The 72,089-nt window shown below is 34.1% G+C and overlaps 4 protein-coding genes and 1 pseudogene across 8 annotated transcripts; 3 read left to right on the plus strand and 2 right to left on the minus strand.

Moving 5' to 3' along the window:
* Nucleotides 1-2,661: 2,661 nt before the first annotated feature.
* On the plus strand, nucleotides 2,662-5,048 carry LOC132046587 (homeobox-leucine zipper protein ATHB-40-like). Its single transcript, XM_059437263.1, has 3 exons — nucleotides 2,662-2,889; nucleotides 3,278-3,591; nucleotides 4,592-5,048. The coding sequence occupies exons 1-3, from the start codon at nucleotides 2,805-2,807 to the stop codon at nucleotides 4,826-4,828; spliced, it is 636 nt and encodes a 211-aa protein (XP_059293246.1). The 5' UTR covers nucleotides 2,662-2,804; the 3' UTR covers nucleotides 4,829-5,048.
* Nucleotides 5,049-17,516: 12,468 nt separating this feature from the next.
* Nucleotides 17,517-18,628, plus strand: LOC132047839 (protein MAIN-LIKE 2-like). The gene is made up of 4 exons (XM_059438819.1): nucleotides 17,517-17,798; nucleotides 17,914-17,994; nucleotides 18,046-18,363; nucleotides 18,451-18,628. Exons 1-4 carry the CDS (start codon nucleotides 17,517-17,519, stop codon nucleotides 18,592-18,594), a joined length of 825 nt encoding a protein of 274 aa, XP_059294802.1. The 3' UTR covers nucleotides 18,595-18,628.
* A 13,867-nt stretch (nucleotides 18,629-32,495) lies between these two features.
* Nucleotides 32,496-42,763, plus strand: LOC132046588 (aminopeptidase P1-like). Of its 5 annotated transcripts, XM_059437265.1 has the most exons (17): nucleotides 32,498-32,697; nucleotides 32,802-32,865; nucleotides 33,327-33,466; nucleotides 34,577-34,861; nucleotides 34,963-35,085; nucleotides 35,184-35,462; nucleotides 37,925-38,011; nucleotides 38,444-38,511; nucleotides 39,437-39,503; nucleotides 40,063-40,197; nucleotides 40,299-40,379; nucleotides 41,090-41,144; nucleotides 41,341-41,445; nucleotides 41,516-41,587; nucleotides 42,006-42,130; nucleotides 42,387-42,579; nucleotides 42,656-42,763. In XM_059437265.1, exons 1-16 carry the CDS (start codon nucleotides 32,605-32,607, stop codon nucleotides 42,546-42,548), a joined length of 1,941 nt encoding a protein of 646 aa, XP_059293248.1. In that variant the 5' UTR covers nucleotides 32,498-32,604; the 3' UTR covers nucleotides 42,549-42,579; nucleotides 42,656-42,763. The 5 variants fall into 5 exon arrangements, 4 of the variants coding, with proteins under 4 accessions (XP_059293250.1, XP_059293249.1, XP_059293248.1 ...); XR_009412742.1 differs by lacking the exon at nucleotides 42,656-42,763 and having other exon boundaries at nucleotides 32,497-32,697; nucleotides 41,996-42,130; nucleotides 42,387-42,525; XM_059437264.1 differs by having other exon boundaries at nucleotides 42,387-42,763.
* A 20,837-nt stretch (nucleotides 42,764-63,600) lies between these two features.
* LOC132048285 (anthocyanidin 3-O-glucosyltransferase 5-like) lies at nucleotides 63,601-65,816 on the minus strand. The gene has a single exon (XM_059439193.1). The coding sequence runs from the start codon at nucleotides 65,268-65,270 to the stop codon at nucleotides 63,783-63,785; it is 1,488 nt and encodes a 495-aa protein (XP_059295176.1). The 5' UTR covers nucleotides 65,271-65,816; the 3' UTR covers nucleotides 63,601-63,782.
* Nucleotides 65,817-71,274: 5,458 nt separating this feature from the next.
* Nucleotides 71,275-72,089, minus strand: part of LOC132048286 (anthocyanidin 3-O-glucosyltransferase 5-like) — a 1,343-nt pseudogene continuing 528 nt past the window's right edge.

The following is a 72,089-nucleotide window of genomic DNA, read 5'->3' on the forward strand; positions in this document are numbered from 1 at the left end:
CTGAAAGGTAAGGTAATTAAACTTTTGGGGTGGCTTGGCTAGTAATTAGTCAAAGTTAAAAAAAGATTACCACCTAATTGGATAACAACAGTGACTTAATTACTCCAAAATCTAGAGACCTACCCCTACTAATTTTCTACTGTTTTCGAGGTGGTACGATCCCAAACCCCGAAAGTTATAACCTTGCGTTTCAGTATTTGGTTGTTTCTTCTACATGACTGATTAAATTTTGTACTCCCTCCGTTCACTTTTACTTGTCCATTTTTGATTTTACACATCTGTTAAGAATTAATAAGTGACGTATATATTTTACTATAATACCCATATTAATTAGTGTATAGTCTCATTGAACTTGGAGAATGATTTTTTTTTATACTTGAAGAATGATTTGAAAATGAGTAATTAATATTAAGGGTAAAATAAGAATTTTTTTTTGTCTTTCCTATGATATGATAAAGTGGATAAATAAAAGTAAAAATTTATTTTTAAAATAGTTTATAAGTAAAAAAGTGAACGGAGGAGTAACTTTTTAAATTAACAGTTCACCACCAATATTTTGCCTCAATTCTTTTTTCTTATTTACCCAATCAGGAAAGCCAAATGCAACCATCCTTCCCCTATAAACTAGCCTTCTGTCATCACCTAGTCTATAAATAGTTCTAATATTAGACAGAATGATTAAATTATGTACCATTGACTGCCACGTTAACCCCGTTAGCCACTGGCTTAAACAGTGATCCCACATGCATTATTCTTTGATCATTCATTTGTATTTCCAGATTTACGCTTCTCTCCTCCTACCCCTTCATCCCCCAAGGCCCAAATTAAAGGATGTGAAGTTCTAGAACTAAATAAACAAATTTAAACAAATAACCATGGCATAAAATAAATAAATAAATAAATAAAAATCTATATACACAAAAAGAATGCCCATGGGATTCCTCTTTGACAATCCCCCATTTGAATTTAACTTGTAGTAAAACTCCATACATTTTAGTCCTAAAGAATTCTTATGATCGGTGTTATAGAACTTTTTCTAATAGGTTGTTGTCTTATTTTTCAAAAGTTTTCACATATTACATATAATTTTTATATTTTGTGTGATATGATAATGTAAGTTTTTTTATACGAGATGTAAAAGTTTAAATTCATCGCATATACTTGTGTAGGATCTTTCATGATTTTCCCTTCCTTTAGTGATGAAATTGACTAGACATTCAAGGGTGGCCTAACCGCTACAATAAAGTATAAAAATGACAATAAAAAATTTAATATTTGACAATAACTTAATTTTATTGTTGGCAAATGAACTTTTTTGTTGCCAAACAATTTAATTTTATTGTCATAATATTGATTATTGTTTCAAAAAATACTTTTGGCAACAAAAAAAGGCATGTGACGCGTTGTTGCAATAATGTTCATAAAAGTTTATGCAATTCTTTTTTGTTGTTGGTAAAAGTACTTTTTGCAATAATAATCAATCTATAGCAACAAAAAAAATTTGTTGCCAATTTTCTTGTAGTGAATGGTCAATGAAGTGGCGGAACCATGAGGTCTCAAGTTTAAATTTCAGCGGAGACAAAGGCGATTTCTTCTTAGTTTCCCAAGCTGGTGACTTATAAAAAAGAATCGACTATATAGTATGCAGGCGAACGTGTAGCAATAATTAACATGCGTTGATTATATAGTTTCACTCCCTGTATCTCCCTCCTGAAATGGTTGATGCGTGTGGCAGCCATATTCCTCAGACCAACTAAAACCATCGTAATCAATTGTACATGGAGAAGAGACTCAAATGATTAATTTCCAAATTAACATGCCTCATCCCATGATTCAAAAGCAAGAAACCCATCTGATTTCATTGATCCTTATCGTCTTATAAATCCCTAAATGGTCCCACATACTTGCCATTTTGTTTAGTGACTTAAATTGGTGAGTGAGTGTTCAAGGCAGATAAGATATCCCCAAAATGACTGATTAAAGACAATGCTAATTAGTTACTAATTCATTTTTGTTTCTCATCCAATGTTCTTGGTCTTCGACGAAGGGCTTGCGCCCTGTAAGGTGACTAATTAAAAAAGGAAGCTTTCCCTCCAAAAAAAAAAAAAAAATTGAAAGACTCGAATTCGAGACATCTTGTTAAAAGTGGATGATCTCGTGCATCCATTATAAATCCTCGGTAGTCCAATGCTAACTACTGGAGTAATCCGCTTGCTTATTACTCTCTCCGTCTTAAAAAAATTGTCCTCTTTTGACTTGACACAAAATTTAAAAAAAATAAAGGGAGACTTTTGAAATGTGTGGTCCAAAATTAAGTCTTAGATATTTGTGTAGTTGTAAATTATCTCATAAAGTTAAATTATTTCTAAATATAGAAAGGGAACAATTTTTTTGGAACAAACTAAAAAGAAAAGGAGGACAATCTTTTTGAGACGGAGGGAGTATCATTTTGACTAAGTCACGTCTCGCCAAATCAGACAGAAACAATGCCATGCCGTGCAATGTCACCGTCCAATTTCTTAATTTAACAAATTTTATCAACTTAGCTCACACTAAAAACATTGTACCCCAAAACGATTGACAGATGGCAATCTAGATAATTCTCCATATAAGCAAGGTGTATTTCAAAGGGTTGGATATTATAAATAAGGTCACCCCAGTATTCACCAAAGTCTTAAAGCCAACAGCACCTTAGTTTTCACTCCATCTTTATAAGTTAAAAGAGAAGTCTCCGCAGCTATCTTTCTCCTTTCACTTTTACACCACAAAGAAAGCAAGAGAAAAAGATAAGGACAATTAGCAGCATGAACCATCAGGTTGCAGAAGATGAGATGGTACTCATTTCCCAGTACTATCCTGGTATTTACAGCCAACTTGTACCACAACAAGGTTAGTATAACCATCTCTTTGTCTTTTCTAGCTATCACTAACACTCTATAACATAAAACGTCCTTTTTTTCATTTTGTGCATACAATATTCAAAATTTATATGTCTGATAATTCGAATACAAAGAAGAAAACATTTTCTACCAGTAGGATTCTTATTCTCAGTACTCGAACTCAGCAGTGAAGTTAGTAATTTCACTAAGGCCATTTAAATTTTAATACTACCATATATGTAAAAAAAAAAAAAAATTGACCTATATATTTATTACTATACTATAATTTTCGGTGTATATAGTATATGTTTTTGAATAAGGATGTTTAGCTGATCACCCTCCATCTACGGCTTGAACCTGAGATGTCTTATTAAGAGTAGAATTATGCTTACATGCAGGAGAGTCAAAGCCGAGGCGGAGACGTAAGAAGAGCAAATCAGGAGAAGGGAGTAGTGCTGTGATGATGAGGAAGAGGAAGCTGAGCGACGAACAAGTTAGTCTACTTGAACAAAGCTTTGGGAACGAGCACAAACTAGAGTCAGAGAGGAAGGACAAGCTAGCCTCTGAGCTGGGGCTTGACCCTCGGCAAGTTGCGGTGTGGTTCCAAAACAGGAGGGCTCGTTGGAAGAGCAAGAAGCTTGAGGAGGAATACTCCAAGTTGAAGTCTGAGCATGACATTAATGTCGTTGAGAAGTGCCGTCTTGAAACTGAGGTTCAATTTTCTCCCTCTCTCTGTCCTCTTTATTTTTATTTTTATATGTTAAGTGAAAACTGGAAACGAAGGTAGAACTAGTGGTCCTAAATCAATTTCTTGTGTTTTGCATGTTGAGCTGTTTAAAAGAAGAAAACAAGAAAAAAATTGGTCATTTTATCCACATTTTAAGGATTTAAAATACAGTGATAATACAGATCGATCCTAAAAGAATACTACAAATGGCTATCGTGATAAATGAATTTGTTACTACTTAGCTTGTAAATGAATTAAAGTTTATATACTGTTAACGTAAATATTTTTATACACTATCAATATAATTTAACATACGATAGCAAAATTGTTATTAATTTTATTAGCTAGGTTACTGATTAATGTTTGTTACAGAAGTTTACAATTATATTTACCTTAATATGTGACTTGATTTGCTTAGATACTGTATTTTTTATGCCATCAATATACAAAAATCAAACCCACTGAAAGATAGAAAAAATATTCTCCTACAACATGTTAAATATGAAAAACGCCATGTTAAGACATGCATGCACCCTAGGCTAGAAAGAGGCCTTGACATTTTGCATGATAAATGTGAAGAATGAAAGGGAGAGAAAAATCAAACAAGTATAACTTCCCACAAAGAAATCGACAAAAAAGACGGAGAAAGAGGGGAAAAGTGTCACCCCCATAGGCAGCAAAAGGAACTACATCCTCCAATAACAAACCTCCGTACATACAATCGTTTAATTTAAGGTGGCCAAGTTAATCCCCTCGTCCCTTCTTGGTGGGTGGTGCATCACATGCCTTTGTTTCTCACGTGGCTGTTCCACATTTTGGATCGAATCTTATTGTACTAATTAATACGTACTAATTACTAGTTATATGTTTACTTATTTACTGCGCTATTTTTTATGAATAATCAATTTAAATCAATAGATATTACTAATATAATGAATATATATTATTATTTGGGACTGAGCAATAGTTATTATCTTTCTTGCAGGTGTTGACGTTGAAGGAACAGTTGACTGAAGCTGAAAAGGAGATACAAAGGTTGTTAATGGAGAGGTGTGATGGGGTTTCAAGCAACACAAGTCCAAGTACCTCATCTTTCTCAATGGAAGCTGCAATGGAACCACCATTTCTAGGGGAGTTTGGAATGGAGGGATTGGATGATGTGTTCTATGCACCAGAGAACAATTATGTTCAGGGATTAGATTGGGTTAACCTATATATTTAATTTGATATGATCATCATGTGATTAATTTCTATTTTTAGGATTCCCACAATTCTATTTGTAGATACAGTGACCCCACTAAAACTAATGCATGTACATATATCCTTATTCCCTGCTTTTCCTAGACTAGTATGGTAATTAGTATTACTAGTATTTGATGCTAGCTAGCAACTAGCAAGCTGGAAATAACTTCGGATTTTTCTATAAGTGTTTGTCTATTACTTATCGCATGTTATGTCTCACTTATTTATCACCCTTCTATTATCTTCAACTATTTTTTTTCCGCAACAAACTATTAGGACAAAACTCAACCGGAAGAAAAAAAAAAATCAAAGTTGGAACATGAGAAAATGATGTTGAAGATAGATAAATAAAAATATACATTTTCTAAAGATTTAAAAAAAAAAAATTAGATGAGAATTACATAATTTAACACAGTTTACATGTAATCTAAGCACTTCTCTCCCTCTTAACGGCAAACAATTGGTGATGATACGAGATAGTCACCAAATAAATAAGTAACGGGGTAAGTGGCTTCAAATCAAAAGTCACCCAAAGAAGAGAGTCTCGCTTCGGATGAGAAAGGGTTGAGTAGTGTTTTGTAGAATTTCTTCCATTTGAGCTATCTCTTGGGGTTGAGATAGGCCCACTATCTAATTATTTACATGGTAACAAAGTTGGACTCATACCAATTTTTATTTTCCGATGTTAGATACCCATATTAAATTATCGATGCTCCAAATGTCCGGCGTGATAAAGGGTGTAGAGGAGTCCCGCATTTGATGAAATAGAGATGCGCTGTCTTCGTATACGATCATGGACAATCCTCACCTCTTGAGCTATTTTTGAGATTAAGTTAGGCTCAAGATTCTTTGCTACTAATCCACTAATATAGAAGGTCGAATACCATTTTTAATATTATGCTGATACTTAACTTCAACAGAGACTTCCCATTTCTTGAGTGAGACTGAGGGTGCAACATAATAAAAAGGAGCAAAACATGAACATTAATTGAAAGTTTAGAAAAACTGCACTTTGGATAGTAAAAGAGATAAAGATAGAGAAACGCCGAGGCCACGCGAAATGATGGAATTTCCAAAACTAGTCCGTAATAATTGATATTAGTGTTAGATGGGTTGAAGTTGAAATGGACAGGTCTCTTTATCTTTAGAGAAAAGCTAAGCAATTAAGATTAATAGATACTTTAGGAAAGCGGGTTGCTTCAAGCCGATTTTATAAGAACAAATTGAAATTAGTTAGGTACACAATTAAAAGATCAGAAGGCCATGCATATCATTTTGTCAACGTGGGAATCATTGGGAATTGGACTTTAGTAATGTGTCTAATCATTAATACGATTCTTTTCACTCAGGCTTACACTTGTTGAATACTGTCCAGTACATCTTTTTCTATATTAAGTTTAAAGACTGTGTGTATAAAATTACTATTATATCCCTAATCTCCGTGAAAATATAATGTTAACCAAACAATTGCTGATTTGCTGCTATGAAAATAGTATTGGTTTACGCTGTGCAAACTCAAATTTTGTACTAGCATGCAATGTGAGGGAATATTCAATATAATACGATTCGATTCCCATTTGTTCCGATCTTTTAGAGACACCCCCAACCCGGCAACCCCACACCCTGTTGTCATTGAAATCAGACCATGCACTTTTTATTATCTACGGCTTGTATCTCACAAGCTAGTATGAATTCAGTTCATCATTATACATTTATAGGTTCCCACATTTCAATAGTACATTTTTGAGGTGGAGACTGAACTTTCCTTTTTTGAAAGAACAATAGTACTGGTAGATTGTTGGTTATGGAGATAGTGAAAAGCGTCAAACATTCGGAGGCCATTGGATGAAGTAAATACTGATTGGAGATTTTTTTCTTTTGCTTTTGTTATTTGTGACGAACGTGTACGTCTTGATAGTATAGCACCGTCCGCACGAATTTTTAAAGTTTATTGCTATAATAATCGTATGGCTTCTACTAGATGGCTAGCTTGTGATATGTTTTCCTGAAATGATAATGATACTGTACATAATTCAAACTCTAATTAAAATCATGACAATCATCTAAATGACAGTTCATTATTCATGAATAATTATTGCTTGGTGTTATCTTAAGCAAGAAGTATAAGACAATTGGGGTAAGGATGATTAATTACTATTCCGATTCCTACTCCTACAAGGTTAATAAGGTTTAAACTAAACGTAAAGATGGTACGAAAGGATAAGGACAAAGCGGAAAGAAAGAGACAGAGAAAGAGTGAAAGAAAGAAAGAAAGAAAGAGGTTGTGTGTAGGAGTTTCCTTCTAGGTAGGGATAGTTTATTGCTTTACTTAAAGGATTTAAATAAGATATAGTGATAATGTACTCATTTTTACAATATATATTAGTGTAGGTTAATAATTAATAGCATGTTAGTTACTATTTTTATCTAGTAATCAATCAATGTTTATGAAATAATTGTATAAACTTTTACTTAAAATAAGACAAAGAAATTCAAAAGATTGAGCTTTGAAACAGATACGTATAGAGTGGGGAGGATTTCCCATATGCTTTTGATGAGTCTTCTAATATGAATATGGTTTCAATTTGCTAAAAAATTAATAATTGGTTTCATGTTTTTCCCGACAAGTCTAGCTCATGTTTCTCATTTTTCGACTTGTTATTATGATGTTAAGCACCAAGTAATTAACGATTGGATTTAAACACCTAGTTCTTGGCTAATCACAATCATAATTCTATTTGTCTAGTGTTTTCATTAGTACTACATTGACCTCAAAGGTACCTTTATTATGTGTCATGGGCATCATCTTAACTGGCGAACTTTATAGTATTATTACTCTTCTTTTTTGTTCCATTTTTTTCTTTCAAAATATGCTTTAGTGGTCCTAATTGATTTGAAGTGTATGTGAACCCCGCTTTAAGTGATTTATTTTATCAGCCTTTTTGTTTCCATACATTTTTCACGTTTATTGTCTTGTCCTATTGGCAAATGACAACTACTACGCCACTATAACACACATGATAAACAATGTTAGTTTAGTATTTCCAATGTTAGTTTAGTTTCCAAGATTGAAGGATACTAAGCAAATCTTCAAAAATGCTAAAAGTACTCAACAGTACTTTCAAGACGTGCTTATGTCTATGAAATTTTACTTTTCTCACTTCCTAATTAAGCATATGTAGGGATAGCACACTACAACACAGTGTATCTATAGCTACGAACTATGTTGTAGCTAAATATGAAAGTTTCCGTGGCTAAACACTTTAGCCACAAATTTTTTCCCTAAAAGATTCGTAGCAAAAATATAGCGTGGTAAAAGTTACCACAAACTTTACATGTTTCGTACTAAGCGCCTAATACTTATTGCCACAAAATTCTTGTGTTGTAGCTAGAATGATAAACCTTTTTGCCATGAAAAATATATTTATAGCAAGTAATTCCTTTCTTCTGCCATGACCAATCAAATCTGTGGCTATTTTTAATGCAGTCACGAGGTTCTTAATGTCGTAGCAAAAAAAAATAATTTATTTGCCACACAAATTCAGATTTTGTGGCTAAACTACTCTCGTGGCAATAGTACTCGCGTTTAGCTATGAATTCAAAAATTCATAGCAACACATTGAAGAGTTTGCCACAAGCACTTTTATGTTGTAGCTAGGAAACCATATTTTTAGATACAATTCACAAATCTCGTAGCTACAAATTGGAGAATTTGCCACAAGCAATTTTAGCAACAAGAATTTATATATTGCAGCTAAGAATCCATATTTTTAGCATGAAATGTATAGAGAAATATAGCAAAAGATTTTCAATTGTTTTAATAAATGCTATACGTTAGTAAGAAGATATAATTAAAGGTTCAACAATTCCTTCAAGATGAATTAAAATAGTAAAATGTTTTTCTATTTCTACTCAAACATATCCGTACGCTTTTACAAGACAGAATAGTTTCATCACGTCCCCAGTAAATCCAAAATATATTAACTCTTCTACAACATGGATAAAAAATTTGAAGAGAAAATTAGCTAATGTGAGACTGGATAGTGATGTAGTCATCAGTGGACTGAAGAGAAGTGAAACCCAAGAAGTGCTTCAATGCTTTTCCAATACCAGGTCTCTGTGGTGAATAACCTACATAAAGAGAGTCCTTAATGTGGCAAGTTGAGAGCCATTAGTAGATTGTGGCAGATGCATGAAAGACAAATTTTTTCTTGAGGACCTTCAAGAGAAAGTGAGCAGTAGGCACTCTATAAATCATCTCACCAAGAAACATCATTGAAACCTCCAGATTCAGCAAGACTGTCACCTTCTGTTCTAATCTGTATATACATAAATGAAATTCACTCCATAAGTTTTCTATACATTAACTAGTTAAGACTTTTCAGTCGCGTTTAAACTGCACAACAGTGTCTTTGCTAGGTAAGAGTATGCCAGATATAACTGGTTTCTTTAAGATCTTAAGACTCTTAATGAGATGTATGTACTAAAAGAGCACAAACTATTCAAAAAATAAGCTTACCAATTCTTTGTTCGAAGCACAACACTAAGAAAATACTACCAACCTCGTAAGTTGCATTCTTCTCAGTATTTGATAACTGGAGTTTCTAGGTCAGAAATCGTGTAAATCCTTAAGTTCATAATTGCCAAAAATTTATATTCTCAAATAACAAGGTTTGAAAAAAAGACCATAAACTATGCCAGTTCAACATCAGAACTGTTTCGTAAAGCATATAGAAAGGGAAGTACCATTTCTGGAATCCAAAGAAAGATGAGCTTTTTCTTGGTAAGTTGCATATTAAATGGTTGCAGATACTCACCCTATATCCACTGATGATCAAGGTTATTGCGTCTCACCAACTCATTTGCTCTCTGCAAGTATTAACAAAAATATTAACTACTAAAAATGTAAGCAGTACCTACTTTAATAGAGAGATTTATTAGAATTTCTGGATAAAAATAGATAAGCAGGAATACCTCAAGCAATTATGCAGCTATAACAAAGAATCTTGAAGTTCAGCCAACTCATCGAGGTCCCTTCCATTGACAAGAAGATAATGTGAATATTAAATGCAATGACCAGGGGAATCTCATTGTACTCGCACTGGGTTCAACTTCAAACAAGCTTATCTGCTTGTGTATGACGAGTTACATGGTGAATGATATATCTAATTAAAGGTTGTCGAGACTAGTTTCTAATGCAACAAACCATATTAAGATTATCAATGTTTGCGAAGAATCATCATCCCTCAAGCAGTTCCATGTGGAAACAAGCAAAACACTCTTCCAGAGTCAACACGGAAGCCATCTAACAGAGAGACAATGCTCTTAGTAAAGACGAAACAATATACAAAAATTGAAGGGACAAAAAGCTTGTACGGGCTTAGTACTACAGAAATCAAGATTTAACCGCTAATTCCCAAGGTATACAACAAAATAATTTAAACAAAACAAAAAAGAAATTATAGGAATTAAAATATGAAAAAATAGAACCCTAAATTGTTCTTTCATACTAATTAGAGATATTCATATAGTGAAAAGTGCCAAGAATTTAAGAGATATCCAAATCCAAGGAAATGGGTTAGGTCTGAGAGAATAGTGATTCTGTGATAGCTAGCTAAAGTCGGGATCGACACTTCGCCACCACACTGAAAATAATGAAATTGGAAAGAACTATTCTAGTCAAGAACCCGAGGACGCAATGACAACAATCAATAATATGAAGAGAAACAATTGAAAATCTATGGGGCCATACCTTGAAGATCTATGTTTGCCAAGAGAAGGATGGACACCCTTAGGGCTGGCTGGTTAAAGTTGCTGCGGAGGGGGGAAAACTTCATGGATAGCTTTTGGGGGGAATGGGTTTTAGGATTTTGAACTTTTGGGTCTTAAGGGAATTAGGAATCCGGGTAGTCTTTTTTTTTTTTTTTTTTTTCTTTTTCACTTTGAATATAAAGAGTACCTATACTAATTAAGTACTCCTATGTAATAAAGTAAAAGATGCAAACTATATCTAAAATATTGTAATAAAAAAGTTCAAAACAAAACAACAAATAAACAAAATGGTTACTAATGTATTGTGTGTGTAAATTTTTGGGTTTTAATTGCCATTCAAGATCTTTCAAATTATAATTAAAAATTGATTTCAAGTCCAAAAGGTTTTTTGTTTTTGTTTTGGAATTATGTAAAATATATTGTAATAATAATTATTTCGTTGTATTACATCATTGGATTATGATTTGTTGGTTTATCATATTCTCCTGTATATTTTAATTATATCATATTCTTAACTTGTAATGTTTAATTAGATTTGTGATAATGGGTTATTATTAATAGACCATAAAATTTCATGGCTGCTATAGTGAGGTGTTGTTAAATATGTATACTAATATTTGATATTTAGATCTCATTTTAGCTGGTATAAACAAAAATCCACAAAAAAAAAATTCCTATACTTTTTACGTATAAACAAAAACAAAATACTTGTTGATTTTAAAATCTCAATTGATTTCATATTTCATTATTAAAAATTTAAATGACTAATAAACTACTAATAAATCATAACTAGTTGTACCATACTGACAAAGAATTAAAATCTACGAAATATATGCATTTAAAATTAATTGAAAATAAATATTTCAAGTTTGGCGTAAGAATTCTAAAATTGTAGGTTTTGTAAATTCCAGTCTCTTAGTGATGTTATAATGCTTGAATTGATAGGAAATAACTGATTTGAAATTTTACAAGACTAAATCAGATTACTATGAGAAATATAATTTTTTTCCCTTTGATATTCGTAATTGAAATTTACTAATGACGATTATCATAATATTTTAATATTTTGTTTTTATACATGATATATTTCTTACAAAATATTATTACATCATATTTGAGTATGGTTGTTATAAAAGATAATTTTACAAAGAACGTACTGCTATAATGAATGTCATGTCGTTGTCATAGGTAGAGATGTTATTATAACATGAATGGAGAAATCAAGCCGTCATATATAGTGAAATTTTGTTACAACAAATGACCATTATAGATAGATTTGATTGTAGGTATAATGTTGTAATGGAAGTTTTGTTTAAATCCATTATAAATAGAATAAATTTAATTAGATATAATTTAACTGTTTGTTTAAATTATATTTGAAACTTAAAAGTAAGACCATGTAAAATAAAATAAAATAAAATGATCCAAACCTATTTAGACTAGATCAATAAAGGTATTGTCTCTATCAAATAGGTTCGAGTCAAATAATAATTTTTGAAGCACTTGATTGAGATGAACTTGAGTAAGACTTAGCGATGTTTTGTACTTTAAATTAGATATAATTAACTTAATTAAAGGTTACTATTAGATATAATCACTATTTATTCAAATTATATTTGAAACTTACAATTATATATGTCAATTAAATTGAATCGAACTATGAACAACTATAATTACACTACATGTATTGTTTCGATAGAATAGGTTCAAGCTAAATAATAATTCTCAAAGTACTTGATCAAGATAAAGTTTGAGTTAGGATTTTTGAACTTAATTTTATTTAAATGTGATTTAATGAATTAATTAAAGTTAATTAGATATAACCTCCTATTTATCTAAATTATATTTAAAACTTACAATTATACCTATGAGGATGTAAAAATCTCTTAGAAACTAAAGTACATATACATATTTCTATAATTCTTTATTTCACTATAAAAAGTGGTTACAACTAGTTTATTGTGATTATATTAGTACTATTTTTATGATAACTTCTATTGTACCGAAAAAAATTGTTTAATGGCTAAAAGATACTATTTCTACAACTAATTTCAGCTAGCTAGTGGTTAAAAATAATGACTAGCTACGAATTTTTATCATAACAATGAATTTGTGGCTCTACTATTTTGTCATGACAAGTAGTTGTAGCTTCCGGCCCCCACATTGTGGGATTCTACTGGATATATTGTTGTTGTTGTTGAAGTAGTTATAGCTATTAAGCAAACTATTGCCACAACCTTTTAGTACTAGAAGTAAAAATATTTATTTTGCTATAATATTTTATATAAATGATTTTTTGTAGCTAAAAGATTACTACTGCTACAATAAGCTTCAAGTCGTGGCAAAATTAATAATTAGCTATGGATTTTTGTTATAGCAAAAAAATCAGTAGTTACATAATTTACTTATTGCCAAAATATTTTTGTAACTTGAAGCAAAAATATTTTTTTATCTACATTCCATAAAAAAATATGTAGTTAAAATGCTTTGTTTCAAATAATTTATTGTGGCTAAAAGATTATTATTGCTACAGTTAATTTCAACTCGTGGCAAAAATTAATAATTAGCTACGAAATTTTGCTATAGCAAAAAATTTCTGGCTATATCATTTAACTATTGCCACAAATTTTTATAACTTGAAGCAAAAATATTTATTTGGCTACAACATTTTGTTTCAAATAGTTTATAGTGGCTAAAAGGTGACTATTGCTTCAGTAAGTTTTAATTCGTGGCAAAAAATTAATAATTAGCAACGAAATTTTGTTATAAACAACTATCCGTGGCTATATCATTTTACTATCGGAAAAGGGCCAAAAATACCCTCGAACTATTGAAAATGGTGCAAAAATACCCTCCATCCACCTTTCAGCCCCCAAATACCCTTACCATCCACCTATTGGGTCTAAAATACCCTTATTCCTAACAGAATATTCTCATTAGACACGTGGCATTTTTCTATTGGTTGGCTTATAAAATTAATTAAACTAATTGACCAGGTAACCCAAGTGCCCCCACTTTCGACCCCCCCCCCCACCCCCCTCCCACCCCGTGAATTTTTTTTTTTTTTTTTGAAAAAAAAGTTGACTTGTTTTTGCACCCCACCCCGCACCCCTACCCTTCCCCGCACCCCTACCCTCCCCCCCCCCGACGCAAAAAAATTAATATTTTTGAAAAAAAAAAGTTTTGACGTTTTTTTTTTTTTTTTGGGTTTTTTTAACGGGAGGGGGGGAGGGAGCGTAGGGGTGCGGGGTTTGGGGGTTGGGGGGGGGGAGGGTGCGGGGTGAAAAAAAAAGTCAACTTTTTTTTTTCAGCCGGGAGGGGAGGGGGCGTAGGGTGCGGGGTTTGAGGGGGGGTGCAAAAAACCCCAAAAAAAAAACGTCAAAACTTTTTTTTTCAAAAAATATTAATTTTTTTTACGTCGGGGGGGGGGGGGGGTAGGGGGGGGGGGGAGGTGTAGGGTGCGGGGTGGGGTGCGAAAAAAAAAATTGTAGTCTACACTTGTGCCTTTTAGATTTTTGGTTGAAAATATACCATGTTTTTAGGGTGAGATATATTTTTTTGGTAACTCAATTACATTATACATTTTAATTTATCAAGACATTTTACAGTACTTGTCCTTTTTACTAGGAAGTTGAGAAGCGTAACAATATTTTTTTTTTGCACCCCCACCCCGCACCCTACACCCCCCCCCCACCCCCGACGCAAAAAAAATTAATATTTTTGAAAAACAAAGTTTTGACGTTTTTTTTGGGTTTTTTGCACCCCCCCCGGTCCAACCCCCCACCCGACGCCCCTCCCCTTCCACCGAAAAAAAAAAAAAGTTGACTTTTTTTTTTTTCCACCCCGCACCCTACGCTTCGTCCCTCCCAGCTAAAAAAACCCAAAAAAAAACGTCAAAACTTTTTTTTTTCAAAAATATTTTTTTTTGCATTGGGGGGGAGGGGGGTAGGGGTGCGGGGGATGGGTAGGGTGCAGGGTGGGGTGCAAAAAAAAAAGTCAACTTTTTTTTCAAAAAAAATATTTTTTTCACGGGGGGGGGGTCGGGTGGTGGGTGGGGGCACTATCTCGGTCAATATTGCAAAAATTAATTAGTTTAATTAATTTTATAAGCCAACCAATAGAAAAATGACACGTGTTTAATGAAAAGATTACGTTAGTGATAAGGGTATTTTAGACCCAATAGGTGGTGATAAGGGTATTTTAGACCCAATAGGTGGATGATAAGGGTATTTGGGGGCTGAAAGGTGGATGGAGGGTATTTTTGCACCATTTTCAATAGTTTGAGGGTATTTTTGGCCCTTTTCCGTTTTACTATTGCCACAATCTTTTATAACTTGAAGCAAAAATATATATTTAGCTACAACATGTTGTTTCAGATAATTTATTGTGGCTAAAACATTACGATTGCTACAGTTAGTTTCAACTCATAGCAAAAATTAGTAATTAGCTACGAAATTTTGTTATAGCAATAAAGTAGTAGCTATTGAGGTAATTATTGGGACAATTTTTAGCAATTGTAGCAAAAATGAAGAACTAGCTTTGTCAATTTTATTCGTGGCTAAGAAATTTTACAAATTCGTAGATTGCTACGGAATTTGAATTTTTGTGGCTATTACTAGGTAATAGCTATGGATTTTAAATTCATAGCTTAGTTTCCGTAGCTATAGATACACTGTGTTGTAGTGGCAGCAAGGCAGGACAGGTACGGGTTTAAGTTTCTGCTGAGCGATTTGGGTTAAAAACTTTCCAATGATACTTTAATTGAGTATAATTAAGACCGATATCCACATCAATCAATCGTAGATTTATTCTTGTTAAAACCACGGGATTGATTATTTACTCTACTATGACCATTTACTATTTTTTAACAAAGGGAGTATAATATTTTGTAGAATATATTGTTCTAACACATGATATATCGAGGCCGGAACCAAAATGACCAAAAAAAAAAAAAAAACCTTTTGAACCAAAATACCCTCACGAAAAAAAAAGGTGACATAAATACCTTTAGCGCAGTATTTTACTGCGCTAAAGCACTTAACCGTGACGGAGCCGTTAAGTGCTTTAGCGCAGTAAAATACTGCGCTAAACCAAACTGTCTCTCTCCTATAGCGCAGTATTTTACTGCGTTATAGGAGTCCACCATAATAACCCGATCGGCTCCACCACTGATCCCTCCAGTGGCGTTAAAAATTTTAAAAAACACCATCGGAGGAGATTTAAGGTGGTCCCCACTTAAAAAAAAAACGTCGTTTTCTATTAATTTTCGTCGGGAAAGTTTAGATTCTTGGTATATTCAAGTCAAGGAGCAAGATTCTAAGCTCGAATTATGGGAAAAAGCGGCGTACAACTCGATTAACACAACTCTACAAAAAATTCTTCGATTAAGGTTTTCTACTATGAACTTTTGTTATTAATTTGTTATATACATTATATTGTACGCATGTTTAACATTTAATCGTCGTTAATTTCCAAAAAAAAAAAGTCAATTTTTTTTTTTGTTTGATCGGTTGGGCAGTGGCTTTTGCCACTGTTAGCTTTTTTTTGGCAAATTCATTAATTGTTAAATGTGTATGAATTGTTAATTTGTTAAATGTTTATGAATTGTTAAGTTGTTATATGTTTATGAGTTGTTAATTTGTTAATTGTTTATGAATTGTTAATTATTTATGAATTGTTAATTGTTGATGAATTGTTAATTGTTAGTTGTTAATGAATTATTATTTTGTTAATTGATTATGAATTATTATTTTGTTAATTGATTATGAATTAATTAGTTTTTAACTATTGGTTATGAATAGAAAGAAGTTGATTGGTAATGAATTATTATTTTGTTAACACTTTTGTTTTGATGATTGTCATGTATTCTTTCATAATGTATCGTATTGTGTTGTACTGTATAGGACCAAATCAGTCGTTACATAAAATAGGACCTTTCATCGTTACATAATGATGATTTAATGATACGATACAATGAAATTAAAGTAACAATCAAAGCAGACATTGTATTTAAACTAACAACACAATATAATACAATAGGTAACAACCATCCAACAAGTTGTAAATGATTATGAATTGTTAATTTATATTATTTTAAAAGCATGAATATATATGTTAAATAAAAAAAGATTATCTAAAAAAGAATAGTTAAAGTTCTTCTTTTCATAAATACATAAGTTAACGATAAAAATGTAAAGTTTGTAGGAAAATATGTGATCGACGAATATACTCTTTTAGTCTAATTTTATCATAGTTGTGTTGGCTATTTGGTCAACTAAAAATATATCACATATTCAAAATAGAGTTCTAAAAAAATATTACCTATTTGAATTTCGATTCTCAAACTAATTAACTTAAAAGTCTTTGCCATCACATAATTCAAAACTAATTAACTTAAAAGTCTTTGCCATCACATATGTGTCCTTACTATCACATATTAAATTTACTGCACATTTAAGATGGCGAAAGTCATGTTGAAAATAATTATTTTTATTCCAATATTTGGTTGGAGAGTGAAAATAATTTTTGGAAAAGACTATCTAATAAAGATTTATACATTCAAAATAAATATTGTATTCAAGATAATAAGTAGATATTTTTTTTTCCAAGTTGCTTATCAATAGAATATAAATAATATTATAAAAATCGACAAGAAATATTCGTGCAACGCACGTACATAGAGACTACATACCCCCAAAATATAGTAATCTCCTATTATGTTAATTATGCCATTGTTATTTTATTTATTTGTGAAATTGTTTATCCCATTTTAATTATTCACAAGATATAATACAACATAATTCGCATATTCCCTACAAATTATTAATTAGTTAATATAATTTATCTTTCATTTCAAGAATAATGACTAATTTAGTTTGTACAGACCGGACTCTTTCATGGATCTGAATGTTCCCCCTCGGCCCGATGATCACCCGGGGCTTGATGAACACCCGGGGCCCGATGATTACCCGGGGCCCGCTGTTCACCCGGGGCCCGCTGATAGATCAGTATTGTCTTTGCAAGGCAATCATAGGTCAGAGTTATTATGGGCTGGTACTATAGGGATATCGACTAGGCTCCGTCCCCGTAGGCTGCAGAGAGCGTGGACTCTTTTACGCGAGCGCCCCCCACCCTCGCGTCTTAGAGATATTGCTTCGGGTCGGCATCTATCATTGCGTGTCCGTTGGTCGATTACAGCATGATTGGACGCTCATTACGGCCTTGGTTGAGCGGTGGAGGCCGGAGACACATACCTTCTATCTTCGCACTGATGAGGCCACGATTACACTTCAGGATGTGGAGGTCCTCTTTGAATTGCGGGTAGATGGAGAGCCACTATACACTCGGTACGAGCCACCTCCTGGTCGGACATGGGTGACACAGTTGACTAGGCTCACCCACTTTGTGCCTGATGTCGCGGCCTAGATATCGAGACAGAGTCGGGTTCAGTTTAGTGCACTCTGCACTTATTTAGAGGGTCTGGATCCGGTTGTGGATGGCACTCAGCAGGACGATGTTGATCGTCATGCCCGTTTGTACCTGCTTATTATATTCGGGGGCATCTTGTTCCCAAACTTATCGAGTGCCTTTGTCAGTTTACGTTATTTGGTTTTCTTGGAGCATCTGGACTGCTTGGGAGACTACAGCTGGGGCGGTGCTGTTTTGGCGTATCTTTACAGATGCCTATGCCGAGCATCTATTGGTGCTGTCAGAGATGTGTGTGGATTTTTTGCTCTTCTCCAGGTAATATTTTAAGTGTGCGTTCCTTTAATGTAAACAAACCTCTTGAAACGACGACTAAAAAATTGTATTTTATTGTATCGCTTACAGTTATGGGCGTGGGAGAGGATGCTGCCTTTTCAGCCTGTACCTAGGCATCACCTCGAGATTGACATACCTTATGCTAGGAGGTGGACAACGGGTTTTGACCGGGATGTGGATACGCACCACAGTATTCTTTCATTCCGGGACTAGCTTGATCACATGACGGACGATGCGATAAAACTATTTAACTTTACATTATTAATTTAATTAAACGTCTTTTCTACTTGGTGATCACTGATTTGTATTTATATGTTATGCAGCTATTTATATGGACGCCGTACGTCGCTATATTAGATGGTTTGCCGGCACTTTTGCGGGGGTAGGTCACGGGGTTTGGAGGTCGCAGTGTCCATTGATACACCTGAACATCGTAGAGGACCACAAGCCCGAGCATGTCTTACGACAGTTTGGGCATACACGGAGTATACCCCCTGACGTCCGCCACGAGCTCCGACACTACCAGTGGGACGATCGGGCTGCCGTTGATGATGATTTACTAGCATTCATGGCTGTCCAGCTCCACTGTTGGGAGAAAGGTTGGGCACTTTAGCAGTGGTCGGCCATTTGACTCCTATTGAGGATTACATGCGCTTGTAACACCTCGTATCTTTGACCTAAGCTTCGACCATGATCTTAGACTTAGAAAATCAGATAAAGGATGTGAGAATTGAAATTTCCCTGTTCAGTTGTAGTATGGGGGTTTACGCCATGAACGATGGACCGTATTTCAAAGTATACGTCCGTAAACAAGTCGTAAAGGCGATACCAAGGGTTTCGAACATTCCGGAATTTGTGATGTTGAATATCGTAGGGTTAAATAAGGAGCGTATTTCACAATACGGCCCGTATTTCAAATCGTAAACTGAAACCAAGAATTTCTGAACATTCTGAAATTTGACATTTTGATGTCACATGGTTAAATACGGACCGTATTTTATTTTACGACCCGTATTTCAAAATGTATTTGGAATTTGGGAAAACTTCCTTGATGAAAGTTGTAGAGCATTGAAATACCTTTCCAACGGTATATTATGGGGGTCAAACGGACATCTGTGCAAAGAGTTATGGCCATTTTGCGAAGAGACGCAAGTGCGGTCCATATGTCAAAATACGGACCGTATTTCAAAATACGGCCGTATTTAAGCGGGCCGAAAATCTAATTTTTCCGAACAGTATATATTCGTCCATATCAGTTCTAATCATTATTTTTCATTCCTTCAAGCCCTAGAACGACTTCCTACCCTCTTCCATCATCAAGAGCACCAAGGTAAGCCTACTCTAATTATTCCAAATCAATTCTAACGCCTATCCTTATAATCTAAATAAGAAATTATCATTCAAAAACTAGGGTTTTCAAGAAAACCCATCTCAAGGTTCAAGAATTCAAGATTTTGGGAATCTTCTTCAAAGCTCAAGTCTTTAATTCAAGTTTTGGAGCGACTAAGGTATGTAGAGTTACTATCTACGTGTGGGAACATCATTGTTTCTTCCCACGCCTCATAATCCATAAATTATGATTCTATACTAAAACTAGGGTTTCTATACCATGCTCATGATAACCCTAGGTCCATGTCCATGATTATATTACGTATGAATTGTTGTAATTCCATCATTGAGTTCTTAATATTTCTTTATGATTATTGAGAATCGATCAGTAATCCATGAAACCCATATCTTGTATTCCATGGGTTCTTGCATGCATGTTTTAGCTAAAATGATTATTTCATGAATATCCTACATGTCTACAAGTTTTCATGCAACTATATTATATAATTACTTTCATGCTATGCTACAAGATACACAAATGCTAAATACAAGTTATTTCATGAAACCACGTTTACAAGTTATTTCATGATATCCATGTACAAGCAAGTTATATTCATGAAAACCATGGGCAGCAAGTACCACTTATTTTACATGTTCATGTTTTTGGGAGTTGCATTAATTACCGAGAAGGCTTCAAAATTCAACGAAACTACGTAGCCACCGTAGGATGAGGATTGTTCCACCCATGCTTAGGACGATCTCTCATAATGACCGGATCCTTTCATAATATTATTAAATCTCATGTCCGGTAAGGTATGAGTGTTCTTTGGTAGGACGCAAGTACTGCACCATGTTGTCGATTATATTCTTGCTCTCCCTACTCACGATACTTTACACATGTTATATATGTATATGTACTCATGCTCAGGATCATGTTTCAGCTCAATCTCTGTTATGTTATTATCATGTCTCATGTTATTTCTTTCAGTTGCTTTACATACCAGTACATTCAATGTGCTGACGTCCCCTTTTATCGCCCGGGGGCCTGCATTTCACGATGCAGGTACGGATTACAGGACGACGCCTCGCTCGTAGGATCTTCTGCTCGTACCGACTATTGGTGAGCCCCATCTCATTCGGGGTTTAGACATTGTCATTCCTTAATTAGTTTTGCAACTAAAGGTATCTTTGGGGCCTTGTCCCGCAAGTATGTTTTCCGGTCGAGATTCACGATTAGAGGTTTCATAGACTAGTCAGTTTAGTTATGTTAGACATGCAAGGTGTTTAGCCATCTTTGGCTTAACTTATGTTATTTCCCTACCATGATTTAAACAAGTATTTCATTAAATTATTATGACATCTCATGTTTTATAAAAGCTCATCACGTTTATGCTATATTTTCGCTCATGTATGCCTCATGATGATTCGACGAAGCCACGTGGTTCGCTCGGTCACATACGTGTAATGCACCGAGTGCCGTGTTTCGCCCAGGCCATGGTTCGGGGCATGACAGCGCTGGTATCATCAGATCACACGGCGATTGATTGGCATGATTGCCAACCCACCTTTGCATCCCGCTATAGATGTAGGATACTCAGCAGTCACGGGACAGTACTAGGCATTGGTAAGTTTATCGTATGTAGATTTATTTAATTGCATTAATTGTTACGTTTTAAAAAATATTTTTTTTTTTTTTTTTTTTACTGTTGAGCACAAATGCAGCTGGTGGCCGTACAACGATTACGCATGTTGGGGTTAGAGCATATGCCTTACCCCGGGCTTGAGGGGCTTGCGTCGGAGATGGTACGGATATCAGAGGATGGCATCCGGCGGGGAGAGATTAGGCTCACGGAGAAGCTCTCGTTCTAGAGGGGCCGAGTATCGGCCCGGCCAACGGGAGGAGGAGCCGGGTGCTCCGAGGGAGGAGGCCGTCTTTGCAGAGGACGTCTTTGCCCGCAGGACGTCGTACGCGCAAAAGACTCCGGTCTTCTTGCTAGAGGACCTGGTGGTGGAGGACACCATCTGGTAGATGAGGCAAATGAGGCCGATCCCATTCTAGAGGACGTTCCCGTCCTAGTCCATCCGCAACCGTTCCAAGTCGGGTGGCAGCTCACTTGGGGACTCATCTACGTTTACGCCGGCGCTCCTACTTGCTGAGATACCTGGGTCTTCATCACAGCCGAGCCAGAATGCATACACAGAGGAGCGTGATAACGTCGATTGGGCGGCGTTACACGCTTCATTAGCTGATTAGCGGTCTGTGAGGAATTTAGAGGGAGCCAGGATTCTTGACTTCGATGAGTTTTTTATCCGGGTTAGTATTTAAAATACTTATTTTTCATTTAAATTACTTATTTTAAATATATATGTTACTCATTATTTAGTAATATTTTATATTTTAGGATTGGGTGCAGCGGGTCCAGCAGAGCCACCCACTCAGGTGTTTTCTCATGGGCCTACCGATTCAACAGTGTCTTCCCATGTGACTGTCGAGCCACAGGTAAGCTTTTTATTAAAATTAGTTTTATTCAATATAAGGTCAATATTTAAAATACATAATTGACTATTTAAAATGCTTATTTTAAATATGTATGTTACTTATTATTTCATTTTTTTTTTCATATTTTAGGATTCGACGCCAGTGGGTCCACAAGAGCGACCCATTCAGGAGCTTCTCATGCCCTGCCGAGGCAGAGGTGTCTTCTCATGAGCCTACAGAGGCGCAGGTAATATTTTTACTTAAAATCAATTTTATTCAATATAAGATAACTAATTATTTAATTTTTATAACCTTTATTTAAACTTCGAACAGCATCTCGTCCAGGAGACTACCTCATATTCTGCACCAGACCCATCTCAGGAGCCTACTAAGGCGCCCGTTGAAACACAGGTTTGATTATTCAACAAACGTTAATGTATTCAATATAAATAAGAAATGGTACTAATTATTATATACTTTTCAGGTTCATCCTTCGGCGCCTGCGGTGGCGACTCCCGACGAGGAAGAGGTCGAGTTTCCGAGACCCGAGCCAAGATGAGGTTCGCTCGTGCTAGCGGGACGGATCCCAAAAGAAGCACATTCTAGTCAAGGGCGCACGTACGGGGGAAGAGGAGATGATCATGACTTGGAGCGCCCGGTTATTAAGAGGAAAAAGGGGATTGGAGACGATGGCGAGAGCGGTGGGGATGGTATGAGCCTTAGGCCTAAGGATAGTCTCAAGCATACCACATGTGGGACCCATCCACGATAGTGTATATACATTAGTGTTGTACAGTTTATCGTAAATATTATATATTTTTTGCATATCTATATATATTTATAAATATTATCTTAGTCTTTATTATTGTTTATAGTTTCACATCCTAAATTGATAATAATAATAAAAAAAAAAAAAAAAAAAGGTGACACATTCAAAATAAAGTTAAGCATTAATTTAAAAATAACACGAAACCCTAAAAGATAAATAACATAAAGCTAATGACTACAAGTCTTCAAACAAAAAGGACTCGAGCACTTTTCAACCACTAAAACGACAATCCAAACTTTTGCGTATCCTTGAAGTATTGAGCCTACCTTATTAATCGTACAAATATAAGTAGGGTTCTATATAAAATATTGAAGTTCCGGAGTCTCAAAGCACGATTAATATACGGCTAAACTACGTAAAAAAGTGCGAAAATGTAATAAGTGGTTGTTTTGGGAAAATGGTGGACTCCTATAGCGTAGTAAAATATCGTATTTATGGAGAGAGAATTTGGTTTAGTGTAGTATTTCTTGCATTAAAGCACTTAACTGCGTCATTATTAAGTGCTTTTTAAGCGCTAAAGATTTTTTCTTGCGCTTAAAGATATTTATGTCACCTTTTTTTTGTTAGGGTATTTTGGTTCAAAAGATTTTTTTTGGGGTCATTTTGGTTCCGGACTCTGATATATCTCAAGTTGAATATATAGGAATTTGACTGTCCCAAAATAGGAGCTCGAATCTTGCCATAGTGCTGTTACCAAAAAATAATCCAAAGATGATTCAATTACAAATTTAGTGCATGGGATAATTTTTTATTGGGGTGGAAATTGTCACAAAAATTTGTGACGAATATATATGTAGTATATTTTTCTGACACCAGCTAATAATTCTGTCCCTTTCTCATATATGTGTCCAAATTCTCTTCCATTGATCGTTCAATTTTGTATTTTTGTTGTAATAATGCCACCCAGGCACGCACACTCTCCTTCCATGTTTCCCTCCACCCTAAATAATAAGCACTAATTTTACCAATCTTTTTCTTTTGCCTTTTCTCCTCTGAGTTTGAGCCCGTTTTGCATAATCCTATTCGCCAATGGCCTACATATAATATTCTACTTAAATGCCATTAGAATTTAGCAACCCCTAATTTACGCCTTAAATTGAGTCATATTATATGTAGGTTAATTATGGCTTTTCAGTGCCCTAAGCTCCACCCGGCCATGCTAATGGCCACATATTCTACTTGCCAATGAATCACTTCACTAGATTAAAAGCTTTATAGATTATAGGATCATTTAAATATAATTACTGGTAATTTTCCATAATAAATGGAAGTCAATAACCTTGTAAAACAGGTTAAATTCTATTGATAGTTTAAATTTGTTTCACTTTGCTTTTTGCTATTGGTAGGTACGTACTAGTTTATAACTTCATTAAAGATAGACAGGGAGTGTGTTTGTGTCTTGTACAGTGTACACAGCTAGCCTAAGCCCTAAGCCAATTAAACAATCATAAAGTACGATTACTCAACAATATTAGGAAGCAAAAATCTCCAGAACAGCTAATTGGGTTACGTGTACCGATTCTTTGCCAAAACAAATCCCTGTATTAATCAATTAAATAAGTAGGTAATATAAGAGTAACAATCAGACTTAGTACAAGACATACATGGTTGAGAAATGAGTTACTTGTCATTTCAAATCTTGCAATGTGCTATTAGCAAATTTGCTAGCTTTGAGCACATGGTCACCCACTTACCAATTTTGTTTTTGATCACTATCCATCTGAAATTTCGTACAGGTGTTGAGTGTTGATCTTTGACCATGACCATATCTTTAACGATCTAGATGTTACTTCCACATTAATTAAGATTATGAAAAAGGGACTGTAAACAAGTCCTTCAGGTTTCGTAGATTCGAAAAGAAATGGTTTAGAGCAGCTTATGAATCATTTTAAACTTTTTTGAATGTTTGACAAAATAAAAAAATACTTAAAATAAGTCAAAAAATAGTTAAATTAAATCAAAAACAAGAGGTTAGGGAACCCAACTTCTTTTTTGTGTCATTTTGATTTGACTAATAATTTTATTTTTTTATTCCTAATATTTTCTCTATTTTCAATATTATCCTCACTAATGAAAGTCCTAAACTATCATCTTTTCCTCTCAACAATTTATTTTCAGTTTCGATACTTTTATCCAAACACGTAACTGCTTATTTATAAAATAATTTTCTTCACTTAAAAAGTAATTTAAGCACTTATGCCTAAAAGTCACATTTTTTTAGCTAATCCAAACGAGCTATTAGTGGTCCAAGCTACTGGTTCATATAGCCCTGTTTTCTTCTTCTTCTTCTTTGTTTTTTTTGGCCACTGCATTTAACTACGAAAAACTGTAAACAATGTAATTTTAGCATATTCTGGGCGGTTCGTCCAGATCATGTTGTATTCTTTTTTGAAATATTTTTTTTTTTTTTCGAAATCTTGGGGTTCATGTTAATGCATCTGAAGGTAGATTCAAAAATCTTGAAAGTGAAAGCTAAGGACCCGTTTGGCCATAAGAATTTTTTACTTTTTTTCCAAAAAGTTATTTCACTTTCTTTGGAAATCAACATTTGGCCATGAAAATTTCTAATACAATTTGAAGTCGTATTTGAAATTTGAAAAACACTTAAAACTTTTTTCAGTTTCAATACATTCAAACAATCAAATATTCTATGTAAAAATTATAACCAAACACAACTCCTACTTCAAAATTCCAAATAAAGTGAAAAGTATTCTGTTTTCATGGCCAAACATCTACTAAGTGCCTCTAGAAACATAATTGAAGTCAGTGGTACACAGCTAATGGTGGTAAATAGAAGGCAGGTGTCTATATATATCATGTGAGAAGGCTAAGATATTTTCAGCAACTATTAAGTTTGCTATTTCGAGTTCACAGATTTGACAACTAATTTCTACTAAGGGAAATTAGTTACGGAGAATTTTTTTAATAAAAAATGTATTTGGCATTCTGCTTTGAAGCTGAATGACATTACGTTCACAAACTCGAATTTCAACTTTAAAGCTTCATCAACGATAGCTTAATCACCAAAATAATAGTAGTTGATTACAAGTTTCAGCTTTACTCAATGATTGTCAACAACTGTTAAGCTTAAAATCAGATTCCAACCGCAAGTGTCTTAAAACAAAGTCTTCCGCTGTTACTTTGAATTCAGGAGGTACATAGCTTATTTCTCCGATGGCATTTCTTGATGAATTCTTTGAATTAGATTTTGTGAAAATCTGAAAGAAAAGATAAGAAGAAAGAGAAAGATCTTTAAAATTTCTAATTTTACGAATTTTGTTGGAAGTTATATATATTATGCAAAGATTTTATTTCTACGTTTAAGACAATATTATAAGTTATTTTAAATATTAGTTTTATTCCAACACTAGTTAGGTGCCTATGCATTCCCTTTTCATGGAGCTTAATACTTGTTAAAATAATAACAACAACATACCCAATATAATCCCACCAGGTGGAGTCGAGTCTGCGAAGGGTAGAGTATATGCAGACTTCACCCTTATTTTGTGAGGGTAAGGAGGTTGTTTCCAATAGACCCTCGGCTCAAGAGAAGATGCAAAGCAACAATAATAATAGACAGTAATAGCAACATATAATACATAAATGAAGTGAAAGAAACAATCAATTTACCAAAGATCTTTAAAATTAAAAAAGGCAAATGTACAAAGATAATAGCAATTCAGTTAATCTTTTGGGTGAAGAACAGACAATTAAACAAAGGAATTTTTACGCGTTACAGCTACTTCTAATACATAATTAGTGGTAATAACTACCTTTTATTTTAATTACTAATAATAACTAAATACTTTTCTAATTTAACTTGTTATAGCTACACAGTAATTTTTGAATTACCATTTCACAAATACACCTAAAAATTAGCACCCCAATCCCATATCCCCTTTTAATGGTAACAATATTAATCACTTAATATACATTACCATTCTCTCTCCTTTTTCATAACTTCTTACCTTTTATGATCGTCTTCTTCCTCTCTTCACCCTTCTGCAAAAATTTCACTTTCATTCTCACCAACCAAGAAGATTCGTCGTATTCTTTTTTTTTTTCCAAAAAAAAAGGAAAAAAAGCCTTAAAGTACTCACGTTCTATCCCATCTCCTTTGTTTCGTGAAATTTTCGCTATTTGTGTTATTATTCTTCCACAAAATCAACTTGGTGGAAGTGATTGTTTTTGCTTCGGAGCCATGGTGGTGGTTATGGCGGCGCACGCGAGAGAAGGAGAGAGAAAGTTTTTTTTAGGGTTTTGAGAAGACGAAAAATATATGTATTTGTGTATGTTCTATGATATAACTACCAATTGTTGTGGTTGGTGGTGTATTTTTGTAAGTTTTTCTATATATTTGTGTATTTTGTTCAAATTAATTCCATCCGTTCATCTAGTTTTAAATACACGGGTGACGCAAATACATGGTAAGTTTCTATATATTTATGTATTTTGTTCAAATTAATCCCATCAAATACATGGGTGATGCAAGTTGTTACTCACACAAATACATGAGATTTAATTTAAAATACATGGGGTTTGATTGGAAACTTCAAATACATTAGTTATGCTATCAAATATATGGGTAAATAAAAAACGAAATCAATATTGAAAACTTCAAATAATTTACCACTAAATACATGGGTGATGCAAATTGTTACTCACACAAATACATGATATTTAATATAAAATACATGGAGTTTGATTAGAAACGTCAAATGCATTAGTTGTGCTATCAAATACATCGGTAAATAAAAAACAAAATCAATATTGAAAATTTCAAATACATTGGCTGTTGATTGATCGTGTTTGTTTTGTCAATGTATTTTCAAAGGTGTTGAAGATTTAATTTGAAATTTGAATTTTTACGTTTGAATGTTGAAGAATGCATGGAAGAGAAACGTGTAAGGAAAGGGAATATTACAAGAGATTTTGCTGAAAAGAAGGTAAAAAATATCTTAATTTCTCATTTAATACCACCACCGTTACAGCCTAAAATAAAGGAGCCTGTTCCTTTTTTTTTACCGCATGCTCATGTATTTGCTGACAACAAATACATGCGAAAACATACACAAATCAGCTGATTTTTAGCTACGAATGGTAATATTAAAAAGGGTAGCTACAAATGGTAGGAAGCTACAATAATGTAGTCATTTGAGAAATTTTACCTTAAACAAATAACTAGAGCAGGAAGAGAAAAGCTTCATGGGATGACCGTCCATATCATTCCTTCAGATAAAAACTTTGGGCCTTTTTGGGCAATTGTTGGGCTCAAGTCATGGGCTAGTGCCAACTTAGTCTGTTGGTTTTGAACATTCCTGATGACAATACCATGTTAGTAGCAATAGCATCTACTGGCCAATATTAATCAGGAATCCTTCATTACTACCCAAAGGAGAGAAATATGTGACTAACAATAGATCCTTGTGATCCGGTCCTTTCTTGAACCCCACGCATAAGGGGAGCTTAGTGCACGGGCTTCCCTCTACTAACAACATTTGAATCTATGATACCATTTTAAACCAAAACAAATACATTACCAAACTACAAGATCACTGGAACTATTTCGACAAGGGCCAAAATCCAAATAACCTTCACCCCCATCTCAACTCTCAACACATACTCCGGGTAATCTACTCACTATAAGAAAGAATACATTTGCCAATAATTTTTTTTTTTGTTGCTATAGTATTGACTATTGTTGCAAAAAGTACTTTTGGCAATAACATTCTTTTTGTTGTTGTATAAACTTTTCCCATCGACTGTTATTGCAACAACGTGCAACAACTTTTTTGTTATTGCCAAATGTACTTTTTACAACAATAGTCAATACTATAACAACAACATTAAATTGTTGGCAAAAAAGTTCATTTTTAAAAGTTTCATCATATATGCCAACAATAAAACTAAGTTGTTGCCGAATATTGAGTCGCAAAATTATTTTTGTTGCCAAAGAGTTATTGTCATTTCTGTACTTTCTTGTAGTGGCTCTTTGAGATTTATCTCTCCTAAGTATTTTTTTTATATGAGGGTGTTTGACTGGGTATGAACTTTAAGAAATAAAGGAAGACTTTTGAAACGTGTGGCGTAAAACAACCCATAGAAATTTATGTGGCTAGAAATCATTTTATTAAGGGTAAGCATGTAAATTTAGAGTTGCATTATTACTGAGGTAAATTTAGAGTTGAATTATTACTAAATAAAGAAAGGGGCCATTCTTTTTGGAACTGACTAAAAGTGTCATATAATTTGAGACGGGGGGAGTCCCGAATATACTAGCTAAGTCTTACTTGCAAACAAGTTAGCTAGCGTTTGGCCATAGATTCCCAAAAAATAAATTTGAAAAACTTAATTTCGGTGAAATTTTTCAAATTTTGAAAATGTGTTTGGCCACAATTTCTCAAAACATGTTTCCATTTTTTGTTTTTGTTTACTTTTTAAAAAAAAACATGAAATATTACTTCGTTCTAAAAATTACCAAGAATACTCAAACATACCAAACATAATCACTAATCTCAAATTATCCAGAATACAATATTTTAATGTACTTCATTAAGAAATGACTGTTCATAGTTGCACCACAATAGCCATTACTTGGTGATTAGCACTAGTTAATGAATTTAAAGGTTCGCTGTCACGTCCTTAGTCTTCAACTAAGTGCACATGCGGCACTTGACAACTCGCTCACGTTCTTGCACAGCTTGCTCATGATCTTGCTATGTCAAGTCAACCTAGATTACTACACTCAAAATCGCTAAGAGAATAGTAGGTGAATAAGACAGGAGAAATTTGCTAGAAGGAAGGTTTTTATTATAGAAGACTTGATTGATTTTTGCTTTATGGTTTACAAATGAATGACCCTCCTATTTATACTATTCATCTAGGAACTAGTATGCAAATAATAATTAATGTATAAGTCCCTACATATTTACAAAGAAGTCCCTTCTCTAGAATTATCCACTAGGCTAGAATATTCTAAGGTCTTCCTAAGAAATCTTCTAGTAAGTCCATAAATATCTAGAGCATCTCCATAGCTCTAGAATCATCCAACATATGCTAGACTTTTTTTCCATGTAAGCATCTACATGGCAAAAAATAGCTCCAAATGTCACCTAGGTGGCATGATGACGTGGTGGGTCATCACATCGCATCACATCGATCCTCATTAACATTATGGAATATTGCTCCATACGAAATTAAGGGCCCGCATATGAATCTATTTGCCTTGATGGTGAATTTTAAATCTTTTGGATGAAGTTAGATAGTTTAACTCAAATAATCGACAGATTCACCGTGCTTTGAACTATTGGAGCTTTATAAGTGAAACAACTTTACTTTTATTTCTTGCATATTGCTATCAAACCTTTCCATTAAATCCAAATCCTAGGAGAAAGAACATCTTGAACCAGAGTTGAAAAATAACGGAAAAGGAAGAGAAGAGAACAAAGCACATTACGTACAAAGGCAGATCACAAAAACAAAAACCAAAACACACACACACACTAACAATGGTGATGTATTCTCTCAAAATATTTTCCGAAATCTCACAATAGATTCAATAAAGAAAGTACACTTGAACAATAATAAAACCAAGAAGATTGATTATAGAATAAAAATAGAAAACAAAAGAAAGAAACATAAATAGATGAGGAAATGATCTCTTATGGCCACTTACAAATTGAATAGAAGAAAACGCCCTAAAATCTCTAATCTTTAACGCCCATGACTTGGCCCTAATTCCATTTCTATGTTGGCTGCATGTAAAACACAAAAAGATAAGTTCATACATCTATATATAAATTTTCTAGAACTTTTTCCGAATACATAGAATTTACGAAGAATAAATATATAAGGCATGAAATATATATGGAAAAAAGAAACATATAAAGGAAACATAGGATGAATAGCATTAAAATCCGGCAGAGGAAAATGTCCACCACTTTATTCAGCTCGACACTCCACAAAAAGTGTCATCTTGCTTGCTTCATGCTTTTGTAGAGGAAAACTTCAAAATAAATCCACGTCCCCCAAGGTCATGTTTCTTATCAAGTAAATATGGAAGATGCACTTTGTCGAGAAAAAAATAAAGGAAGGAAGGACGCAATTTATAACATGTTAATAATTGGGTGTTATGGATTTGAAAACTCATAACCCCTCAATAAAGAGGTGAGTTACATCTGTGATTTTTTTTTTTTGAAATAAGATAAGTGAAAAGATGAAATTAAAAAAGTGTTTTAGGAGGAAGAAAGAGTAGTCGAATAGTACCACTAACAGTGGTTATAGAGAGAGGAAAAGGTGTAATTAAGAGAAATTAAGAGGTGTAATTAATAGAATTAAGAGAGTGACTTTTTGCATTTTAATACATAACATATTAATTTTAAGATGAGAAAAAAAGCAAAAAAAGGAGAAAAAAGATAAATGATCTTCTAGGCCATAGAGAGGTGCCACATCACTTTGTCTATGCCTAGCTTTATATTATATATAGATATAGATTTGAGTAAGTTTTAAAAAATTTTAAAAGGCTAGGCCTCATTTGTTTTTATTAAGATTAAGACGTCTGAATCTGAATGCACATCCGAATAAACATGCATGCTTTCAATGCAAGAAAGTTCATACCTATTAGAGATCAAAAAGAAAGAAGAAGAGAATAATGGAAAAAGAAATCATGATAATCTGCAAAAAACAATAGTATAGTAGCCATAAAAGAAAGAAAATGGGATTAACGCAAATAGAAATCATAATAATCCACAAAAAAATAATAGTATAACAAGGTTGGGGAATATTGCATCCCCATATAAACTAATTACTTACCTTGTTTCAATCTGCAAAAAAAATCACAGCCATAATAAAGTATAACAATATAATGTTTTAGAAATTAAAAAAGAAAAATAGAAACAGAGAAGCCAAAAACACTCACCTGGTGTAAAAGGAATGATAAAATTGGTTGGGTTAGGATTGATTAAATTTGTGTTACTTATCAATGGTTATTAATGATTTTTGGAAGAGAAGCAATAATAACATGTAATTTAAGCTTAAAAAATCAAACTTTTAAAGGACCATTTATGGCTTATTTAGTAGCTTTTGATCGTGGGCTGATTGAAGGTTTATGTGGCTTTATTGCAAAAGTTTGCTGTATGGGTTGAATGGTACATGTATTATAGGAGGCTTTTATTACTCCATAAGTTAGTGTAGTTGAAATGAACCAAAAGATGCAATAAAAAATGAGAAAAATGGCAGAAAAAGGAGAAAAAAAGATAATGCCAATGAGGACATAGAAATGTGCCACATAGAATTGTCTATGCCTAGCTTTATATTATATATAGATATAGATATAGATATATTAGCCACAAGGAGAAAAGAAAATAATGAGGAAAATAAAATCGAAGAAAAATTTGTGTCTTCCGGGGGAATCCTATTATAATTTCCGGGAAACTTTTTCCTTTTGTTTTCAAAAATCAAAGGACCCAGGTGATGGTTGTAGAGAATCACTCGTATACGAGTATAGTACAACCAATAAACAGTCCCATTCTTCCAAAACTTAGTATTATACAAGTCAATCTCCTCTCTCAATTCCATTTTAGAAAGAATGGCGGACACACTCGCTGCTCTAAGGTCCTTAATGTCCTTTCACTCTCCTCCCCTCCATGCTTTAATTGTTCCTTCCGAAGATTATCATCAGGTTCACTCTTTCTCCCCACACCTCCCATTATTATTATTATTATTATTTTTGTGTGTTAGGTATATTTAATTGTTTACTTGAGTACTCAATGGATGATGTGACAGAGCGAATATGTATCGGCACGGGACAAAAGGCGCGCATTTGTCTCTGGATTCACCGGAACTGCTGGTTTGTTTAATTGCTCCATGTTGTTTTAGTAGTATTTTTCAGTTTTCGATTCTGATTGCTGTTTAACTGCTTGTTTGGATGGTTGTTACACATAGTTTCATAATTTGTCGTATTGTATTCTTTTGATGTTTGGATAGATTGTATTTCTAGTGCTACACATAACAATCTGAAGAATAAACTTACATTATTATAAAGAAAAGTTGGATATGTGATAAAATAATTAAGAAAAAAGGTACGGTAAAGGATAAAATAGGATTATGAAATAATAAGCAAAGTCAAAATAAGAAGAAAAAAATGTAACGATGCGACCACACCAAAATCGGTCGTTACGTAAATGGGTAACAACCGTCCAAACAAGCTGTTAATATCCTTTATAGAAGCATGTAGTATGTGTATATTAGTTTGCATTGGCTGGAGTAAATTTGGTAGAAATTAAGCAGATTATATTCCTATTTGAGTAGGTTTGGCCCTTATAACCATGAAAGAAGCACTTCTGTGGACCGATGGGCGGTACTTCTTACAGGCAACTCAGCAGCTTAGTGACCAGTGGAAGCTCATGCGTATGGGAGAAGACCCTGCTGTTGATATCTGGATGGCCGATGTGACTACTCATTTCCTTGTTTCTAATTAATTCAGTTACCTGCATTAGTTCATGCTTATTCTAGAGTTATGTAAATCATAAGCTGATTCTTGATATGCAAAGCAAACATGAGAACTTCCTTTTCCTGTCTACTGCATGGACTCATTGGTGCCTAATTGGTTTGGTGATTAGCAAATCAAATATATGCAAGTATCATCACGAAAAAAGCTCCACAGAGTTCCTAAAGTATTTATGTTTTATTATTTGTATCTCAGATGTGATGGATACCTCTCAATTGATTCAGCCAATTATGCTGACTGAGACTGCCATTTAAGTAAGTTATACGGAAATGAAAAACAAAAAGCAAAATTGAAAATTCCAGGTCCTGTCTGTAAAGTTGAGTAATTATCTTTAACGTACTTAAAAAGAACTATGTCTTTTGATCTCCATGTTGATATATTAATCTCCTTGAAGGTTCTGTTCTCGTCAATGCACATTAAAACTTCTCCTTTTGGAATGACAGCCCTTCAGTTCATTCATGTAGTATAAGCTTCCTGTCTTAGAATAATCTCAGATCTTCTCACCTATTCAATTTAAAAACTGTGAGTGCATTGAAGCCGAAATCTCAATCTTTCATCGTGGACTGTTCATATGTATTCCAGAACACAAAGTCATATGGAATAGACAAAGGTGCTTGAGTCCATTTTTGTTTGTGAGTTCTCATGGATCATATTTCAGCTTGATTCTATTATATTTGTTAGATCTTTATTCTCTACCGTCTTACTCTTGCCTCTTTTTATTTATTTCAGTGGATATATAGTTTGTTTTAAGATTTTGGCAGCAATAACCGAATGATAATATAGGAATTTAGTATGTCAAACTGCACTCCATTGAAATAGAATATTATTAACCCATGCATTGTGATTTTCTCTCCAGCCCTAGTGATAATGATGTGCTGTATCATTTCAACAATTATCCTCCCATGTCCAAGTGTTTTCTTCTAATCATTGTATCCTGTGCAACAAGGTGCTGTTAATTTTTTTACTCTGAAATTGCAAATTGAGGAGTGTGAACTTTGTGACCCTGAAGTTCAGCTGATATGTTATTTGATTTTATGATGTGCTTTACTAGAATTTGCCAAAGGATGCAGCCATTGGTGTTGATACATGGTGTGTATCAGTAGATGCTGCGCGGAAATGGGAGAGTGCTTTTGCTAAGAAACAACAAAAGTTGGTCCAAACGACTACGAACTTGGTTGATGAAGTTTGGAAAAATCGGCCACCTGCCCAAGCAAATCCTGTAATTGTGCATCCATTGCAATTTGCTGGTCAGTCTGTTGCAGATAAATTGAAAGCATTGAGCAAAGAGCTTGTACAGGGAAAGGCTCGTGCTATGATTATAACAGCACTTGATGAAGTAAATCTGTAACCCTAGACCCAAATGCTTTCCATCTTATAGCTTTGGCAAATCTTGTCTTCAGTATTCTTCATTTCTCCAATATTATTGCCAATTTACAGGTTGCATGGTTATATAATGTCCGTGGCAGTGATGTATCTTATTGCCCAGTTGTTCATGCATTTGCGATTGTGACAATAGATTCAGCCTTCTTATATGTGGATAAGCAGAAATTGTCTCCTGAGGTTGCATCTACACGGCATAACCTTTTTGTTTTAACTGAATACAATTGCATTATGTTACGTTTTTTATACTCTGAAGTAAGCATGTATATACCATGCAGGCAAACTCTTACATGGAAGAAAATGGAATAATAGTGCGCGATTATGGTGATGTTAGCTCAGATGTGGACCTCCTTGCATCTAATCAACTCACTTCTTCCCCCTCAACCAAGGGATTTGAAGGGAACCCAAAGACTGATGTTGGAAATGCCTCTAATATAGGAAATTGTGACCTCATTTGGGTTGATCCTGGAGCATGTTGCTTCGCTTTATATTCAAAACTGAGTGCTGATAAAGTTCTCCTTCAGCAATCACCTTTGGCCGTTGCAAAAGCTCTGAAGGTGATTAATAGTACCTCAGAACATACTTATCCCCTAAAGTTCGTTGTCTGAGCATTTTAGATGGTTGAAAGTCTCGTAGGTCTTGACACCGCCTTTGTTTGGTTGGATAGGGTCAAGTAGATCAATTGTTCCATCAGAAGAAAAATAATACTCCCTCCGTCCCAATTTATGTGGATCCATTTGACTTGGCACGGAGTTTAAGAAAGAAAGGAAGACTTTGAAATTTGTGGTTCAAAATAAGCCTTAGATATTTGTGTGGCTGTAAATCATCTCATAAAGTTAAATTATTTCTAAATATAGAAAGGTGACATTCTTTTTGGGACAGATTGAAAAGGAAAGTGTGCCACATAAATTGGGACAGGGGGAGCAGCAAAGTAGTACATGAAGACAATTGATGGCCACGAGCTTGATGAGCATTTGTTGTTCCATTACTATGCATGTTTCCTTATGCTTTTCAACATTTTGAACCGACTCTATCATCATTTTTTTTATTTTCCTGAAGGATGATATGGACTTGGTGATTTCGACCCACCTCCTCTAAGAGTTCCTGAGTGAAATGACAAATCCGTGATCATATTTTGATAATAGAAACCATCCATTTTGTCAGTAACAAATTCGTTTGAAATGTAATTCAGCACTGATTTTTTTGCACTTGTATGATTAACCAAAGCTGGTATCAACAACAACAACAACCCAGTAAAATCCCACATCGTGGGGTCTGGCGAGGGTAGAGTGTACGCAGACCTTACTCCTACCAAGGTAGGACTACCGCTTTCCGAAAGACCTCTACCAAGAAAAAGCATAAAAGCATAAAAAAAGTCGATAAGGCTAAGAAATTCAAAGCGACATGGAAAAGCAATAATATAAAATAAAATAATGCAATCGACACAGTACCACAGATAATGAAAGCACAGAAATAGTAGATAATAGCATAAATCGAGCATAAGAAATTATATTGCGACATGCGATTACTAATAAGAACGGATAACGGGACTATCTACAGCCTTTCTACCCCATTTGGGTCCTCCAAACCTCCTATCTAAGGTCATGTCCTCTGTAGTCGTAATTGTGCCATGTCGTGTCTAAGTACCTCCCCCCCAATACTTTTCGCCTACCCCTACCTCGTCCGAAACCATCCACGGCCAACCTCTCACACCTCCGCACTCGGGGCATCCGTGTCTCTCCTCTTCACATGCCCAAACCATCTCAATCTCGCTTCTCGCATCTTGTCTTCCACCGAGGCCACCCCCACCTTATCCCGAATATCCTCATTCCTAATCGTCGCTTCCCGGCGTGCCACACATCCATCTCAACATTCTCATCTCGGCTACTTTCATCTTTTCGAACGCGAGAGATCTTAACCCGTCAAAGACTCCGCCCCATACAACATAGCTCTGCCTAACCACCGCTTTGTAGAACTTGCCCTTAAGTTTTGGTGCACCTTCTTGTCACATAAAGCACTCCCAAGCAAGCCTCCATTTCATCCACCCCGCCCAATACGACGTGTGACATCATCGTCAATCTCCCGCCGCCTTGCACAATAGACCCAAGGTACTTAAAACTATTTTTCTTCTCGACACCGGGTACCAAGCGTCACTTCCACGCCGGCCCTCCCCGAGGTGCTTCACTGAACTTACACTCCAAGTACTCTGTCTTGGTCCTACTCAGCTTAAACCCTTTAGCCTCCAAAGTATGTCTCCAACCCTCCAGCTTAGCGTTAACTCCGCTACGAGTCTCGTCGATCAAGACTATGTCGTCCGCGAAAAGCATACACCATGGCACCTCACCTTGAATTTGCCGTGTCAATCCATCCATCACTAAGGCAAATAGAAACGGACTAAGAGCTGATCCTTGATGCAACCCCATCACAACTGGAAAGTGCTCTGAGTCTCCTCCTACTGTCCTTACTAAACCAAAGCTGGTATAGCAGTTCTATTTTCCTTGTCAATAATTGTTACATTTGTATTATTGGTGTCAAACTATTTTCTATTTGAAATATGAAAATTCTGGTGTGAGTTTACAGTCGACTAATTTGACACCTTTAATTAACTTTTTTGTCGCTAAGCGCCAACTTCTGGCGTGGTCTTTCATCAATGGAATTATTTTCTTCCAGTGCCAAATTTACTCCCAACTATAGTTATTTTTGAAGTTATCAGACCGCCTAACGTACTAGTTTCTTCATATTTATGTGATTAAACCAAATCTGTCTGTCTTTTTCTGTCTTTTACGTGTCGGCTATGATCTGTTCACTGCAATATTTTTTTCCTTCAATAATTTCTTTCTTGTTGGTATCAAAGTGAGTGTTGTTATTGAAAATTTTACTGTGTGGAGATGGTAAGTTTATTACACTTACCGTCTCTCAAAAAAAGTTATTAAGCTTTCGAAATACCATCTGGTTTGTGATCTTAGATTTACTCTCAATCTTACTGTTGATTGCTAACTTATGAAATTATTATTTCTAGAACCCTGTTGAGATAAAAGGACTGAAAAAGGCCCATATTAGGGATGGGGCAGCTGTTGTGCAATATCTTGTCTGGCTTGATAAGCAGGTATGTCAGATTCTTAGAGTCGATCTTATAGTAATCTTGTGAGTTACTTCCGCCTACTGCATTTGCATCTTCCGAAGATTATATATGTATTTATGCATGTGTGTATGTATGCATTCCTTTGTGTCTATGTACATATGTGTATGCATGTTTTCTTTTTAATCTTTACAGGAATAACGAGTGTAAGTTGGTATATGCTGGCCAAATATGTTGGGGTTAGAAGTTCTTGTCTCTGCCAAACTAGAAGATTAGGAGGATAATGTAACACTCAGAAAAGACATTAGATCTACTTGCAATGCCTTTTTTGCAAGTAGTCTGGACTTTATATTTTTAGCAGGGACTTCTTCGCTTTTAGGTGCAGACGCACTTGAGCCAACCTATTCATTGTTTCAGTAGTTTGGCAAGATGAGTTTTAACCTTGTTCAAATTTTCCAGATGCAGGAAATTTATGGGGCATCCGGTTATTTCATGGAGGCTGTAAGTACCGAACAGAAGAAACAATTGTAAGTTTTTCTGGTTTCTTGTAATATTTCATGGTTTTGGCGATAGATACATGCTAGGAATTGATCTGTTATAGTCCCACTAGTTCAGGACTTATCAAAAAAAGAAAAAGAAAAAGAAAAACAAAAAGAATAGTCCACTAGTCAAGATCCAAGAAAACAAATTCGGGGAGTATTGATAACATTTTAAGCTGGGACTTCATCTATTAGAGTTAGCATCTTGTGGTGATTGGAGAGAGACATTATCCAAGAAGTGGTTTCTTGGTTGATTGTCTGTGTAGAAGGTTATTCTTGTGGGCTGTGGGCTGTGGGCTGTGTGTATTTGAAAAGCTTGTAACATGTAAAACTTTGATTTCTTAGTTGATGACAAAACTAGAAGCCTGTTTGGATTGTCTTATAAGTTGGTCAAACCAGCTTATAAGCCATTTTTAACTTATTTGAGTGTTTGACAAAAATAGAAAACAACTTAAATTAAGTTAAAAAGTGCTTAAAATAAGCCAAAACCAAGAAGTTGCTCAACCTCAACTTTTTTTTTTTTTTTGGCTTAAAAGCCATTTTGGTTTGACCAACAACTTTACCCTTTTATCCCTTATATTTTCTGTTAATTCCAATACCCTTACTTCTAAAAACCAATTAAGCGCTTTTATCCAAACACGTAACTGCTTATTTATAAAATAACTTTCAGCACTTAAAAGTACTTTAAGCACTTATGCTTAAAAGCCACTTTTTTCCAGCTAATTCAAACGGGCTCTAAAAGTTTTAGTGGCCCTTGATTTACTGACGGAAGCTTCTGCAAGTTACTGATCTTCAGCCAATATGTTAAGTTATTTATTGAGGAACTTCTGATGAAGCATGGGATACATTATGCTGTTTTCTTTAGTAGTGGTTCCATGTTTTTTGCCTTACTTTACCGTAATTAAATATTTAGGGGTACTAGAAGGCTGACAGAAGTATCTGTGAGTGATAAGCTGGAGGAGTTCCGTGCATCAATGGAGGTAAATGGTTGTATTCTGGTGAAAAATCTTGCATGAAAATTGTTGTCTTATCACTCTTTTTATGTTTAAGTTATCATCATTTTGGTTGTTGAGCTGATGACTCTAGACTTTATTTCCAGTTTGTTGCTTCTGTTTTGCCGCAATGCTGTTGTATTCTGAACCACATGACATGCTGATTTTGACTCAAGCTCTGTCCAGTTACACACTGACACATTTTCTCTATCTTTAATCTTTATGATGTACAGGAGCAATAATATCACTTTTCTATTGTATCCGCATTACAAGTGAGTATAGTAAAATTTCAAAATAGAAAAGTAAGGGGGTGGCCAAAAACAAGAGGTAGAAAGTACGAATAGTATTATCAAAATGCTAATAACATGTATCAGGACTTGAGATAATTCGGGATAGTATGTTTAGTTGTTTCAATTAACAAGAAGCCTTTGCCGTGAGGTCACTTAGCTTGGTTCCTTTTCTGATGGGTGTGATCTTTCTTGAAGTTTGCTAAATTATTAAGAATCTTGTTTTCTCAACATGCAATGTTGTTCCTCTACATCGGCAGCATTTTAGAGGACTAAGTTTCCCAACTACCTCTTCTGTTGGTTCAAATGCGGCCATTATCCACTATAAACCCGAGGCAGAAACATGTGCTGAACTCAATCCAGATTGCATTTACCTATTTGATTCTGGTGCACAGGTTTGTGAGAACTGAGAACATATATTCGGGATTGCTAGTTGTTTTACATACTTCTTTATTTAACATGTGATCTTTCTACATATATGATGGTGTTGCTGAAGTATCTGGATGGAACAACTGATATTACACGGACTGTTCATTTTGGAAAACCTACTCCACACGAGAAATCTAGTTACACGGCGGTATGTGAATTCTTTTAAGCCTTTTAAATTGATATGATGCCAAACCATGTAGAGTTTGGCCATGCACGATGGAGTGAAATTTCATAATTAGAGTTCTGATTTCAGATTGACAGTCAGATTACTTTTGCTGATCTAATCTCTGTCCAGTCTCCTTCCACACATGGTTAGCCCACACTTCCTTAAGATCATCCTAGAAGCATTAATCCGTTTTAAGCCTTGATCAGAGAAACTATTGGAGGCATTGTCATCCTAGAGATCTGTAGCTTTTCATTCCTGTTCTTGTTTCTTGTGATCCTTCTTTCCCAGGCCTAACATATACGCAGTACATATGCTTTCCTGTGGGAAATTTTCTCTCTTGCAATGAATATTGATTTGAAATCCATAAGGATTAAGGAGCAACAATTGTCTTGTGAGTAAAAGAAGCAACAATAAGTCAAAACTTTTCTGTAAAATGCTTTAGTCTTTATTCTTAAGGCTTTCTTTTCTGGTTTATTTTTTGAGGGGTTAGTGTGTGAGAAAGGATAACGTTTGCAACGCTTAGAATCAGTTTTTTTGTTATATATGCATGTAGGCTCGTCTTCTCCTTTTATTTTTACTTCTCATACTACTTCTATGCTGTTTTTTTCTTTGTGTGATTGATTCTTGAGAATCTTATACTTTCTTTCCTTTATCACAACATTGCTTCTAAAAGGTTGCTTTATTTTATGTAGGTTCTTAAAGGACATATATCTCTGGGAAATGCCAGGTTTCCCAATGGAACCAACGGTATGATTATGTGGAATGATTCTTAGTATACTCGATGTCTATAATTTACTAAATTTTCTTCAGTGGTTGGATGTACTAATCCCTAAATCCGCAGGCTATTATTGGTAGGCGTCTGCTTACCATTTTCATTTTATTCAAATGATGTAGCCCAAGATTGTTGGCTTATCAGAACATTGTGCTTGGCTACTCTTTATAGGGCATGCTCTTGACATTCTTGCTCGAATTCCTTTGTGGAAAGATGGTCTTGACTATAGGCATGGTACTGGACACGGGATCGGGTCTTACTTAAATGTCCATGAAGGTAAACTTGCCATTATCACTGAAGAGGTACTTGCAGCAATTTATATTTACCTTTAATTTATCTTTGGCAGGACCTCATCAAATTAGTTTCAGACCATCTGCACGGAATGTGCCGCTACAAGTTTCAATGACTGTAACAGATGGTCAGTAGCATCTTATTACATTGCGAGTTAGAAAGTAAAATTTTCCTTAGCATGATTTATGCCTCTGCATACTTCAGTGTATTTTCACTCTTAACATGAATTAGTAGGTTTGGAATGCTAATTTATGAAGTGCGGGCATTGATAAATATCCTATCCTAACATAGTCGGTCCTGAAGTTTCTTACTGGAGATCTACTACTTAGAAAACTGATATGAATATATGATCCGGGGAAATATCATGATATTTAGTTGTACTAGTAAAAGGCCTGTCAATAAAATTAGGGTAAACCACGTCATACCTCCGTGTTGTCCAGCTTCCTCAATAATCTAATACTGTAGTTTTTACCTTTCTTCTGCACATCTTTATAGTTTTCTTGTTTCAACTTTTCAGAACCTAACATTCATATAGTATTTTCCAGAACCTGGTTACTATGAAGATGGGAATTTTGGTATAAGAATAGAGAATGTTCTTATTGTCAAGGAGGGCAATACGAAGTTCAACTTCGGCGATAAAGGCTACTTATCATTTGAGCATATAACTTGGGTAAGTTTGTAAAAACCATGTTTTGTGTCTATGTACACATGTGATATGCATTTACATGGATGCTCTAGATGTACAAGAGTGTGGTGTGATTGTACTTTTGCGGTCCAAGAGAAAGCAAGACATTCTCTTTCCTTTTCCCTTTCTATCTCTTTTAAACTTCAATTTCACTTTCCTATGATATATATGCTACTTCCTAATTCTATAGGTTGGAAGTGTAATGTGTCATGAAGGTAAGAATCTTGTTTGTTTAATGTAGGCACCGTACCAGAGGAAACTAATCGATGTGACCCTTCTGGTGCCTGAAGAGATTGAATGGTTGAATGAATACCATGTGAAATGTAGGGATATTCTTGCTCCTTACATGAATACATCTGAGATGGAATGGCTGAAGAAGGCTACCGAACCCATTGCAGCTTGACATGCCCCTTTCTTAGAGGATTGGAGTTAAGGTTAATCAATTAGCCCTTTGTCAAATGTAGTTAAATCATGTAGTGCGCTAATACAGCAAATGTGTGCCTTGTGGAGATAGATTTATCTTCCAACGATTTCACAAAGGGGGTCAGCACATGACAGATTTGTGCACTTCAAGGAGATGCGATGAGTTTATGCTACATTCTGTTTTCTTCTGTTAAATCTGTTTTGATATGCGTTACTTGAGCCGAGAGTCTTTCGGAAATAGCCTCTCTACCTCCGCGAGGTATGGGTAAGGTCTGCGTACACTTTACCCTCCCCAGATCCCACTTGTGGGATTACACTTGGTATGTTGTTGTTGCCGATGGTTGTGCAAAATTTGGTAAGAGGAACAGGAAGTCTCTTCGCTGACTTAATATATATATATATATATATATATATATATATATATATATATATATTTGCTGGCTCACTTGTTGTCACTCTTCTCCTTCCCTTCACTCTTTTTAATAGAAATTATATACAGCTCCCATTATCTTTGAACTCCATTTGCATTAATAGATATAGGTAACGTCACCTGTAATAAAAGCTCAATCAACATTATATGGGCACAAAAAGTTTTCTAAAGTTAAACAGCAGTAGTGTTGGAATCTGGTCCAAAGTCTTTGCTTTCACGTTAGTCTAATCAGAAAAGGGCCAAAATTACCCCTGAACTATGGAAAATAATTATTCGTATACGCCCGTTATCTTTTGGTCAATTATGTCTTTCTTGCGTTATCTTGTAAATACGATTCTATACCTTATGTCTAACTTTTATCACGTCACGCATCATTCATCCTTCAAAATTATTTTTCAAATAATTTTTTACCCACTAAAATAATCTAACTCGACCCGACCCGATTTTTTTTTTAATCCAGCCAAGGGGTAACGGGTTGGGTCCGTATCAGTTTGGTTGGAAAAAAATTGGATCGGGTCGGGTTATTTTAGTGGGTAAAAAATTATTTGAGGGAAAAATAATTTTGAAGAAGTGACAGTAATGCCACGTAAGAACTCGTTAGACATAAGGGTATAATTGACCCCATAAGTATAAGATATAATTGGCCCTAAAGATAACGCTTTACTGGATAACTATTTTCCAAAGTTCAGGGGTAATTTTGGCCCTTTTCTGTAGTCTAATTCTAGTGTACAAGTATCTCAATGAATGACGACTAGACAAAAATAACAATTGACTCGGGTACGTTAAGCAAGAAATCTTTTTCTCCCATTCACAGCGATTTCCCACTGATTTTCAACAGAAACAACTGAGGTAAACCATGGAGACACATGTAAATGGATCAGAATACTTTGCTGTCAATTACAAAGGAAGCAATCCTGCTCCATTTCCTTGAAATTCATAGGAATTGACGTATACTAGATGATTAGACTTTCAAAATTCCTACAAAAAGGGAGGAAAAAAAAATCGAAAAAATGAAAGCTGAAATGATTTGTCATCACAATTATGTTAGGTGGACCTGTTTAACAGATTACAATTTGAAGATATGTTTATTTTAGAGCAGTGGTTGCTTTTTGGTTTGATCGTGATATAACCGATGTGTCCACCAAAACAGTCTAGCGGACCAGGTCCCTGAACTGTTTAACAGTGAAGTGCGGAAAGGTAAATAAGACAAGATGTTTTACGTGGAAAACTCCTCGATCAAGGGATTAAAAACCACGACCTACACCAGTAGAATTTCAATTTCACTAGACTGAGCAAAGTGTAAGATTACAAGTTTTTGTCCTTGGAATTAGTTCCTAATTTTACCCCTCACAACACCTCTGTTGTAGGTGAATCTACACCACTAATCTCCCCTCACAAACAACTCTGCAACCTTCACCCCTTTTCACTTCTCTAGGCCGAGAAACTAATACACCTAGACTATGGTACAATCCTAGTGTATTACTCAAGGGCATCCCTTGAGAATTCAAACCACAATGACTAACTCTAGCCAAAGTGTTAACACACTGTTTGAAAACTAAGAACAAGAAAATACCTACAAACAGCCCTTCTCAAGGGAATGTAGGTTTACAATATATAGAACAAGAAACAACGACTCTCAACAAACCTAAGGAGTTAAAGTATCTTCAGTTCTGGGATCTGGTCCTTCCACTTGTTGAGGCTTTGCACTTTAGAGCACCTTGAGAAAGGTGGCGGCTGCACTTGTAAGATTTTGCCCTTTTAGGTTTTAAAGTGATGGGTCAAATGATCCTAACATGTTGTGTATATATATATATATATATATATATATATGAGGCCAAGCAACGAAAGAGCGTGGAGAACGTGACGGCGTGGATAGTGACCTTACCAGAGGCCTTTAGTCTTTTTAACGGACATACGAAATTTGTTTGTTGCGGTTCTGCGTGAACAGGTAAATGAACTTTCAGTTGTTATTGTGTTGTGCTGCTCTCATGGAAACCAGTGGAGAACCTGGTCCCTTGCTTGTTTGTCATATCATCAAAACTATGAAATGTCGTAACTCATCAGATTGCATGCTTTTTTGGACATCTTACTCTTAATTGTTTGACGGAGTTTCTTATAGTAAACATCATTTTCTTGCTAGAGATAAGAGTTTAAGATAATATTATCCTGCTATCATGCATATCCCATTGCAATCAACACTTCCTGAAAACGATTCCATAATTTAAACACGAAAAGTAACACTGCCAACACATCCTCGTGCTCTATCTCTCCCCATTCAGTGGATGCTAGTCACTCCGTCCATTTTTACTTATCCAATTTGAAAAATTAAGAAAAATTTATCATTTGAAGGATTTTTAGTGGTTGCACAATTTTTAAAGTATATTTTATTAATTTCAACTATTACGTTACTCAGCAATAATTAGAGGTAATATAATAAATTATCATTCTATTTTTGGCTTCTTAATAGACATATCAAATCAATACGTGACAAATAAAATTGGACGGAGGGAGTAATTGCTCGGCCGATATGCCATCTTGCAATTGGGAAACCTTTTGGATCTTTGTCTCTTAGAGGAGGTTGAAAACGCCTCAATTAGTCGTATTTAAAGCAAACTGTTAGTTATTGTGTTGACGTGGCCGTGCTCCTACCACGAAAAGGTACTGTAGAAGCAAATGCTTCCCTTTCCCAAATGATCAAGATTATCTTGGTCATGTGTGCGCCTTTAATTTGTTTGTTTGTTTTTCCCTTTGGTGAAAGTAAAATTAACTAACGAAGAGGTTGATATTTAATGCTTTTTTACGTTTTTGCTAAACCAAAGTAAGAGCAATCGGGTTGACAAATTAAAATTGATACTTTCTCTGTCCCCAAATTATCTATCATCTTTTTTTGTTTTACAAGCCCATAAGACACTTTAGTTAGGACATGCGTTTGACTATTTTACCTTCAAATATGTCTAAGTTATAATTTCTCTTCATTAAATATTTACTCTATTTATGTCTCATGTCCATTAATTATGCTTTGAACTTTTAAAAAGACAAACAATTGAGAAAATCATTTTTAATAACCACGACAAATAATTAGAGTTTGAGTTGGAAAACCAAGAGCTTGACAGGTTTAGCTGCTTTTTATATTTATATCCTCATCTTTTTTCTTTTCTTAAAACAAATAAAAATAATGAAATTTTTATATAAACCAAAACAATGAAAATTTTTCACATTAATTTGGTGAATTTTCATGAGAACAAACATCTTTAAGGCACTTAAAGTATGGAGTTTATATGAAGACCATGGTAAGCTTTGATCAATTCAAAAAATAATTCAGTAAAATTAAAAAGGAAAAAGATGATTAACTTAATTCCATTTTCTATAAGTGTTCTAACCTATTATGCGTTATATTATCATATTGATCAATTTCATGAAGTTCATCTTTGATTATTATGTGATAATAATTTTTTGGATTTAGAAAACAGTGGAAAGATAAGGTGACAAAAAAAGAGAGTGAAAGTTAAAGCCTGTTGTATATTATGAGTGACTTAAACCAGTTTCATATTTAATTACTCAAATCTTCACTTCCTGTTTTATATAAAAATTTAACTTGCTAAGTGTTGTAAAATCATTCTAAAGAGTTAGTACAATATATCAAAAGATGAAGCAAGAACAATAAAGAGATAGAGAGACAAGAGATGAGAGCTTTCTTATTCATCCCAATATGTTTTAAGTGTGTTCAAGTGTTGTTCAAGTATGAATCCCTATGCCTCTATTTATAGTGGTGCATAGAGGCATATAAAAGGGTAGATATAAATATGACATTCAACATATGAGAATGTGGGAAGATCATGGGTGAAGTGGGAGACATTACATTAAACCTTTGAGATCATGGAGGAAGTGGGAATTTATTTCTAGAGTGGTGGACATCCGCTTATTATTTCATAACCTCCCCCCTTGGATGTCCTTAATAGATGATGTGTCTCGTTAAAACCTTGCTAGGAAAAACCCGATTGGGAAAAAAAATCTAGTGAAGGAAAAAGAGTACACATATCTCGTAATACGCATTGCTAGGTTGCCAAATTAAAAACCTTGCCAGGAAAACCCGGTGGGATAAAACCTCAGCTAAGGGAAAAAGAGTACAGCGCGTATTATACTCCCCCTGATAAAAGTATCACTTAATTCTTGGAGACAACACATCCAAATCTTGTATATCAACTTCTCAAATGTCGAGGTTAGCAATGCTTTACTGAACATGTCCGTCAACTTATCAATCGAGCGTATTTGTTGAAAACCTATTTCACCTTCTGTTGAAGATCATGTCAGGAAAAAGAACTTTGAGGAATGTGTTGTATTTTGTCTCCTTTGTTATATCCTTCTTTCAATTGAGCTATGCAAGCTTTGTACAATATTGTTGAAATCTTCATTTCCAAATAAACATCATATTATTGCAAAATGTATTGAATTATTGATCTCGACCGGACACGTATTCACGAATTGCTTTGTATAAGTATCAACAATTGTTGCGCCGTATCGAACGTCATAGTGTGGCGGTATCCTGTCAAATCGGTACTTGCTTAAAGATCAAACTTCATGTAATAATACAAATAATGCCCTGCATTTACATAACCAACAAAACCTTGATAATAATTGTTAGGACAAACAAATCTATATTAATAATTTCTTTTGCAGTATGCAATACAATATACTCATCATTATCATTAGGTCAAAATGATGTTTATTTATATTTAGCGACATCACAACCATTGGGGTACTCGATGGAATCGCTTTAACCTATATAAAGATTTGTGAAGCTTTATTTTCGTAAACCTTAAATGCTTCAAACCAATTTAAATCCCTACGGATTTTCTTTCATTATCTATATGGCCATATTGACAACAATGAATTATACGCATTCAAAATTTTCATATATTGCCGGACTGATAGAAACCCATTGCATCCACCACGGGAGAATACATACGTCTCATACAATAATGTTAGGACTTTTACGAAAATCTTTATGCCACAAGGCACAAGCCGTAATTTATTTTTACGGTTTTTATTTCTCATTTTACTTTTAGCACAAGAATTCATTTGTACCCCCATTGACATTAAACCTTGAGGTCATTGGACTACAGGTCCAAAACATCACTTTTCCAAGTAAAACAAAATATATTTGAACTGCGTATTTTATTTGACCAATCATTATATCTGTCCATATTCTTTGACAGATTTGAATTCAAGATCCTCGTCATCATAATAATATTGAGCGCTACATTATTTCAAAGATATCGTCGACGGTTATTTGATATCGATTCCAATGTGACATAATTTATCGAGATCTCTTCATTTTTCATCAATTTCAGGTACCTGAACCTTTTCCAAGGTTTTATAAAGTATTATGTCGTGATGCTCTTTTAAAGAACTTGCCTCATTAGTATGACCATCTTGATCATTTGCTCCTCTCCTTCTTTAAGGAGTTTTATCTTTGGAACCAATTGGTCTATCGCCATAGACTCATCCTTTAAGGACTTTATTCTAATTGGAGCATTTGCAGCGAAGATTTAATATTCACTTTTGGGTCAGCAAATGCCTCTGGCAATTTACTTGAATTATCTTTTAAACGAGGATCATACCAGCGATAATTCATTACATATACCTTATTTTCCAATCGCTTGTCATCCAGCTCCCCCTAATGTTAGGTAATCTAACATTTACCTCCCAACCTTATTTGGGGACCCATCTATGTGTGTTGTGGTGGAGCAATTAAATCATATACCACACATTCAAATTTTTAGATGGGAATTATTTGGTTCCTGACCCTGAACCAATTATGATAAGGGAACTTATTATAACTTGTTGGCTTGATGCGTACAAGTGCTGCTACATATTAAATAACATATCTCATCCCAAATTTCTTTTTGGGAGTTTTGTTCTCATAACCAATTGTTTAGCTATAATTGGAGGCATACAATTTCTGCTAAACCAACTTTGATATAAACCAGCATTATCAACATAATTTCATAGTTTGAAACGGTGCTCTTAATATAACAATTTGAGCAAACAACCTTCAAAAACCAAATTGCAAGTTGATACCAAATGCACATGTGACCATAACATAGATGCATCTATTAAAACCATATAATAGTAAACCGATCCACATGGCAGGTGACTGGGCCCATATATATATATATATATATATATATATATATATATATATATATATCACCTTTTATACGTTCCAAAATATGTATATGGGATACAATATATATATATATATATTCCAAAATCATGGTAAATTAATCAATTTTTCATCATGAGAACAAGCAGCACTAGAGAATTCTTGAAGAATATTTTATTTCTTCAATAAACAACCACATAAATTCTCAATTATTTTCGCATCACATTTGACCCGGATGGCCAACCGGTCATGCCAACTTCCGTAGCATGTGATTCCATCATGCGTGTATTTATGTAGTACAAATTCGGAGGAAAAATGGGTAACATTACACATATATTTTGTTTACCCGCTATAGTCATAGTAATATGAAGACATTAAACCTTCCCATAATTTATATAGTCTCAATATAATTCATATTTGGCCAATGCCTTTGAAACTTAAAAAGTTTCTTTTGAGACTTACTATAACACCAATATTATGAACAATTTCATTCCTTCGGGTAGTAACAAATTAGCTTTTCCAGAGCTCCCAATTAACTATGTACGACCACACATTTCATAATCCCATCTGTATGGTGAACATCTCCTTTTAGGGGGAGTGATTGTCATTATGGTCATGGCCAAAACCTTTATAAGCAAGACTTATTTCTTACTTTTAGCCTTTGGTAGTTCATGATAAGACATACCACAATATTTAACATATTGAAAGTACATGGCCAATGACCTTTTACGCCAAAATATAATATATTTTTTTTTTTTATTTCTCTCAAACCTCCCTTAGAGATGAATTGTGGTATTTAATCAACCATACATAAGCACATCCTTATCCATAATTGTTATCACATCTTGACACATTCACTTTGAAGAATGGTCGAGCATTCACAATGCTTATCACAAGTTACATGCTCTTCAAGCAATGGACTAACTTCATAAATTTTATTATAAGCCCTTTGTCATGCCTTGACATTTATCATAATTATATGACCCACCTCAACATCACCTTGAATTGTCTTCCTTTCTTTTGATGGAGGATTTATAAAATTTTATCAAATTAGGTCACATGACAACCGTGTGCCTAATAACCTTTCATATCATATTAATGACAAAAATTACCTTCACCTCTAGAAGAACCATTTTGAGAACCCATAATGTTCTTCCTCTTATATTACCACAATGATGATTAACATTATTTTGTCATTTGTCACGCCCACGTTCATTCGTTTAACCACTTGTTATAATTTAGAATTATTATGCACCGCTACCACATTCCCCTCACGGAATGGAGCATATCAAGTGGGACGGGCTTCAAGATTTTTCATCAAATACACATTATTTTGCCTAGTTATCATTGCATCATCAATATAGTGCATCGGACTTAGACCCAACGTCTTATCCATATAAAAGCATGTTAGGCCATAAATCGATGGGACTTAAACCCAACATCTTATCATCATAGTGCATCAGGACTCAAATCCGATGTCTTACTCTCTTGATATGGTAGGATTTGAATCCATCATCTTACGCTCAACCAATGACATAATAGGCCAAAGTACAATGAAATCCACCCTTGAGCCTTTGAAAATATTACCACTTTATAGTCCATCATTGTAGTAATAATAATAAACCAGGTAACCACAAATTCAAACATAACAAATTTGGTGTAGTAAAATATACAGAACACAATAAAACTGTAAGTCTTCAACACTGCAGTATTCTGTAATCGCACCCAAATTTTTTTTTATTAAAGCAGAAGAATAATTAAATCATATACAAATAGCATAAGTAGTACTTTCTTGCCCGTACGAGAAATTGCTTCTGAATAATGCATCAAGATACATGACAACAGGGTTCGAAATATATTTAAACTTACTGTTTGTTCCATAAATAAAAGCAGACTGATTAATAAGGCATACGAATTTTTTCTTTTCATAATTTCACCACAGAATGAGTAATCTCAAATAATCAGATACAAAATCTTATAGCTTAGTGTGACTAAGGAAAAACTGTTCACTAATCAAGTTTCAGAATCCTTATCACATTTGAAAACGATAGTTTTAATTTATAAACAAAAGAAAGTCTTTGATTTTCCTTTTTATCTAAATGTAAGACTCTAATTCCCTCCACAAATAACTAATCCTTTTTCCTTAACACAGTTTAGATTGCAAGCCTTTATAACTTATTAAAATGTTATAAAACAGTAAAACTAAAGTTCATAGAGATAATTATTATGATATCACCTGGCAGCGTGATCATTCAAGATAAGCAACAATATGCTGCCCCAAGTCAGTAAGAGGCGGCACCAATTAAGTTGTCGCTAGGCATCACTGTTCGACATTAAACAATTTTGCAGACGTATATAATTCAACTTGTTAGAGACTCGTGCTGATAACGTGTTGTAAAATCATTCTAAAGAGTTAGTACAATATATCAAAAGATGAAGCAAGAACAATAAAGAGATAGAGAGACAAGAGATGAGAGCTTTCTTATTCATCCCAATATGTTTTAAGTGTGTTCAAGTGTTGTTCAAGTATGAATCCCTATGCCTCTATTTATAGTGGTGCATAGAGGCATATAAAAGGGTAGATATAAATATGACATTCAACATATGAGAATGTGGGAAGATCATGGGTGAAGTGGGAGACATTACATTAAACCTTTGAGATCATGGAGGAAGTGGGAATTTATTTCTAGAGTGGTGGACATCCACACTTATTATTTCATAACACTAAGCTAACTTTTTAATTTATTAGAAGTTTAAATTAAACGTATTTTTCACAACCTTATCTTTTCTTTACTTTGCAGTCCTATTTTTATAGGGTTATATTTTCATTATCCACTTATATAAATCATTTAGCATTCTATAGAGTTATAATTTCTATTATCCACTTTTTCATTTTCATTTACGTAAAATTTTATATTCAAAGTTCTAGACAGTTTTTGATGTAATTTAATTTGCTTATAAATATAACTGTTTAGGGAATGCACGGCCTTACCTTCCAAGTACGAACTATGTTTCTTCATCTTCCTCTCTCACAATAACAGACTTCAAATATAGTACTGTAATGTTGGAGTTAATTCAAAGATTACACTTTATTGTATTAAAGAAATAATGCAATACCAGTGATTATTTAATTTGGTAACGGTTTTATATTCGTTTTTCTTTTACTCTCTAATTATTTGTGTTAGTATGTATTAATTTTTGATATATGTGATATTTCAACATCATGAATTTATAGATCATATTTTTCTCGGTTAGATTTCTTAATTGGTTACTCATCAATTACTATCGTCAAGAGAAAAACAAAAGTGTTACTCACGGCTTTATGTAATAGAGAGTTTTATGGAAAGTAAAGACATTTTTTTATACATACAAAAGTTACTCTCATTACGTAGATTATTTAACAATATTTAATTTTTCTTCTCAACTGCGTGAAGCGCGGATATATCCACTAGTGGCGAATAAAGGAGTTGATATATCCTGTTTTCTCCGGCTCTAATTATATAGTTGACACTTTACAATAGACGTAGTTATTAGTGATGCTAGTATTAGTTACATGTCATCTTCACTCCCAGATTATATTCCACATTATGTAAATTGCATTGAAGCCATCGAAGGCTTTATAGCACGAGAAGATTTATCATCAACAGCGACCTCAACGAGCACGTTGAGACATCTCCCTCAATAGCTCTTACGTATGATATATACATGCACATTAATTACCAGCTTTACTTCAAGCATGTGATCTACTTAATTTTGCTCTTCCACTCTACTCTAGAAGGGCATCTCTAACAAACAGTAAGTAAATAAACTATCATATGATGTGCATGTTTACCAAAAATTTTAGGCAATTCTTATTTACTTCTTAAGCATTTTCCATTTTTCATGAGCGTAGTTTTTTGTTAAAAAAAATTTGTACTTCCTCGGTCTCATGATTTTATTAATTTTAAACATTTTTCTTTTTAGTTTGTCAATAATTTAATGACGCTTTACTTTCTTTTTTGTGAAATTATTTTGTCTCGACATCTCAATTTTTACCTCTAATAATTTTTTTGATTTACCAAAATCCATTCACCCTAGCTTTCATCTCCCGTGGTGATAGGGGTTTGGCAAGACCCCTACAGCATAATGATCTTATTTAAGAAGTTTTTAATCAATTTGAGCCAAATTCTGGAAGGGTGAAGTTTTTAATCAATTCCAGCCAGATTCTGGAGGGGTTTGATTTTCAACAAGTTGGCCGATATATTTTCATTGAAGAGGGGATTAATAATGTGTTCTGTTGGAAATCTTACGGAAAATACTTTATTACGAACACGTGTAGGGACTTTTCTTCATCACGAACACTTGTAGGAACTTCTTTTACACTTGAGGAAAATGCTTGATCACGAACAATTGTAGAAAATTCTTCGTAGCTTCGAGGCATGCCAATGGCACCGTCCCCATGATATTTCACCCGGTATGGGTGTATCCCCCGAGATTCAACAAGCTCTTCTAGTACAAAACTAGGAGCCGTAATCTAACAAAGATTTATCTCAAAATAAAACCCTTAAAGACACAAAAATATGGGAGGAAGAACTTTTCTTGATGTATCTCTTTTCTACATCCTTCAACGGTGAAGCAAAAGAAATTATATAAGCAAACCAAACGAAGAGGGCAACGTTCAAATTTAAGGAATATTAAAAGCCTTAAAGGCTAGCTATTCAATGTGTAAGAATTGATAAATGAGTGAATACTCATTTAACACAAATAAGCTAACGGAACAATGGTGAAGGATATTTGTTGCCGTGATAAGGAAAGAGATTAATGGATTAATAATTAGTCATTAAGGCTATTCAAGAGCAATGTCAAATTTTTATTACAAAGACGTTACTCTGACTTTGGAAATATTCAAAGATGATTATTTTCTTTTTGAGATATTATAATTATTTTTATAACAATCCCCCACTATCTCAAAAAGAATAATAATAATAAGGAATAGAATGAAATAAGAAGTTTTGCTGGGTTTTCATAAATGAGTATAATGCGTCGAATCTGGTGTCTCGTAGACTATGAACCAGACCTAGATAAAATAAGATTAAACTTACAGAATAATTGGTGAAGTTTAGAACTTCTATGAACCAAAAATTCTTTTGTAAGTCTAGGGTTTTATTCTATCACATTATACTCGCACAATCTTTGTCGTTATCGAGGTTTTGCGCTAAGAGGCCATGCGCGTGTCACGATATTCATGAGTGCTCTAGAAAATCGTCACAATTTCATAAGCGGCACCACTCCACACACGTATAGGTCCACCCATCAAGTGTACTCTGTGAGCAATACACCACCTATAAAGGATATGGTAATGGATTAAGAGTTTATAACTCACCTCACTTTACCTTGCAGAATTGCACTATATTCACACACCATAGGAAGGGATATAATTTTATAGTGCACACTTGATCAACTAATGACTTGTTATTACCCATATGAACCTAATTCGTGGGATCTCCAATCACATAGGTTGGGTTACCATCATTGTTGATCTTCTCAAATTGACTTAAAAAATTATTCCCCTTGATATTTCTTACAGTCTATGAATTGATCAGATTCACCTCCGACTTCACATAATTTACATAATTAATTTCATTTCATAGCAGCTGCTTTAACACATTATGTCTCAAATACATATGTCTATTTTTGCCATTCAAAAATTTATATCGCACTACAGTTATTGTCGCTTGTCGACCACAATATATAGACACAAAAGATGTTGTCTTTATTCCAATTGGAATACTCACTAAGAGGTCTCTTCAACATTTAGCCTCATCACCAACCAACTCCAAAAATTCACTATATTTAATACCATAATTATAGTACCTTTCAAATATATACTTTTCCAAAACCGAGGAGCATAACATTATAAGGCACCCCCACACTTTCAAATATTTCAATATAAACATAAATATATATAGATGAAAATTTGCGAACATCTTATCATCTCAAAACGTCTGGTAATATTTGAATATAATGAAGACCATAAAAACTCATCAAATGGTGATTTAATTTGTCAAACTAAAATTCAACGGTCACCTTTTTTCTCATGTTTAATAAGAGCCATTAACGCCAATAAAACTAATCATTCAACACAAAAGAATCAATATGATGAACATCAAATTCTTATCTTTAAATTCAAATGTAAAACTGTCACAACTATTACATTTAAAAACCATTCAAATGATTGCAGACTAATATAGTATCCAAATAACGTATACAATTAGGCATATAACAAATAATGATTTCATCATTAACACCACATAAAGATTATTCAAGGCGATTTAATATATTAAATATTCTGTTATAACTTTGCACAATTTGAATAGAGAGACCATTCAATCGGTTTGATAAGCTTTTAAAGCTACGTTTGAATTGTAAAATAATGCTCCATTAATATAATATCAAAGTAATAAATCTAGACAAAAACTCTGCAATATCAACTTTATCTATTTCAACAAGAGAAACTTGAACTTGTATTTTCTTATATAAGAAAAACTAATATATCCAGGTCTAACTTACCATAAACTAAATGAAATAATCATGTAAACACAAGTACTAGCATTTTCACCTTGGAAGATATTAGGCACAAACAAATCATGATTACAAAATTCTTTGCCAATAAAACATTGTTTTTGGTTAACACAATTATCAGGCTCAAAATAAACTTTCACCCCCACTTTTCCTAATAATCTCATAGAAACTAAATTGGTTTAAAAATCTTAGGAACATGCATGTACCACCTCAGTTAATGTCAATGTTTTTCCAAATATGTGTTCAAGAAGAGAATTTTCCATTCCAAGAACTTGAGTAGTTCTAGAATCACCAACATAAATTTATCATTCTTTTTCTTCAACTTGGGTGTAGAACACAAAATTATTTTAGCACAAATATGCTTAGTAGCACCAAAGTCTAACACCCAATCTCTTACACTAGCCACAAGATTCGCTTGAGAAATGACCACAACAATTATATCATCCGCTTAGCCACACTTATTTTACTTAGCGGGATTATCATTTCTCCGAATCTTCTTTTACATTGAGAGATATAATGGCTTAGTTTGCCACACATGTAATTATAGTTATTTTCACGAGAAGATTTTCTTATTGACTTTGTGTCAACTAACCACGTTTTCTTTTCTCCAGATATAAACATAAAATATTGTCATACCTTATTAGCCTTTCCAAGACATGCACATATAAAGTTCTCAACCTCTTCTTGGTACTTCCCAAACACGGGTGCATGGTTACTGACATTTCCCTTACCTTAGGAACTTAGCAAAGAGAGGCCACAAGCAACATACTCGACGTCCTGCCCAAACTGTCGTGGACCAACCGATTCCACCAAGTGCATCCCCATTGTCCCCCAAGTAGTTCAAGTAATATTTCGCTAGATGCTTTATTGGAAATATTATAAACCGTATTCTCCGTAAGAATAGAGTATAAAAATATCCTTAAGATTGTTGGAAATCTTACGAAAAATACTTTATTACGAACACGTGCAGGGACTTTTCTTCATCACGAACACTTGTAGGAACTTCTTTTACACTTGAGGAAAATGATCACGAACAATTGTAGAGAATTTTTCGTAGCTCGAGGCATACCAATGCACTTGCCCTTAAGGATATTTCACCGTATGGGTGTATCCCCAGGATTCAACAAGCTCTTCTAAGTACAAAACTAGGAGCCGTAATCTAACAAAGATTTATCTCAAAATAAAACCCGACACACAAAAATATGGGAGGAAGAATTTTTCTTGATGTATCTCTTTCTACATCCTTCAACAAATGAAGTAAAAGAAATTATATAAGCAAACCAAACGGAAAGAGGGCAACGTTCAAATTTAAGGAATATTAAAAGCCTTAAAGGCTAGCTATTCAATGTGTAAGAATTGATAAATGAGTGAATACTCATTTAACACAAATAAGCTAACGGAACAATGGGTGAAGGATATTTGTTCTTTGTGATAAGGAAAGAGATTAATGGATTAATAATTAGTCATTAAGGCTATTCAAGAGCAATGTCAAATTTTTATTACAAAGACGTTACTCTGACTTTGGAAATATTCAAAGATGATTATTTTATTTTTGAGATATTATAATTATTTTTATAACATGTTCAATCATCATTGTTGAGGTCAACAATATCAAAATTTCTTGGTTATCGTACCCAAAGAAATGTATGTAGCCATTCGATGCATGCGTTGTCCTTTTTGGGACATAACCATGAAATCGTCTTACGTTAAATAATCCTGCGCTAGCTGACACAAAATGCACGAGTTCTCTGATGCCCCGAATCATGGCCTGGGCGTAACACGGCACTCGGTGCCTGACTGCATGTGATCGAGCGAACCAACTGGCTGGCTGAATCAACATGTGAGATCAAAACATACTGAATACGGAAATAACATTAACACAAGCTGTTCTACTAAAAGCTGACTGAAATATCATAAATGCAGAAATACTGGTAAGTCTGAAAGTCTGAATAAGTAGCCGACAAGGCTAACACAAAAGCTACTAAACATCCGACCGATCGGGACTATAGTATACAAGACTACTAAGAAAATCTTGACCGCTAACTGTTTATCGGAACAAGGCCCCCGGCATATATACCTTACTGATTGAACTACTATAAAGACTGAAAGTATGATAACGCCCCGAGGGAACTGGGGCTCACCAAGTAGCTGATATGAGAATGTCTTAGCAAGCAGAATCGTCAACCTGTAAATCGTTACCTGTATCGCGAGATGCAGGCCCCAGGCAAAAAGGGACGTCAGTACATTTGAATTGCACTGATATGAAAGCAACAGAAAGAAAGAACTGTAACTACTGAAACTGAAAACTGAACTAAACAAGAAGCAAAGATATGAATACTCCTTGTTCTGACTGAGAACCCACATTTTATCCGAGTAAATAAGTTACGGCCTCAGGCCCAATATATAAGTGTATAAGCTAAGACCTCGAGCCCAAGTATACGTATACATAACTACGGCCTCAGGCCCAAGATGCATAAAGCAAAAACTACGGCCTCAGGCCCGAATATATGTGTTCAACATTCAACAATTTATATGAAGGAACTGAAAATCATACTGTAAAACATGATGCTAAAATATTGAGTTGAGTTACATGATACTGAAATACTGAATAGAACTAGGCTGAGACATGTATTCATGACTGATTGTGAGAGCTAAAACTTTAACTGTTGACGAGGCCAAAGTGCATAGGAAATTTCGCTCGTACTCTGTCAAATTCTAATATAGTTTAAGATATTGTCCCACAGAGATTGAAAAATCTATGCTATAGACTTGTAGTGTTTTTACTGCTATTTGAGAGAATTAGATTGATGAAAGGAGAGTAGTGACTTAAATTTGTAAATTACTTTAACAAAAGAAACAACTTTCAAAAGATTATTTTAAAAGAGAGAGTTGGGAGTCGTTGAATCCACTTAGTTTATATATGACAATAAAACCTTTTTTTAGTAAATTCCACAAAACAGTAGAAATGGTTCCTAGACTTGATTTGTGTTATGAGGAAGTCCTTAAATCAATAAACTTATTTGAAACAATCCCTCCGCGAGAATTAGAATTGAAAGAAATAAAATAGAGATCCCTCAAATCAATAAACTTATTTGAGACTGTCCCTCCGTGAGAATTAGGACGGAAAGAAATAAGATAAAGATTTAAACCTAAGACTTAACTTGAAATAACCCTCCGTGAGAATTAGGATTAAAAGAAGCAAGTTCAAAGATTTGGAATAATATATGACTAAAAATTATTATTACATATATATTTTATGTGATTATTATAGTATATTAATTTCCCTCCTTGTTAGAAGTACAAATGAATATAACTATAATCATAACACAAAATATACTAAGTAACGATAATGATTAGTAGAATATATCATTCCAACACAAAGTATGACGCTTAAATAATATCAAGATGAGGAATAACTAAAATAAGATAATATAACATCACATTAAGTTTTTTCAACTATCCCAACAAAAAGAGATTTCTCCATTATGGAGTTAGAAAAGAGAAAATATGAATTTAAGAAGCTAGAAATATTGAAAGACTTGGAGAAATATTTTTACTACAAAGGAAAGAAGAGAGAATAGAACAAGATTAACACTTTGTCTTGTAATTTTTTGGATGATTTGTAAGCAAAATAATGCTTCTATTTATAGGAAAATGTAGTGTCTCCCCCTACGGGTGCATTCCTTGAAGTAGCGCTCACATCCGTGACCTTACTTGACGGGTGAGAGTACAACAATAGTTGACGGGTGAAAGACTTGCAACTTCTTTCTTGATGCCCATAGTTGACGGGAGTGAGTATAACAATAGTTGACGGGTGAAAGACTTGCAACTTCTTTCTTGATGCCCATAGTTGACGGGTGTGAGCATGAAAGTGGCGGTGACACCCGTGGATTTCAACACTTGATGGGTGTGGGATTATGTAACTTCTTTCTTGATGCCCATATGTAAAACTCCACGGTTATGACTTATGAATTCGTGGTTGCACCTATTGAATTCTTTGCTTACTTCTTTGACAATTTGTTTCTTCTCTATTCTTCTGCAGTACTCTTTTTCCTGTAGAATTTGTTAGAAAATATGCGAGAATAGGATATATTTATTCATATTTTATTTAAAAACTTATTTTTACATACAAAATATCATGAATAATTTATATCCATCAACTGTACATAACATACTGAGTATTCTAGATTGTGACTCGTGGGCATCAACCACAAGTCTATATTGATTACGTACTGAGCTCACAACGTTCGGAATGAAAGTCATGAACGAACTACGAAAATAGGGAATAGAAGTTCTGCAACTATTCAAGGAACTAAGCTTAACTATAGTTCTGAGGCTTAGTAACATTGTAAAAGAACACTACGGAGGGAGAATCATTAACATTCTCAAACATAGAGAGTTAGCCTCACATACCTTAATTCCGGCCTTTGAGCGTAATACAACGCTCGTCACCTCTTTCAACTTTAATCTATAGCAATACAAGTCAAAGGGATTCCATATTAGCAATAATATCCATGCTTTGGTCATCTAAGCATTTTATCAAACACTTGGTGGGCATAAAGCTCTACAACCTTCATTAATGGTATTTTCTTCACCCAATTCCCATTCTATTACTTCTAGCTAATTCCACAATTTCAATTAGGTGTAATTAACACCATTTGTCATCACCTATATGATTACAACAATCTCAAGTCAACAATCCAAAACCCTAGCATAGTTTATATGATGCTCTTTATCAAATCCATTTACTACTCTTCGAAGGACTCATCAATTCATAACTATAAATGATTAGAGAGTACAAGTATTACCTTTTTGAATTTCTATCTCCTTGAATTCGAATGTTAGGATTTCGACGTCCAACAACAATATTCCAATCACAACTCTATGGATTAGAAGGGTTTACTCAAGTTAGAAAGCCACTAGAGACTTGAATACAACCTATAATCATTGGAACTCACCTTGAAGGATTCTTGAGGCTTGGGACTTGTTATCTCTTGCCTCAGAATGATTTTCCGTGACTAGTGGTGTTAAGGAATGAACCCCAAACTTAAATATAACTTAACACGCGAAAACCCGAAATCTGACCCAAAACCCCAGCCCACCCGTATGGGCCCACGACGCGTGGCCAACACAGATCAGGCTGAGATTCAGAACCTGATATTTTCACTCTGGGCCTGCGACGAGTGGCCAACGCGGATGCAGGACTGCCCCTATGAGAGATTTTTGACGCTCATAACTTCTTGCTCCGCTCTCCGTTTTGCCTGATCTTTATATGGCTGGAAAGGTATTTCTACGTACTACAACTTTCATTAAGGGAACTTTCCCACATTCTCAATTAATCAAGGTGTTATGGCTGCCCGAATTAGGCCTGTCAATCATTTTCGCAAAACGATCAAACCTTTAACATTTCCGTTAAAACTCTAATAATACAAGTCTAACCTTGGTTCTAGGATACATGGTGTAACAGGTTCTGTCTTGTATTATTAGCATCCCCACAACCCATATGAATACTTTAGAAATGACAAACCCAAGGAAGTAAATTTGTAGTTGAGATACTTTGAGTAAATTTGTAGTTGAGATACTTTCTCCATTTTAAAATAAATAGTGTTTTTACTATTTTATTTTGTTTCAAATTAAGTGGTGTTTTACATAATCAAGAAGACGTTAATGATGTTCTTTCAATTTTATCCTTGTTTAAATAAAGGGAGTTTTATATAATAAAAATAACTACTAATTAAAGAGCTACATCTTTTTCAAGATATTTATCAAAAATAAGTTAATAAAAATATTACTTCATCGAAATGAGCAGTTTCCTTAAGAGGTATATCCAAGCTAAAAACATTGAAAAGTGTTCCTCTATTTATTATGAAAGAGAGGGAACACTGAAACAATGAAAAGTGTTCTTCTATTTTTTTATTTTTTTATAAGGGTGGAAGCCAAACCACCTCCCCGCATACCTTAACTAATTTGTAAAGAATATCCTCGTTAGTACGTGTATAGATAACTTTTTTTATTACTCTTAGTGCGTGTATAGATAACTTTTTTTTATTATTCTTAGTGCGTGTATAGATAACTTTTTTTATTACTGTTAGTACGCGTATAGATAAGTTTTTTTATTAGTTATTACTGCAATTTAAATAAATACAAAAACATTACCTTGAAGCAATCCTTTTTTCAGTTTAACTAATATACTAGTTGCAGGAGGCCCATGCTAAGTCCGGGCCCAAACTCAAGATAAAAGTATATTACTTCCTCCGTTTAATTTATATGAAGATGTTATTATTTGGCGAGGCAAGTAATTTTTTCTTTTGATTATAATTTTCTCAAACTTCTTAAAAATATTTTGAATCACATCAGCTATATTAACTTGTAGAAAGACTTTTAGGTAGCTTTTCAATATGCATATTTTGGTTTAAAATATTTGAAGAATCTATACAAGAGGTCATGGACAAATTAAATGTTTGACCCTCGAACTCCGAACACCTTCAAATAATTTGGGACAAAGGAAGTAACTTATCTTAAATAAGTTCATGTGTCACATTTTCTACCGCGTAATTAATTTAATACCTTGAGCACAACCCTTAATAAATTAACTTTATCCTAAAAAGTAAGAGGTGTTTTTAATAAATCATCCTTAATTAAATAATACCTATTTGATACTCCCTGCGTCCCAATTTATGTGATATTTTTCACTTTTCGATAGTCAATTTGACTAAATTTGCAATTTTCAATGTGATATTTTAAAACAAATGAAAAATCTTATTATATAAATTTTTCCTCATATCAATTTATTGAAAAAATGTAGTTTAAATTGTTGATCAAAGTTCATGTAGTTTAAATCTCGAGAAGCAAAAAGTATCACATAAATTGAGATAAAGGGGATGATCTTTAATTATTTAAAAATTCACTTATCAAAATAAGATTAATTTGAAAGAAAAGAATTAACCTTCTAGATTATGAAAAAAAAGAACTTAGCTTGGGTTAAATATAAAAACTAAAAGCACCATATAATATAAACTGGGAAAGGGTAATCTAATAAAGGGGGGAGAAGATATACTTAAAAAGTGAGTATACTACAACACCAATTATAATCAGTGGCGGAGCCACATAAAGCCTAGGGGGTTCGACGAACTCCCTCGGAGGAAAAAAACACTTTTTTATGTATATATAGTAGATATTGAAATTGCAGGCCAACCAGATGCTTACTTTTTTATATTTTGAACCCCTCGGTGGAAATTCTGGCTCCGCCACTAATTATAATATCTCGAAAGTTTTCCTCAGTTGTCAAATTATTTGATGTTAACAGATATAATGTCGAAATGAATCAAGGGGCAACATATAAAACGTTAAAAAAGGACAATATTAAATCTTAAAGTTGGACAAACACGTGTCACTTTTTAAATGTGGAACGCAAGGGAAATTAAACCAAAAGGTTGTTGGCTTTTTTGTAATTACACAAAATCTCTAAACAACTCAACAAAGAGGACAGCTCTCCCCCAAAGAAACCAACAGCTCTCTAAATTCCAAAATGCCATAATTAGCCCTGTGTGGACGACCAAAAGTGTCCTCTCGTATGTATATTAAAAATCTCGTTTGACTTACGGTATTAAACTCCGCATGATAATTACACACAACAAAACCATAAACCAACAAACACAAAGCATTTTTTAACTTCATTGAAATTTAAACTCTGTTCCCTTATTCTTTAAATTTTTTTAAAAAAAATAACCGCTACGCCACACTGTATTGTTCCTTAATATATTTGTTCTAAAAGAATGAGAAGGCCCATTCGATACATCCATCTTAACTATAGGACAACATATTATACAATCAAGGTATGTATGCTCTTTTTGTTACCATCGACCATAGAGATCATACACGGCAATCAACATTATTCATTCGTTGCTTCAAGCTAAGGTCTCTACACTTTCAACGAGACTGCTTAATTATTACTACAAATTATTCGAAGAATATGTAAATTACAGTGGATAAACAGCATAACATAGAAAATTTTTGGGCAATATATATAGCCCTAATTACCAAGTTGCTTACCCTTTTTAGATAGTTACATCGGACGTGTTTTCCTTGGAACCATGGATTCTTTTCTCAATGTCTTTGAGGAATTCACACATTGAATTGTGAGAGGAGTCTCCTACATTTAGTGCTTTCTCTGCACTCATCTTCAGCTTCTTCACATTTTCCCTCAATTCCTTTCCTTCTTTATATTGCATTACCGTTCTCACCAATTTCTCTATTTCTTCCCTTTCCACCACTTTCTTAGTTGGTAACACCTTTGGCCTAACAGCCACTCCAAGTTCCTCGGCAAGCATAGTCGCATTTTGTCTTTGTTCAGCATATAACGGCCATGCAATCATTGGCACACCATTTGTTATACTCTCAATGCTCGAATTCCATCCACAGTGTGACAAAAATCCTCCAACTGATGGGTGGCTCAAAATTCCGGCTTGATCCGTCCACATCTGAATCACCAATCCAAAATCTTTCGTTCGACTTAGAAAACCTTCTGGCAAATACTCAGGAGTGCCATTGCCACATTTTCCCGTCGTGAAAAATGACTTGTCTGCACCGATCTCAGACGGTGGCCTTACAACCCAAACAAACTTCTGCTGGCTTAACTCCAACCCAAAAGCTAGTTCCGCTAATTGCTCTAATGAAAGGGTCCCACCACTCCCAAAAGATACGTATAGCACTGAAACAGGAGTTTGTTCGTCCAACCAATTGAGTACAAAGTTCCTATCGTCATCATCACTCCCTTCTATGATGATATGTTGGTTGTGTCTTCTTAACGGTCCAATCGGATAAACCGGTGAATTCACGATCTCTTTTAATATTTCATTTTCTCGAAGCGCTTTGAGTGAACCGGTCTCCACATCTTCCCAAGTGTTCATCAAGATCCCATCCGACAAACAGAACCCAGTCCCAAGTACTCTCATGTACTCGTGATAATCCTGATCGTTCCGGTCCAGCATTGGATCAACCACATCTTCCGGTCGAACCGGTTTGCAACCCGGGATTTTCAAGGGTTCGTCTTGCTCCACATATTGACCTTCAATTTCTTTGTCAAGAACAGGACAGTATACAGTCAAAGCAGTAAACCATGCAGTCGTTGGAATATACACATACTTAGGTAATCCAAATTCTTTTGCAATTGGCAAAGCTTCAGTGCAGAAAAGGTCAACAATGAAAGCATCCAAAATATTCTTCTTGCCAAATATCGCGGGCCTAACAACAGGTAAAGTTTCACGTACAAGTACGCAAAGTTGATTGACCATTTTTGTGCTGGAATCGATAAGGTTGGAGATGTCTACAGCTGGTATTTCAACTATATTAATCAAATTTGAGCTGTTGGCAGATTTGAGAATCTCCGTTTCTGCCAGAGAGCTGCCGGAGGTAATAACAAAAATGGTGACAGAGACGTTATGGTGGGTGATGAGGCGGTTACCGAGGGCTAATACGGGGATGATATGGCCTAAGCCTGGACTTGAGAGTATACCAACATGAAGAACTTGTTGTGAGCTACACATTGTCACAATATTATTTTCTAAGGGATTTGTGAATGGTACAGAGTAAAATGAGATGAGATGAAGGTATGAAAATGAGAACAGAATGAAAAAGTTGATTGTTGCGATTGATATACCTATAAAGCATTTTTATTGGTGACGTCTTATTTCTTGACGTGTATCAGTATATGTACATTGGCGACATGTGATAGGTTAGTCTGTTATAAATTTCAATGCGGTACGTAAGTAAATAATTTATTATCAACAATAATAACTTACTATATATACCTCAATTCTAAGTAAATTATTAAGATCAGTTTATATAACTTTTCATTCTTCATATCGCACCCGTTCAACTCTCTCAGCCCGTTATGAACAATTCATCTACCTGCTAAAAACAATTGAAGACTAAGACTAAATAGACAGGGGATATATTTCTTTTCTTTATTTAATAAGCATTAGTTTCAACATGTCTGTTTTTGGTCATTTAAAATTAAGTTGAGGGCAGTTTCCGCCTTTTGCTTATAAGCTGGGTATCGGAGGATGTTCACGTGGTTATTATTCCAACAGCCACAACGGACCGACCTACAAAACGATATTTCTGTCAACTTCTGTTCTTTTCTAATTTGTTCATTCTCTTTTAACTTGGTGGCCTATGCCCGTGCTGCACACGGGCCCAATACTTCGGATTATAGTGTATTTATATATATGTAATTATGTTTAGGTAGTGATAATATATATATATATATATATATAGTATGTTCAAAATACGATTAATATAACATCAGTAGTTTTACATTCCGTATCTAAAACTTTATTATATTCGTAGCAGTACTATTTAAAATTTATTAATACTTTTAAAAGAGAAGACTTGTTTAAAAGGAAACTATTTTCTCCTTTGAGATAAAATAATAGCAATATTTAAGATCGATTTGATACTTTCAATTTTAATTCGATTAATTTAAAGGTGTAAAATACTTATTATTTTTTATCAAATTTTGATTTGGATAATTCTAATTCAAATTATTAAATTAATTTTACATGTTTAAAACGAAACAAAGTAGAAATTGATTTTCTATTTAAACGAAGAAATGCTATTTTTTAATTTTTGGTAAATATTCTCGGTTTAGCTCATTTTACTTGTCATGTTGTGTTTTGCATGGTTTTTTAAGGAAACGTGAATTAGAATTATAATTTGACTAATTTACCTTATTCATTATTTGATCTTCATTTGATATTAATCTCTTTTCATATTTATTAGAGTAAGAATAAAAATAAAAAAGTAATTAAATTGTATTTTATTTTTTAAATATATATATTTTAGTATATTTATTTTAGTAAACATAACAAATAAATGACATGGCGGAATAGCAAATACAGCAATTAAATATTTTGAAGAAAAGTAATAATATGAGGTCCATGTTTTTTAATGTGCAATAATTTCATTTGCTTTCACTAATGGGTTAATATGCATGTGGCAATGAATCCACTATTATTGACTTGATGGGGATACTTTGGGAATTACATGAACATTGTTTGACTTTTTAATATATGGGGTGCACGCATTTTTTTGTTTGTTTTTGACGTTGCTTTTTTTTTTTTTTTTTAATATGGGGTCCACTTTTTTTTTCATGAGTTTGGAGAGGGTGAGGTCTACCTTTTTTTTTTTTTTTTTTTTTGTTTTAATATTTCTTGGCATTTTTAGTGTGGGGTCTACCTTTTTTTTTTTTTTTTTTTTTTTTAAGAGTGACTGACGACGAAGCATGGGTAAACCGATGCTTCTATATAGTAGAAAAATAGAAATATAATAAAGTATTTCTATCTACTTTTTAGAAGAGTTGGTAATATAAAGTATAAAACGTCATTTTTTTGCCCTTAAATAAAAAAGTGGGTGGGATCACAAAAGATTTTTTTGCCCTTAAATAAAAAGTGGAACCGAACACGGATGACGATCTTGCCTCTATAAACCAGCTCTTCTATATAGTAGTAATAGTAAAGTAATACATATAATTTTTTTATCAAATTTTGATTTGAATAATTCTAATTCAAATTATTATATTAATTTTACATGTTTAAAATGAAACAAAGTAGAAATTTGATTTTCTATTTAAATGAAGAACTTCTATTTTTTATTTTTTAGTAAATATTTTTTGTTTAACTCATTTTACTTGTCATGTTGTTTTTTACACGTTTTTTTAAGGAAACGTCAATTAGAATTATAATTTCATTAATTTACCTTATTAATTATTTGATCTCCATTTAATACTATTTTTTCTTTTATGACATTAATCTCTTTTCACATTTATTAGAGTAAGGAAAAAATGAAAAAGTAATTAAATTCTATCTTATTTTAATATATAAGTATTTTAAGTATTTTACTGTACAATAATTTTATTTGCTCCCACTAATGGGTTGATACGCATGTGGCAATGAATCCATCATTATTGATTTAATTGTTTGATTTTTTAATATAGGATGCACTATTTTTTTTTTAACATTGTTTGGTTTTTTAATATGGGATTCACTTTTTTTTTTTAATATTGCTTAATTTTGTTAATATGAGGTCCACTTTTTTTTTCCCGTGAGTTTGGAGTTGGTGGGTTCCACTTTTTTTTCTTCTCTCTTTTTTTTTTTTTTTTTTAATACTGGTTGGTGTTTAATATGAGGCTCACATTTTTTTTTTAATATTAGTTGTTGTTTAATATATATGGGGCCCACATTTAAAAAAAAAAATTGGAACGGACGACATTTAATATTATTTTTTCTTTTATGACATTAGTCTCTTTTCACATTTATTAGAGTAAGAAAAAAATGAACAAGTACTTAAACTCTATCTTATTTTAATATATAAGTATTTTAAGTATGTCATTGCATAATAATTTCATTTGCTCCCACTAATGGGTTGATACGCATGTGGCAATGAATCTATCATTATTGATTTAATTGTTTGATTTTTTTAATATAGGATGCACTTTTTTTTTTTAATATTGCTTGATTTTGTTAATATGGGGTCTACTTTTTTTTCCCATGAGTTTGGAGGTGGTGGGTTTCACCTTTTTTTCTTCTCTCTTTTTTTTTAATACTGGTTGGTGTTTAATATGGGGCCCACATTTTTTTTTAATATTTAGTTGTTGTTTAATATATATGGGGCCCATAACTTTTTTTTAATATTAGTTATTGTTTAATATATATGGGGCCCACATTTTTTTTTTTTTTAATTGGAACGGACGACGAAAAAGTGAGCCCAACCGGCTCTTCTATATAGTACAAATACAAATTTTACTTTTCTGATTTGTTCATTCTCTTTTAATTTGGACTCATCATTAGTTTTCTTTTGGAGGAATATAGGATCTAGGACAAAAATCTTTAGTATGTTATCGTTACACCCTGTTAATTTCTAAAAAGTTAATGGTTCTTTCGGCTTGAATTTTCTATGATTTTAAGGTTCAAATAGAGATCATGACCTTGAGAAAACTCTTTTACATTCTCTGTTTCAATCACTTTTAAAAAAAAATTCAACTTCGACTTGGATCGACGTCATATAAATATTTTTCTATCTAATAAATTGAAAAACATAGTGTTTGAGATATAAATTTGATAATCATATACTGATTCTCAGTTTACTTCCTCCTTCCTTTTGCTCTCCACATTTTCAGAGGTAATCCTTTTTTATTATATGCAATTTCATACCAAAATAGAAGCTAAATAAAAAATAACGGTTCCAACATTCACAATAGTGGGCCAATGCTGGCATGGGCCATACTCACCTAGTATTTCAATATAATGAACAATTCATCGACCTGTTCAAAAGAATTGAAGATTGATCAAGTTTTATGTAGCCAAAAGTACTTATGATCGAAAATTGACCCATCTTTTACGAATAAATAAGTGTTTTTGGTCGTCAGGCAGTACTCCTTGAGGTAATTTGACAAAGATGAATAAATTACGAAAATTTGCTTGGTTAAATTTTTGTCCTCTGCGATCATTTGCGGCCAATCCTTACTACTAACCACCTCCACCCCCACAACTAGCACCGCCGCCAACTACTACCAAAACATCGTTAACCACCACCAACTACTAACATCAACCAACTCCACCATCACAATCAGCACCCCTCTTCCAACCGTCAGTCACTACAACAGTACCAATCACTACAACACCAGCGACTTCCACCATCACAACTATCACCACCACTATTACTATAGCCACTAACACCATCACCACCATAACTACAAACCATCTCCACCATCACAAGCGAACATAAATATTTCATTTTAATCAATAATGATTTTATTCTATCAAATTAATATATCTATTCTATCTATTCTAATATAATTACTTTTTTATTTGAAGTGTATATTTACTATAATTACAAATATATAAAGTATGCACATTCAAGTGTTGAAAACTAATCTTGCTCATTCAGTGTTCAGATTTAGAAACAATATCTTAATTATTTAGATGTGCATTTAGATTCAGATGCTATAATTTTAATGAAAACAAATGAGGCATAAGTTGACAGCCTGTTACTTATACCAATCCTAGATGACAGAAAATGCACGGGTTAGGTCTGTATTATTAGCCTCGCCACAACCCAGGCCAGAAATGACAAAACTAAGGGAGTAAATCTGAAGTTGAGATACTAAAAACAAGTCAATGAAAAGTGTTCCTCTATTTATTTATTTTCTTGTAAGGGTGGTGGACAAACCACCACGCCCCTTAATTAGTTTATAAACTATACTCCCCTCAGTGCATGTATTAATTTTTTTGGGGTTAAAGTACCCTATTAGGCAGGGTAAGTATTGGTACATCATGTATTGGATAAAGTTTTTCTATAAAATATAGATAAGTTCAAGAAAAATATCACATATAAGTAATTGTTTTTTCTGTGCAAAGATCTATCTCGTTTGATTTACGGTATATTAAATTCCACATGATTGTTCCTACATAACTAAACTATAATATCTCATGACTCATTTCAATTTTATTAACCGTTATGTAACCCTGTATTGTTCCTAAATTTATTTGCTCAAAGTGGATGAGAAGAACCGTCCGGAAAATGCATGTTAAAATTATATACAGGACAATATATTAATTCAACCAATGTACGCTTTTTCCGTTACCTTGCGTACCATCGACCTATGATCATGCCTGTGCTAGTACATATACTTTTATAATTTTCTTTCGCCACTTGTATACCAAGTTTAATTGTGAAGATTTGCAAGTTATATAAAGGAGAGAAATATCAACCCAAGCAATTAGATTGCTTATTACAAATTATTCGAAGCATACTGTAAATAATTACAATACATAAAGTGCATAACACAGATTATTTTAGGCCGATATATTAGCCTTTATTACCAATCTGCTCAACCCTTTTAGACAGTTTCCTAACACATATTTTTCTTGTAACCAAGCATTTGTGATTCCTGTTAATCAAATAGTAATCTGTTTACATAAACTAAAGAACAATATGTTTATTTCGAGCCCACAGAAAAACTATGTTTCCTTAAAGAATTTAATCCCCTCACAGTTGCCAAAGGTTTGGATTAATTCTTCCCAGGATAGAACGAAATTTTATTCTGCAATACCGGCAATGGAAATTGCAGAAGTTCGGTTTGGATTAATTCTTCCCAGGATAGAACGAAATTTTATTCTGCAATACCGGCAATGGAAATTGCAGAATTTCAGCGAACTCAACGAATGGTAGTAATCACACGACACTTACTGTTTTCTTGTTTTGAAACGAATGCAGTATGAGGGGAAAGGAAATTGCGCAAGAATGCAGTATGAGGGGAAAGGAAATTGCGCAAATTTATAGCCTGTTATTTTGATCTGAATAGGTGTGAAAGTGCCTGTTCGGTGAAGGAGATGACCGAAATTTAATGAATTAAGTTAAATTTCGCGTGAATTAATTAATATCCGGATTGGAAATATTAAGTAACGAAAATGGAAATAATATCAATTAGATCATTTGACCAAATCCGAGCGGAGCGACGACGACGGCGCGAGGGGTGATCCTCTTCTCAACCCTTTATGAGCTAGAGAATGTGTTGCTTAATATAAGCACACACATAACACTTTCAACCACCAATGTGGGAGAAGTGTTCATTTGAAAGGTTGTTTTTCAAACTTTCATTTCCCTCCACTTTTGTTTCCCTCCATTTCCCAATTCATACTTCACCTTTAAAATCCCTCACTTAATGCATTCGTAGACTTTAAACTTAACAGCATTCTCTTCTGAATGTCTTTGAGGACTTCACACATGGAATCATGAGGTGAGCCTCCTATACTTAGCGCTTTTTCTGCACTCATCTGGAGTTTCTTCAGCTTTTTTCTCAATTCCTTTCCTTTTATATATTGCATTGCCGTTCTCACCAATTGCTCTATTTCTTCCCTTTCCACTACTTTTTTGGCTGGTAATACCATTGGCCTGACAGCAATCCCTAGTTCCTCTGTATGCATAGTGGCATTTAGTCTCTGTTCAGCATATAACGGCCATGCAATCATTGGCACACCATTTGTTATGCTCTCAATGCTGGAATTCCATCCACAGTGTGACAAAATCCCCCAACTGACGGAGGGCTCAAAATTTGCGCTTGATCCGTCCAAACGTGAATCACCAATCCAAAATCTTTAGTCCGTGTTAGAAAATCTCCCGGCAAGTACTCAGAAGTGCCATCGCCACCTTTTACCGTTGTGAAAAATGTCTTGTTTGCACCATCTTCTGATGGTGGCCTTACCACCCAAATGAACTTCTGCTGGCTTAATTCCAACCCAAAAGCTAACGAGTCCCACCACTTCTGAAAGATATGTATAGCACTGAATTAGGAGTTTGTTCGT

Source organism: Lycium ferocissimum, chromosome 2, assembly GCF_029784015.1.
Source record: "Lycium ferocissimum isolate CSIRO_LF1 chromosome 2, AGI_CSIRO_Lferr_CH_V1, whole genome shotgun sequence".
NCBI classification, from domain to species: domain Eukaryota; kingdom Viridiplantae; phylum Streptophyta; class Magnoliopsida; order Solanales; family Solanaceae; genus Lycium; species Lycium ferocissimum.

Coding starts and splice junctions, on each gene's coding strand:
- LOC132047839 (XM_059438819.1), top strand. CDS start 17,517: ATGGATCTGAATGTTCCCCCTCGGCCCGATGATCACCCGGGGCTTGAT. Junction 17,995..18,045: donor CACCTCCTGGTCGGACATGG/GTGACACAGTTG, acceptor GTCGCGGCCTAG/ATATCGAGACAGAGTCGGGT. Junction 18,364..18,450: donor GATTTTTTGCTCTTCTCCAG/GTAATATTTTAA, acceptor TATCGCTTACAG/TTATGGGCGTGGGAGAGGAT.
- LOC132046587 (XM_059437263.1), top strand. CDS start 2,805: ATGAACCATCAGGTTGCAGAAGATGAGATGGTACTCATTTCCCAGTAC. Junction 2,890..3,277: donor CCAACTTGTACCACAACAAG/GTTAGTATAACC, acceptor GCTTACATGCAG/GAGAGTCAAAGCCGAGGCGG. Junction 3,592..4,591: donor AGTGCCGTCTTGAAACTGAG/GTTCAATTTTCT, acceptor TCTTTCTTGCAG/GTGTTGACGTTGAAGGAACA.
- LOC132048285 (XM_059439193.1), bottom strand. CDS start 65,270: ATGTGTAGCTCACAACAAGTTCTTCATGTTGGTATACTCTCAAGTCCA.
- LOC132046588 (XM_059437264.1), top strand. CDS start 32,605: ATGGCGGACACACTCGCTGCTCTAAGGTCCTTAATGTCCTTTCACTCT. Junction 38,512..39,436: donor ACCGAACAGAAGAAACAATT/GTAAGTTTTTCT, acceptor TTAAATATTTAG/GGGTACTAGAAGGCTGACAG. Junction 40,380..41,089: donor AGAAATCTAGTTACACGGCG/GTATGTGAATTC, acceptor TATTTTATGTAG/GTTCTTAAAGGACATATATC.